This window comes from Mizuhopecten yessoensis, unplaced genomic scaffold (assembly GCF_002113885.1).
Source record: "Mizuhopecten yessoensis strain PY_sf001 unplaced genomic scaffold, ASM211388v2 scaffold10765, whole genome shotgun sequence".
Classification (NCBI taxonomy): domain Eukaryota; kingdom Metazoa; phylum Mollusca; class Bivalvia; order Pectinida; family Pectinidae; genus Mizuhopecten; species Mizuhopecten yessoensis.
The window spans coordinates 322,564-387,236 of record NW_018408710.1 but is presented as its reverse complement, the minus strand read 5'-3'; the positions used below and the strand labels follow the sequence as shown (position 1 = coordinate 387,236).

The 64,673-nt window shown below is 36.4% G+C and overlaps 2 protein-coding genes across 2 annotated transcripts in view; one reads left to right on the top strand and one right to left on the bottom strand.

Annotated features, from left to right (window-relative positions):
• LOC110462224 (synaptophysin-like protein 1) overlaps positions 1-24,352 on the top strand; it is a 51,282-nt gene extending 26,930 nt beyond the window's left edge. Inside the window, exons 3-6 of the mRNA XM_021516092.1 lie at positions 9,490-9,611; positions 14,197-14,407; positions 18,106-18,294; positions 21,122-24,352. Of these exons, the coding sequence (XP_021371767.1) occupies positions 9,490-9,611; positions 14,197-14,407; positions 18,106-18,294; positions 21,122-21,259 (660 nt within the window). The 3' untranslated portion in view covers positions 21,260-24,352. The remainder of the gene's footprint in view (positions 1-9,489; positions 9,612-14,196; positions 14,408-18,105; positions 18,295-21,121) is intronic.
• A 20,657-nt stretch (positions 24,353-45,009) lies between these two features.
• On the bottom strand, positions 45,010-64,402 carry LOC110462261. Its single transcript, XM_021516161.1, has 14 exons — positions 64,328-64,402; positions 62,966-63,217; positions 60,297-60,482; positions 59,475-59,632; positions 58,855-58,962; positions 58,346-58,447; positions 57,115-57,261; positions 56,662-56,868; positions 54,783-54,930; positions 53,719-53,893; positions 50,937-51,783; positions 50,162-50,370; positions 47,343-47,488; positions 45,010-45,716 (listed from the first exon to the last, which is right to left on the bottom strand). Exons 2-14 carry the CDS (start codon positions 63,072-63,074, stop codon positions 45,604-45,606), a joined length of 2,655 nt encoding a protein of 884 aa, XP_021371836.1. The 5' UTR covers positions 63,075-63,217; positions 64,328-64,402; the 3' UTR covers positions 45,010-45,603.
• Positions 64,403-64,673: the final 271 nt, after the last annotated feature.

The window sequence follows — 64,673 nt, the reverse complement described above, 5'->3', positions numbered from 1 at the left end:
ATACCATCTACTCCCAGGAAAATTATCAGGTATCACAGATCATTTAAGATACCGTAGTCAATATGCAATCACGTCACAGATGTGTTTTTATTGGTGCATCAAGCATTTCATGTCAGAAATACTTGTCAGTTTTCCTGAATACACCTAGCTGTTATTATAATAGGCAAGACTGCATTAGTAGGCTTAGTCCTAATATCACAAACAGAAGATATTGTTCTTACAGAGTGTCATTTGTCAGTGTATCGAGTATTGTGTACAGATAGCTATTCTTGTATATAGTGACCACTGGTCTGAATGTACATGTGGTCTGTAAGATATACAGAATATTCTTGTAGACTGCCATCTGTAAGTGTATCATGTACTGACAAAAAATATATCATCATTCTTGTAGAGTGACCACTCATGATCAGAGGTCAATGTATCATATACAGTCAGTCATTCCTTGTTAGAGTGACCACCATGGTCAGTGTATCATGTACAATCAACCATTCCTTGTAGACTGACCACTGTGGTCAGTGTATCATGTACAATCAGGTATTCTTGTAGACTGACCTCTGAGGTCTGTACAGACAACTCTTCCTTGTAGACTGACCAGTGGTGGTCAGTGTATCATGTTCAGTCAACCATTCCTTGTAGACTGACCACTGTGGTGATCATGAGTGTTTAGACAGTCAATCTTGTAGACTGACCACTAGTACTATGGTCAGCATATCATGTACAGTCAGCAATTCTTGTTAAATCACTGAAATCAGTGTAGTGTGTACAGAAGATATGATGGGTCATGACAGGCATTTCTATTAAATGTCACTGTATGCATGACTTGTAAGAAAGGCTTCGTACATGTAACCTTTCATTCCACGTTTGGGACTGAAGCATGTTAATTACAACCTAAATGTCGCTGTGATAACAAAGGCTAAAGTCATTCCAGTAGCATTAAGTTGTTGCTACCTAGTTGTATCTATAACTTAATTGTAAAGAATTGATTGATTGATTGATTATGCATCTTCACAACAGCTATAAATGATGACAGTGAGAGTGGTCTGTTGGCCACAGTAGATAGTGTTTGCTATTCATCAAGACGGCCAGAGTTTGATTCCCCAATGGACTGTTAAAAGGCTATGGGGTCACCTAGCTGTCCCACCACTTGGGATTTTGCCAGGTACTTTAGTTTCCTCAAAGATTTGTGCTGCAATCCAGGCCAACAAGAGTGATTATTATAATTTGAAAGGACTTGTTTTGCATTTGTAGTTTGATAAATAAAGGCTTAATTTTTTAATGTCAATTTCCAAAGCTGAGGGCGCCACTCAAAATCCCCCTTAAAATGCTATTACTTTGAAAGGTCACAACATGGACACAGCAGTATGATATCCCACTTGGTCAGCTAAGGGACGACCCCCTGTCTCTCAGGTGTGTTATATCCCACTTGGTCAGCCAAGGGACGACCAGGGACGACCCCCTGTCTCTCAGGTGTGTAATACATTTGTATCCCACTTGGTCAGCCAGGGACGACCCTCCGACTATGTATGATAAGTGCTGTGGTGGGGCTGTAGATCAATGTTGATATCTTCAGTATTCCAATGATAGACCACAAAAGATAACCCCTGATCCATTATAAAGTGTTAAAAGATGGACATTAGCATTAAACCTGGGTTTATATATTATTCTTGTAATCTTCTATATCCCCCTCACATAAATTTATCTTGGTTCTTGTCATTTATTGCGAATTTGTGAAATTTTTTGGCAATTTTTATATAATATTGAAAGCAAGATACCAATGAACTATTGGTTAACAATATAAAGAGAGTCCGCCCTGACAGCGTATATAATTGGTGTCTGTAGGTATACCTAGATTAACCATTATCACTCCTGTACAATCAGTGGCAGAATGGTTTTCTCTATCAATGAATATGACATACGAGCAGTTTGCATGTGTACAGTAAACTTCTGAATCTAGTATAATAGCTTACTGGTTGGGAAAGTACATCCTCTGAACTATTTGATCAATAGAGAAACAGATACAGCATATGGTAATATTATTGTTACCACAGTGACTGTAACTTTCACTTCTAAGCAGTACATAAAATCCATCTTCATCATTAACTCCTGTCAAAGTTGATCTCTTCTCAACCTCTATTATTTTTGTATTGTCTCACAATTTCTTTTTTCAGAACCTGACTCTTCCCTACACTCCATCCCTTTCATATAGAGCCTTCAAGAAGCTTCTATGAAGCCTCAACATAAACCTTCCACCATCCCCATCAGTGAGATCCTCCATAGACACCCCCACATAGAGCCTCCACAGTCCCCTAATGTGTTCCATTCTTATATGCTCAGATCCCTGTATCCCCTAACCTTAGAACTTCCTCTATAGTCACTGCTTTTCCTTGTATGCTCAGATCCCTACATCCCCTGACCTTAGAACTTCCCTTATGGTCACTGCTTTTCCTTGTATGCTCAGATCCCTACATCCCCTAACCTTAGAACTTCCCTTATGGTCACTGCTTTTCCTTGTATGCTCAGATCCCTACAACCCCTGACCTTAGAACTTCCCTTATAGTCCTTTCCCTATATAGCCTTTGCCTCCCCCTTCTGTTGATTTCCTTCCCTTCCTTAACCTCTCCTTTCCCTATGTACGTACACATTGCACTATGTAATATAAAAAGATTCAATTTTAATATTGACATATTGTAATGTTGAAATTGTCAGTCTTGATTTGATTTTTCGCAAACTTAAGTAATACCTTCCACTTCAATTTCATGATTGATTGTTTTTGAAAACAGTGGGGTGCCAGTCCCAAGTTTCTTTGAAACACTACAATTAGGAGGCATCTGTTGTATGGCACAGAGCATGATTGATCTGACCCTTACTCTGTTTTAAGTTGTATCAGGCTCCAGACTTGAAATAAGGGTTTGCAGATTTGAATGTTAAGATTGACTGTATCGATTCCCTGGGTAATTGGAAAGCAGCCTGTTATTTCGGAGATAACCATTTGATAGTGATGAGGTGCTTTTAATTGATATGTTCCAGAATAGAAGGAAACAACTTCTCAGGTCCAAATTCACACTGCGTAACCCACAGTAAAGTTACAACGTAATGAATCTCTAAAACTTAATTCAGATTTAATGTCCTATTAAGTCTGATAAATTAGAAACTTGTGTCATTTCCTGGTGGAGTTAAATGTATATTTCACTTTTTTTCATGTTATTTCAAGGCAGAGTTTGGTGTGAATTAATTTATAAAGATTCATGCTATGTTGTGGCAGAGTGTGATGTGTATAAAAGATTTATTTTATTTTTTGGAAGAATGTGAAGATTCGTGCTATGTTGTGGCAGAGTGTGATGTGTATAAAAGATTTATTTTATTTTTTGGAAGAATGTGAAAATTCGTGCTATGTTGTGGCAGAGTGTGATGTGTATAAAAGATTTATTTCATTTTTTGGGAGAATGTGAAAATTCTTTCTATGTTGTGGCAGACTAAGAGTGTGATGTGTGTATAAAAGTATGAAAGATTTATTTTATTTTTTGGAAGAATGTGAAGATTTGTGTGATGTTGTTGCCGAGTGTGAAGGACAAGTAAAAGTGTTATATTCCTACTGGTGCAGGATGATGTGTATATGTGGCAGATCATGAGGCAAAAATTGATGATTATGCTTGTAGAAGATTTGTGGTATTTTATTAACTGTCAAAACTGCTTTAGCAGCCACCTGTTATAAACGGCCAACTGTCATCATGATCAGTGGTCACTAAATGTTCACTTTCCCTCTGATGAAAATCACTATGTAAATACATTGGAAAGTAACTGTCGCCACATTAACATTAACACCCATCATACGATCTCACCTGATTTAACTCATTCACCCCTAAAGTTTTAAACTGGACTTGCCCAGTCTTTGATTTGGTAAGATTCAAATGTGACTTTAGGGGTGAATGGTTTAGACGGCTACGAGACATTTACCGGGAGTGCTGTAACCAGTGCAAACATTCAGTTATACAAAACAAACACAGAGCATTCTATTAGGATACTTTTGATGGATTGTCATAGTTTTCGGAACTGCGGAAGTGAGATTCTAATGTTGTAATCACAGCTCTTCAAAACGTTAAAATGAAATTTATCGATGTGGGGCAAGCAAGATGAAGCAATAAAAGTATTTGAAGACAGATCGACATCCTGGAAATTCACAGATATTATTGGAATGGGCATAACTAGGGTAGAGAACATTTAAAAAAATAATATTGAGGTGTTATATGACTTTTCCACATGTATTCTTCTACATCTGTGGAAATCAGAATTTAATCTGTGGACATTTTCCACGTAAAAACTGTGGAATTCTGCGGAAGTTGGGACTTTTGAGTAATTTCTCAGATTTTTTACAGCATTTTGTGGACTTTGCCATTTTTTTTACTTTGGATGTGGACATTTTTTTTAAGTCCCTGTTGTAAAAGATTTGTGTTTTGTCAGAGTGTGAGGTACGTAAAAGATTTGTGTTTTGTCAGAGTGTGAGGTACATGTAAAATATTTGTGTTTTGTCTCACAAAATAAGCAGTGTTTAGGAACAAAGAGTGTCAGGTTTTACAGGATTTCGTTTTTAGACTTGTATTGATAGACCTTCACTACATTATTCCTTTGGCTTTCAAACTGACAAAACCAAGTAACTTTCTGTATTTGTAAAACTGTCACAAACAGAATCTCTAAACCCTTCTAAAACATGTCTTTGATTAAAAGTTTACATGAAAGAAAATTTAGGAAGAAAAGCTAATTACAATGTTCTTGGATATTGACCATAAAAGAATTTCAATGATGGACAATATAGGGTTACAATGCATTGTTTTCTATTTGTGATTTTTTTCCCTAATTTGTTAAACAAATTGACGTAAAATCCTCCTTCAGATTGATAGAGCTTCCATAATTGTATCCATGTTGGAATGATGACTGGTTACCTCATTCGACTAATTCAAACAAATCAGTTTGATTTTTTATCATTTTGCCAAGTTCAAATGATTCATTAGCCATTAAAGTTTTGTTAGCGTCATTAGTGCCATCTGTTTTCTGTCAATAAAAGATGGATTTAATTCTAACTGCTATTGTGTAGGATAATTTATTTCTATCAATGAATGGTGGATATTCTATGATCATTTGGTAATAGTTTCAAGGGAAGGGAATTATAACAATATTTCCCAAAATAATTGCATATTTTTCATTTTCTATTAAAAAAAGAAATAAAGTGTTATTATTATTATGATTCAAAAACAGGCAGTCTACATATTGTTGAGTTCTTTCTTATGATCGAAATAGATATACTTGTAATTGTTGAGTTTATTGGGGCATTTCTTTTAAGAAAATGAAGATTTGGTAATATATATCATGATAATTTCTCAAGCAAAATCGCACAGGTACCTTAAAATTAGGACCACATCCAAAGAAAATATCAACTTTACTTACTAATATAGTGCAAATATGGTTTCCTCTTGTTATATTTCAACATTTTTATATATTTAGTTACAAGAATGCATCAGAAGTGATCTATGTGACTTTGTTATAATAAACTAAGTTGATGGTTTGTGTAATGGCCATATATTGTTCCGCCCCAGAGCTACTTTTCTCGGCATTACTCTAGATGACCCATGTATGATTATCATAACTTCACCAAAACTGGGTCATGTGTTAAGTACTTGAATATCTCTGAAAATTTCATATTTTTAAGCTTTTTCCTCAAGGTCATTGTAACTATAAATAGAATTTTTCATCATCACCCTAGAAGGCTCATTGATTATCAAAATCATTATAGTATCTCAGCTAAATTAATGTTTGCTGACCAAAGGTCAAGGTCACTGTTGAGTAGATAACTTCCCAATAATGATTGTTATGGTCCAGTATTATACACTTAAATCTTTATCATATTGTGTTAGACCTGTAATTCATGGATTATCGTCTCTTCAACACTCACTGATACTAATACCTTACAAATGTAACCAGTAACAAACCGCAAGCGATACATTAACCTCATACTAAGTATGTTGTAGACCTAGCTCTCATTGGAAGGTAGGTATTGTGGGCTTTGCTCACTTTCTAGATAGTTTAGATATATTCAGAAGGCATTTAAATGTCAAATTCTACAACGCTCTGATTGTCGAGCCAAGGCAGTGGGTTGGAGTTATTATGGTAGCATCAGATTGGATGAAATTACTTTCAGTTCAATTTAAAATTTGATGTAGGCTTGGGCATTTTGTTTGTCATAAAATGAAAGTTCATTGCAGATACAAAACAATTATTTTGTACTTGAGGTTTTCCATCACTGACTGCTATAGCCTGAATGGAGTGCTGAAACCATGATCAATCTCGTACACCTAACCTTACACGATATCAGTGTAAACAGAGCTAACTGTGATCGGCCACTAATTGAGTGCACAATTATACAGAATCACAGTGCATGGAGTAGAAGTATTTAATAAAAGCAAGCCTTGATCAAAATAGTTTTTGAAAATACAAATATGCTGGTTTGTGAATTTGTGAAATTGTGTGTCTTAATTAATTCAGATGTGTGGTTTCTAGTGTCAGTAACAGCTTAATAACAACTTAACAGGTATTGATAGTGGCATCAAATTAAAACCAGGGTTAACAGATAGGATAAATATGTGACATTGTTTCTGAATTATAACTTGTGAGTTTTAGTCACCATTATACTGGGGTGTGTCATCCATCTATCGTTCATCATGCTTTAACTTCAAAAGACTTATTCTTTAAAACCAAAAGGTCCAGATTCGTGATATTTTGCCAGTAGGTAAAGTGGATGGAGTGCTGTTAAGTTTCCTCATATAAATGACCTTAACCTACTTTTAAAGTCACAATGGTCCTTTGGTTATAGCTGCAAATCGTTGAGGTCCCCATTGTATAACCTATACATGTATGTTGTTGCTTGATATGAAACCCCAAAAATATCATTAGCCCAGGGGAAGGCCCCAGATGACCCCTAACTAGCAGTTATTCCCATGATCCTGACGAGGAAAACATTGAGATTTCCACCCGATGTGGTTCACCTGTATTAAAGTTAGTTAACATGTAAATGTGACAATTCGGATTTCGTAAGATGACTGGGCTGCTGGGTAATTTTCTATTCTATGAGTAAGGTTCTTAGTAAGTTTGCTTGTTTGTGCACCTTTTAAGATGACTGGGCTGCTGGGTAATTTTCTATTCTATTAGTAAGGTTCTTAGTAAGTTTGCTTGTTTGTGCCCCTTTTAAGATGACTGGGCTGCTGGGTAATTTTCTATTCTATGAGTAAGGTTCTTAGTAAGTTTGCTTGTTTGTGCTCCTTTTAAGATGACTGGCCTGCTGGGTAATTTTCTATTCTATGAGTATAAAAGTTCTTAGTAAGTTTGCTTGTTTGTGCACCTTTTAAGATGACTGGGCTGCTGGGTAATTTTCTATTCTATGAGTAAGATTCCTACATAGTTTTCTTGTTTGTGCACTACTGTTGTAGAATCTATATTCCCAACACTATCTGTCCAGTAAATCAATGTCTGGTTGATTTGGCTGGATTAGAAGTCCCTCAAATGGTAAGTGGTAAGGAGGCTGATGTCCTTAGGTCAGTAGTTCCTCAACACACAGACACACTGCTAAATGAATTGACCAAATATTCCAGACATATTCTTTATATCAGATAAAAAATGATTTATTTTGCCGGCACTGCCATTTTTTGTGGTCATCTATATGTTAATGTTTTAGGTTTGTCACAAATATTTGTGCTACGTAGGGATGCCACTTAGAAACTTGGGAAAGCTTGGTGAGCTACAGAGTATTTGAGTCACTGTTGTGATCAAATAACACCTAACATCTTGGCTGACAAGAGTGATTAAATATAAGTTGTGATAACTTGTTTCGCAGTTGTTGCTTATATTTAAGTTGTGTTTTCTTAAACCAATTAACAGCTGATGTAAAAATGATGCTTCATTCTAATATTGTTATACATTGTTTCACTATTTAGGTTGTACTTTTCAAAGGTTATCCTTAAGTTCACTGGACCTCAAATAATTTATCAGACGTTTGATGTTTGGTTAAAGTTTACTTGGATATAATCTTTTTAAATGGTCTCAAAACTCTCAATTTATTAAGTTTATCTTTTTATCATGAGGATCTTACACATGACAGCCAGGTCCTGTACCAAGATTATAAACTACACTAGTCTGAGTGACACAGATCGTGCTGCTGCTGCTGATGGCCATGGCCGTACCTGTACTGAGTTCTATAGGAATTACAGTCAGGTGTTAATTGGATTATAAGCCTCCTGCTGTCTTTAGTTCAGGTACATCTTACTGTCGACATTACTGCTCGAGTAGATTAACTACCACGATAAATCTACAGGTATGAGATGATTGTTGGGATAACAACCATTTTTGTGGCTCTATAAATCCATTATTTATGCTTTGGGATCGTGATGTGGATCTTAAGTTGGATTTAATACCGTCGTCATCTGATGATGTTCCTCAGGAACAATCTCGTCTAATCTACTTATAAAATGTCTGACAGTGTGTTTAATGACAGTCGGCAGGTACATTGATTATATAACGAGATCATAAATCTCAACGGCTGCTGATGAAAAAAACCCACGCAGATTTATTTACCTTGCCTCATTCGAGTAAATCCCCGGTTTATATATATACTGTGTGAAAGTAATGTTGTTAAAAGATAGAAAACATTCAGAAGTGTGTACGATGATATTATTAGGCCATGCATGTTCATGATCAAATTTTCAACCACTATTGAGGTTGATACAATTATTTATCAACCTCACGACTTTTATATTTCCCATTGAAAAAGTCCAGGACACTTGACATACAATATCTAAAGACTTTCGACTGTATGAGCTCACTTGCCCTTTCTGTAGTGTGGAAATATTTTGATTTCTCTAAAACTTCCCGCCTGAAAATGATGACAGTGTCTATAAAGTTAACCTTTACTGTATTGAGAATAAAAACACTTAGAAAGTTAAAACAGAGATTGATAGAAATACCCTACGTGTGTGCAAACTCTGTCCTGGCACTAGGAAAGAAATAATTGTTCAGAAAACAGGAGGTTACAATTGGAAATGAAATATGAAATAGCTGAAAGTATCATCTAAAATACTGAAATGTTCTTATCTATAAAATATTATTTCATTTTAGATATTGGGAAACTTTGAAGAAAGATTTTAGAAAAAAACAACACAATTTCCCATTGGGAATGAGGCAAGGCAAACTTTTGACCCAAAATGGCTGCAGAAAAAGCCTGGGGAAATCACCATGAATTGCAGAAAAATGTTACAAATTAAATGACTGTTTCTAAATGACTGTATATCAACCCAGATTGACCATTGACCTTCATAAAGCCCACAGGCCTTCAGCCTTTTTGCTTGATATAGATTGCCAAGGCCAGTCTTGGACCTGAAATGAATTTGATTTTAATATAAACATTTTTCGCTTGTCTTCCAACCAGCTGTCTGTCTTTGACTGTTTCAGATCCTGTCCATATTTGCCTTTGCCACAACTACAAGTGTCAACACGCAGCTTAGTTTTTATGCACAATGTCCTGCCAATCTGACCATGGTGAGACAGGCGACCGCGGTGTCCTATCCCTTCAGGTAAGTGAATGCGTTAGGGCTTATACATACATGTGGGTAGGTAGTAGGGCTTAAATTATACATACATGTGGGAAGGTAGTAGGGCTAATACCTACATGTGGGTAGGTAGTAAGGCTTTAATTATACATACATGTGGGGAGGTAGTAGGGCTTATACATACATGAGGGTAGGTAGTAGGGCTTAAATTATACATACATGTGGGTAGGTAGTAGGGCTTATACATACATGTGGGTAGGTAGTAGGGCTAATACATATATGTGGGAAGGTAGAAAGAGTGAGTGATTCCTACCCTACATACATGTGGGTAGGTAGAAAGAGTGAGTGATTCCTTCCCTACATACATGTGGGTAGGTAGAAAGAGCAAGTGATTCCTACCCTTCATACATGTGGGTAGGTAGAAAGAGTGAGTGATTCCTTCCCTTCATACATGTGGGTAGGTAGAAAGAGTGAGTGATTGCTACCCTACATACATGTGGGTAGGTAGAAAGAGTGATTGATTCCTTCCCTGCATACATGTGGGTAGGTAGAAAGAGCGAGTGATTCCTACCCTACATACATGTGGGTAGGTAGAAAGAGTGAGTGATTGCTACCCTTCATACATGTGGGTAGGTAGAAAGAGTGAGTGATTCCTTCCCTACATACATGTGGGTAGGTAGAAAGAGTGAGTGATTCCTTCCCTTCATACATGTGGGTAGGTAGAAAGAGCGAGTGATTTCTACCCTACTTCAACAAAACCCACTGGAGCAATCAAGAGCACAAACATAGACACGCAGAAACAGAAAAGGAAATTACAGATATGGCTGTGGCTTAGTAGAGAGTGCTTTATACACTGATGACAGTAAATAAAACAGTACATATACATTTAATACTTTTGTATAATACAAATTGTGTTTGCTGCAGCATCCATCTATTTTCTTGAAAGACCTAAAATGGCCATACACACTACGACAAAATTTGGTATAAAGCACCCCTGGTTTAAAGGAAATCTATGTTATATAAACTAAGAATAACACATGTTGGAGGAGTGGGACAGAGGGTGAAAGAAAATAGGGCTAAATGTTTAACAGAAACCTTCTTCATTATGTGTATGTATTTGGTATAAAGCATCTCTGTGCCGAGTGGATTTGATGTTATACATGTATCAGTAACGAATGTAACCTCCCTAGGTGCTAATGGACCATATTCAGAAGGACTAAATTTTGAAAAAAAACTGTTCCTTCTTTGTCTGTAGAGGGATTTGAACCATTTTGACGCAAGGGTTTCCTGAGCCAAAGGATCGAATCAACATTTTAATATTGTATAAATGAAAATGTGGCCTCTGGGTGCAGCAGGGTAGAAGCCAATAAAAGAAATAGGAGTAAATCTGTAAAAAAACACATCAATAAGTAATTGCCAGATATCAAACCTGCATTGCACTCTCTTGATGTACATGTATCTGTTCTGTTTTTGACTTAATAAAGACAAGATGAGCTTTTCAGCCCTTTGGCCCTTTTATTTCATAGCCCTCGCACAGAACAACACATTTATCTATCTAACTGATAATAAACCAACACTATTTGGTGACAAACGCTGATGGCATTTTCATACTCTTTTGAAACAAGAATTGTTCTTTAAAAAGCCTTTATTACTGTTTTTGGAATGGAAAATTTTAATCTTTCCTTAGGGTGGCATTTGTCTTTCCTTGGTAATCAGGAAAAATGTGTTTCTCTAGTGAATTAGGTGAATTACCCTTCCTTTAGCTGGCACAAATGACAAATTTAATCTTGCCGCATGATCATTAATAAGTTCGTACATGGAGTTGAAAACCTGCAAATTCATGAAGTTGTTCAACATTTGTTGCTTTCTCAATAACAGTTATTTTATGAATTTCTTATAATATATTGAATTTACCAATTTTGCACTTATCTTGTACACCGAAGTATAATCCTCAATGTGATTTTTGGATTCAAAAAGAATCCTTGTATGTTTCTCCAAACATTTTTTAAGAAGAGAGAAAAAAGAGAAATTCTAGTAGAAAGGGGGCTAAAATGGGAAAAAAACAAAGAATAAGGTTGTACATCACACAATCAGACATTCTCCAAATAAACACAGACTGAAAATAATTCTTTATGAAGAAAATTGTAAAAACTTAGATTATTGCTTGTACAATGTATTTGTTTTAGAAAATATATTGGTCTACCATTTAAACATTTCGGAAAGGTATCAAATGTTGAGAAAATCATTACAATGTATTTGTAGAATCAATATGTTTGTAGACCTTGGAAAATGTATGTTAGGAACCAGTAAGTCCTGGACCTTTGTGATACAGAATGTTTGGGGAATCAATGTGTGTCTGGACCTTTGTGATACAGAATGTTTGGGGAATCAATGTGTCTCTGGACCTTTGTGAGACAGAATGTTTTGGGAATCAGTGTGTCTCTGGACCTTTGTGATACAGAATGTTTGGAGAATCTTTTTTTCTCTAGACCTTTATGATACAGAATGTTTGGGGAACCAGTATGTATCTGGACATTTGTGATACGGAATGTTTAGGGAATCAATGTGTCTCTGGACCTTTGTCATACAGAATGTTTGGGGAACCAGTATGTATCTGGACATTTGTGATACGGAATGTTTTGGGAATCAATGTGTCTCTGGACCTTTGTGATACAGAATGTTTGGGGAATCAATGTGTCTCTGGACCTTTGTGATACACAATGTTTGGGGAATCAATGTGTCTCTGGACCTTTGTGATACAGAATGTTTGGGGAATCAATGTGTCTCTGGACCTTTGTGATACACAATGTTTGGGGAATCAATGTGTCTCTGGACCTTTGTGATACAGAATGTTTGGGGAATCAATGTGTCTCTGGACCTTTGTGATACACAATGTTTGGGGAATCAATGTGTCTCTGGACCTTTGGGATACAGAATGTTTGGGGAATCAATGTGTCTCTGGACCTTTGTGATACAGAATGTTTGGGGAATCAATGTGTCTCTGGACCTTTGTGATACACAATGTTTGGGGAATCAATGTGTCTCTGGACCTTTGTGATACAGAATGTTTGGGGAATCAATGTGTCTCTGGACCTTTGTGATACAGAATGTTTGGGGAATCAATGTGTCTCTGGACCTTTGTGATACACAATGTTTGGGGAATCAATGTGTCTCTGGACCTTTGTGATACACAATGTTTGGGGAATCAATGTGTCTCTGGACCTTTGTGATACACAATGTTTGGGGAATCAATGTGTCTCTGGACCTTTGTGATACACAATCAATGTGTCTCTGGACCTTTGTGATACACAATCAATGTGTCTCTGGACCTTTGGGATACAGAGTACAGGAACTTCTGTGTATAGCAATCACCTGAAAAGTCTCCATGTCAGTGTTGTTCTGTTTTAAAGGTCAGCCTTCTAATTTCTATTCCTGATCATATGCCTGCCGTGAATTCCAGAGGGAAATCCATGTTCCCAATTAGGTGTTTTTGCCTGATTTAGGGCAGAGACCTAACTGTACAGATATGTGAGAGGAATTTGTACATCACCTCTGTCATGTAATCAGTCGTGGGTATAGTCGCCCCTTACTCTGTTAATCATCACTTCCTGTCAAGACATTCCGCCAAATCATTCTGGTTAAATAGTCATTTATACTGACCACCTGATTTGTTCCGGCAGAGCCTATAATGTGATCAGCTTCTGCAGTGTTGGCACCAGCTCTGTACACCGACACTGATTAAGGCATCTTATGATAACCCCACAGGAGCTTTGTGGAAGCCATATTGTTTTACCTTGGTAACCTGCCTGTCTCTCTCCCACTCATATATCAATTTCCTGTAACAGTTAAAATTATATCAGCATTATGTACATCGCAAGTATTATGTGGAACATGGCAATTCAGATGTGTTCAAATGGTGGTACTGAGTACCTAGGGGTCCAATTAGCGACAGTATGTGAGAATAATAGGACATCCCATAAGAACCGTTAGCATACTTTTTAGAAAACGTAATCAAAATCTAATTAAAACCCTCGTAAAAAGGATAGTGTGACATTAAAATTGATCATAAACATTTCACAGATGCTTTATGTATGAAGTGTTGGTTTGAGTCAAAAGGAAAGGTCAAACGACAAGATATACGCGTAGTCTGTTTGAAAGTTCTGTCAGAAAAGATAATATTTTATTAACTCATCAGGTATGAAGTACTAGATTGAGCTGATGTGGTAGTTCTCTGTCCATCATTCATCAGTCAACTTTTGCTTTAAACATTATACTTAGCCCATCATGATTTAAAGCTATAAATGTAGGGCCTTACTTAAAAAAGGGTGGGTGGGTAAATTGGTTAACTGCTTCAAATTACATTTACTCCCAAACTACTAAACCAAATTCAACTAAGATCTAGAAGCAGCATATATATACTAAGCCATAGATATTGGAAGTTATGCAAATAAAGATGCTTATCCACTTTTGGGCTCTTTCCCAAACTACAGGTCGGATTTCAACTTCATATCCAAAATAGCAGGGTGAGCAATTCAAGGTCCTTTGGCCTCTCTTTCAATTTGACTTGGAATGGTTACAATCTTTATTATATCTTATTGACTTGTTACAGGATAGAGGATCAGACCTATCAGATGCCCCTGTGTCAAAACAAGACCAAACCGATAGATGTTACATTCGCTCCTTATGTGGGAGGCTCAGCCTCATCAGCGGAGTTCTACGTCTTCGTCGGTGTCATTGTATTCCTCTACTGCATGGCCGCTCTCATCCTTTACATCTTCTTTGATGAACAGTACCGCAAGAACAACCTCTACTCCATTGGGGTAAGTTTTAAGTCAGCATGGAACAGTGTTTCAGTTTACCGGGTATCCCAACAGTTGGACCAGTTGGGCCAGTTGGACCAGAAATTATTCATCAACAGTAAAAAAGACAGACAAAATGGTCAATGATTGTACTTTAAGTAAGCCTTTCCAAAGCTGGTCAATGACTGTACTTTAAGTAAGCCTTTCCAAAGATGGTCAATGACTGTACTTTAAGTAAGCCTTTCCAAAGATGGTCAATGACTGTACTTTAAGTAAGCCTTTCCAAAGCTGGTCAATGATTGTACTTTAAGTAAGCCTTTCCAAAAATGTTCAATGACTGTACTTTAAGTAAGCCTTCCCAAAAAAGGTCAATGACTGTACTTTAAGTAAGCCTTTCCAAAAATGTTCAGTGACTGTACTTTAAGTAAGCCTTTCCAAAGCTGGTCAATGATTGTACTTTAAGGAAGCCTTTCCAAAAATGTTCAATGACTGTACTTTAAGTAAGCCTTTCCAAAAATGTTCAGTGACTGTACTTTAAGTAAGCCTTTCCAAAGCTGGTCAATGACTGCACTTTAAGTAAGCCTTTCCGAAGATGGTCAATGACTGTTCTTTAAGTAAGCCTTTCCAAAAATGTTCAGTGACTGTACTTTAAGTAAGCCTTTCCAAAAATGTTCAATGATTGTTCTTGAAGTAAGCCTTTCCAAAGATGGTCAATGACTGAACTTGAAGTAAGCCTTTCCAAAGATGGTCAATGACTGAACTTGAAGTAAGCCTTTCCAAAGATGGTCAATGACTGTTCTTTAAGCAAGCCTTTCCAAAGATGGTCAATGACTGTTCTTTAAGCAAGCCTTTCCAAAGATGGTCAATGACTGTTCTTTAAGCAAGCCTTTCCAAAGATGGTCAATGACTGTTCTTTAAGTAAGCCTTTCCAAAGATGGGCAATGACTGTTCTTTAAGTAAGCCTTTCCAAAGATGGGCAATGACTGTTCTTTAAGTAAGCCTTTCCAAAGATGGGCAATGACTGTTCTTTAAGTAAGCCTTTCCAAAGATGGTCAATGACTGTTCTTTAAGTAAGCCTTTCCAAAGATGGTCAAGGATTGTACTTTAAGTAAGCCTTTCCAAAGCTGGTCAATGATTGTACTTTAAGGAAGCCTTTCCAAAAATGTTCAATGACTGTACTTTAAGTAAGCCTTTCCAAAGCTGGTCGATGACTGTACTTTAAGGAAGCCTTTCCGAAGATGGTCAATGATTGTACTTGAAGTAAGCCTTTCCAAAAATGGTCAATGATTGTACTTTAAGTAAGCCTTTCCAAAAACGGTCAATGACTGTACTTTAAGTAAGCCTTTCCAAAAATGTTTAATGACTGTACTTTAAGTAAGCCTTCCCAAAAAAGGTCAATGACTGTACTTTAAGTAAGCCTTTCCAAAGCTGGTCAATGACTGCACTTTAAGTAAGCCTTTCCAAAGACCTTTGAGTAATACTTTTTCTATATATGGCTCCACATTAATGAGACGAAACGATTTATCATTTTGATATCCTATATTCTGTTTTCTAAATTTTCTCAAATTAGATACTGACCAGCTCCTACTTTAAGTAAGCCTTTCCAAAAATGTTCAGTGACTGTACTTTAAGTAAGCCTTTCCAAAGCTGGTCAATGACTGCACTTTAAGTAAGCCTTTCCAAAGACCTTTGAGTAATACTTTTTCTATATATGGCTCAACATTAATGAGACGAAACGATTTATCATTTTGATATCCTATATTCTGTTTTCTAAATTTTCTCAAATTAGATACTGACCAGCTCCTACTTTAAGTAAGCCTTTCCAAAAATGTTCAATGACTGTACTTTAAGTAAGCCTTTCCAAAGCTGGTCAATGACTGCACTTTAAGTAAGCCTTTCCGAAGATGGTCAATGACTGTTCTTTAAGTAAGCCTTTCCAAAGATGGGCAATGACTGTTCTTTAAGTAAGCCTTTCCAAAGATGGGCAATGACTGTTCTTTAAGTAAGCCTTTCCAAAGATGGTCAATGACTGTTCTTTAAGCAAGCCTTTCCAAAGATGGTCAATGACTGTTCTTTAAGTAAGCCTTTCCAAAGATGGTCAATGACTGTTCTTTAAGCAAGCCTTTCCAAAGATGGTCAATGACTGTTCTTTAAGCAAGCCTTTCCAAAGATGGTCAATGACTGTTCTTTAAGCAAGCCTTTCCAAAGATGGTCAATGACTGTTCTTTAAGCAAGCCTTTCCAAAGATGGTCAATGACTGTTCTTTAAGCAAGCCTTTCCAAAGATGGTCAATGACTGTTCTTTAATTAAGCCTTTCCAAAGATGGTCGATGAGTGTACTTGAAGTAAGCCTTTCCAAAGATGGTCAATGACTGTTCTTTAAGTAAGCCTTTCCAAAAATGTTCAGTGACTGTACTTTAAGTAAGCCTTTCCAAAAATGGACAATGATTGTACTTTAAGTAAGCCTTTCCAAAGCTGGTCAATGACTGCACTTTAAGTAAGCCTTTCCAAAGACCTTTGAGTAATACTTTTTCTATATATGGCTCCACATTAATGAGACGAAGCGATTTATCATTTTGATATCCTATATTCTGTTTTCTAAATTTTCTCAAATTAGATACTGACCAGCTCCTACTTTAAGTAAGCCTTTCCAAAAATGTTCAGTGACTGTACTTTAAGTAAGCCTTTCCAAAGACCTTTGAGTAATACTTTTTCTATATATGGCTCAACATTAATGAGACGAAACGATTTATCATTTTGATATCCTATATTCTGTTTTCTAAATTTTCTCAAATTAGATACTGACCAGCTCCTACTTTAAGTAAGCCTTTCCAAAAATGTTCAATGACCGTACTTTAAGTAACCCTTTCCAAAAATGGTCAATGATTGTACTTTAAGTAAGCCTTTCCAAAGATGGTCAATGACTGTTCTTTAATTAAGCCTTTCCAAAGATGGTCGATGAGTGTACTTGAAGTAAGCCTTTCCAAAGATGGTCAATGACTGTTCTTTAAGTAAGCCTTTCCAAAGATGGTCAAGGATTGTACTTTAAGTAAGCCTTTCCAAAAATGTTCAGTGACTGTACTTTAAGTAAGCCTTTCCAAAGACCTTTGAGTAATACTTTTTCTATATATGGCTCCACATTAATGAGACGAAGCGATTTATCATTTTGATATCCTATATTCTGTTTTCTAAATTTTCTCAAATTAGATACTGACCAGCTCCTACTTTAAGTAAGCCTTTCCAAAAATGTTCAATGATTGTTCTTGAAGTAAGCCTTTCCAAAGATGGTCAATGACTGTTCTTTAAGCAAGCCTTTCCAAAGATGGTCAATGACTGTTCTTTAAGCAAGCCTTTCCAAAGATGGTCAATGACTGTTCTTTAAGTAAGCCTTTCCAAAGATGGTCAAGGATTGTACTTTAAGTAAGCCTTTCCAAAGCTGGTCAATGATTGTACTTTAAGTAAGCCTTTCCAACAATGGTCAATGACTGTACTTTAAGTAAGCCTTGCCAAAGATGGTCAATGACTGTACTTGAAGTAAGCCTTTCCAAAAATGGTCAATGACTGTACTTTAAGTAAGCCTTTCCAAAGACCTTTGAGTAATACTTTTTCTATATATGGCTCCACATTAATGAGACGAAACGATTTATCATTTTGATATCCTATATTCTGGTTTCTAAATTTTCTCAAATTAGATACTGACCAGCTCCTTTGCTTTTACAGGATTTTGTAGTTTCCTGTGTATTGACTGCCCTCTGGCTGATTTCCTCCGCTGCCTGGGCTCAAGGATTGGTCAATCTCAAATATGACACTGACCTGGGAGATAGTGACCTGTACCGCAGGATTCCGGATTGTGTATATGGCTGTGTTCAGGATGGCATGCCCAACTATGCCAGCCTGAATGTATCTATTGTATGTATATTTATCTTAACAATACAAAAGTATTAGTCTTTTGATATTCTGTCGCTCTGTTATGAATGAATACTAGTGATTTCACATTTTTCACATTTGGTTCAATGACAAGGGTACACACAGTGTATTTGATTAGGACAAGAGTGGAAGGGTGTCCAAATGGTAATGGAAATTTCCAAAATATTTTAGTCAAGTACGGAACATTGGATATATGGACTAGCAAAACTCTCTGCAGAAACAAAGGGACATTATGACATTTAATCAATGCTGATCATAGTAGAAAATTCTGAGAAAGTTAGTTCCCATTTTTGGTTAGCTTTGTTTGTGAGGGGTCCTTTCAACCCGAAACAAACAAACAAAACTAACCAAAAAAGGGAACAATGGTTTTGTAATTTTGAGCTGGAGTTTTTCACGTTGCAGTCCTATCAACTTCAAGATTAATAAAAAAATATATACATTGATCTACTTGTCTAAATCTTTAATGGCATTCCTACAGAATACATAAAGGAGCTTTAACTGAATTAGATGTTAAAGATCCTTGGGTCAAGGGAAATCCACGTTGTGCGAGTTGAAAGTGATCTATATAAAAAAGGTTTATTATATTTAAACCTGAAAATTCAATGTAAATTAATAAACATTTTCAGCAAAGGTGTACAGTGTTACATATAACAGAATATACCCGGTAGGCATACAATGTAATTATTCCACATCAATATTAATGCAGTGAATACAGTATATCATGTATAGATAAAGTCAAGATTTTTGTGTAGACATTGGTTCAGGGGACACAACTCTTATACACATTTAAAACCATCAAGTTGTTACATCTTTTGGTAAAAGTTTTGACATAAGTTTCTAGATGGTATGTAAGTAACAGGAACAATGATTCCCTTAAAAGGGTCAACAGCTGAATACACAATGGCATTGAACATGTCAATAGATTGATGATGATTGATTATTAGGGGCCCGTATCGGAGATACAGGTGCCCTATAGTAATCACTCTGTCTGTCTGTCCGTCCACAAATTTTGTTCTTGGCTGATAACTTTGGTATTTATTGACCATTGTACATGAAACTTGGTCAAGATGTTCAGTTCACAAAAATACACATTGAGATAAAAAGTCAAGGTCATCAGGTTCAAAGGTCAAGGTCAAATTTTACATATTTTCACTGATAAACATTTTGTTATGACGTTATGAAGCAAAGTTGATTAGAATTGAACAAGGAGTCAATTGACCAAAGGTCAATGTCATCGGGTCAGGGGTCAAGGTCAAATTTTGTAGCTTTTCACTGGTGAACATTTCGCTATGACATTATGAAGCAAAGTTGTTCGGAATTAAACAAAGAGACACGACGAGTTAAAAAGTCGAGGTCAAAGGTCAAGGTCATTAGATTCAAAAGTCAAGGTCAAATTTTGCATCTTTTCACTGATGAACATTTTGTTATGACATGAAGCAAAGTTGATCAGAATTAAACAAGGAGTCAACTGACCAAAGGTCAGGGTCATTGGGTCAAAGGTCAAGGTTAAATTTTGTATCTTTTCACTGGTGAACATTTCGCTATGACACTTTGAAGCAATGTTACTAAGAATTAAACAAGGAGTCAATTGACCAAAGGTCAAGGTCACTGGGTCAAAGGTGAAGGTTAATTTTTGTACCTTTTCCCTGATGAACATTTTGTTATGACATTATGAAGCAATGTTATTCAGAACTTAACACAGAGTCAACTGACCTTAGGTCTAGGTTACGGGGTCCAAAGTGTCAAGGTCAATTTTTGTATTTTTCACTGATAAACATTTTGTTATATTAAGGAGCAAAGTTGGTCGGAATTAAAGAATGAGTCAACTGACCAAAGATCAGGGTCACTGGGTTAATGATCAAGGTCATTTGGGTCCAAAGGTCAAAGACAAAGTGGATCTCTGACTTTGACCCTGGCTCTTGATGGAGGAGGTTTATAAGGTGAAATAAAACAAATCAAAGCTGACAAATGAGTACAGTACTGGTATTTACATTTCTGTTAGCCCAGCAAATATGGAGGTGGAAGGAAACAAGACTCACATCATAGTACATGTAAAATGTATATTTTGCTTCCTTGCGATTCTTTTTGAAGTCCAAATGTCAAACGTCAAGCTCAGCTATATTGGCAGATTGCTTCTTGATGATTATGGGGGATATATTTCCACAAGACGGGGCCCTTACTGACCTGTCAGTGTTCTAGTTTTCACAGCAATAGATTAATAGTGTTTTTCAACCACAATAAAAATATTGCATGAATCAGAGAAATACTAATTTGTAACATTAGGTGCCTATGAAGATGGGCATTTAATCTGAATTTATCCTGATTATGTCATTGAAAATGTGTTAAGAGTTGTGTTAAAAAGGATGGAAAGTAATTGTGACAGAAAAAAAAGATTTTATTGACACATGTTTACTGTCAGATGGAGAAATAAAGTGCTTACATTTCTAGATTGAATATAATTCATAACATTTAAATATGATCTTTAAGTCAATCTGACCATATCAGTAAAACCATAGTGGATGAGCTATTCAGGCCCCTGTGCCTCTTGACGTTCAAGTAAAAACTTTGCCTGTAGTTTGCTTGTATGGAAGTCTGTCCAGTTCTTACAAGGTTACAGATGTCAAATGTCTTTTTTTTAAACACAAAATGTCTAGAGTTAGGTGACCAATTAAGGCTGAGGAATCTGATCTCTTGTTAACCTGCACTTAATGTAAAATTAAATTCAAATTTTAACTCCATTAAAAAAATAAAGCAATTCCTGTACATATAAATATGGAGAATAATAGCAGGATTATTTGTTCTTTTGCAGATATTTGGGTTTCTGAACATGGTAGTTTGGGGAGGAAACCTATGGTTTCTGTACAAGGAGACACCCTGGTTCAAGGTGCAATCTAAACCCCCTACCACTCCCACCCAGAGCCAGGACACTGACCCCCAAAGGATCTAAGACAAGGGAGACTGAACAAAAGGATCCAGCGAGCTAACATTGTAAAGGGTTGATTGGATTGTTGTGAATGATAGGATGATGAAAATGATTTAACTAAAGGAGAATAAATTGTAAACAAGCTTCTCGAGACAACAAATTGTATGAAACAGACATTGTTAGCAAATAATGAAGCTTGACTATTCAGTGTTCACAAAGATCATGTTTACTGTTGAATATCACAGAAAAAATATAACTGATAAAAGGGTAAAGCGAATTACGATAGGGATACAGGCAAATGAAATGATTGTCATTGCACAAGACAACGCTAAAGATTCCTGACATGAGTCGAGAACACTTATAATTCCATAATCTTTGTGTTAGTGATGGTACGACTGTTTGCTTAGATCTGATATTTTAGAGATGATTGTTGTAAATTGTATAGCTGCAATATTAGATAATTCAGTCTATGTTAGTTTTAAACAAAGATTAAAGGAAATAATATTTATGTGAGTTTGCAATCAAAATATAGCTAAAGTTAGATCATTTCTGTAACTAATTAACACCAGAACAACTTTTTAGATATTGCACCTTTAATACAAGCGCAAATCTCATGAGCTTGTGTCTTAATCTGTTATCCCATAGAGATGCGGAAGAAAAACATACAAAAAGGGTAGGTAACAGAGTTGACAGAAGTCCATACAACAGCTGTATTAACTAGTTCACCCCTAAAGTCACATTTGAATCTTACCAAATCAAAGACTGGGCAAGTCCAGTTTAGATATGTAGGGGTGAATGAGTTAAGGTAACTAAAGAGTTAACAAGCATTTCTGCTTTCATTCAGATAACAATGTATAGTGTTGGTTAAGAGAAAGGCGGACAAAGGTTAGGATTTCAAATTGTTGATTACATCTAGATGGCCTGAAATGTCATCTGTGCCATATTGATATGTGCAAAATGGTGTCAATGCTGTGAAATGACAAGTATTTTTTAAAGTATTTGTCATCAGGTTTAGATCTTGAATCAAGAATATTTGTCTGTGTTTTTGCAAGACTTTTTACTTGTCGGTAGGTGTGCATCGATCTGAATAACATGCTGTAAGTGCTATTTGTTGTTGCAGTCCTGTTTCTTTATTAAATCAATTATGCGAGGTGATAGTTGGTAGTTAAAGACAGAAGTAGGTATATTCATATTTGTAAATCCTCGGTTTGTATTCCCATTCACTCCAATTATGTACCAGAAAAACTTTTTTGCTTGAACAGAAGAGTTGAAAAATGGATAAAAAATGGTCCACTAGTATACAAAAATACTGGAATCTGTGTTAATTTTGGACTTGAAAAAAGTGCTACTGCAAAGATTTTCAAAGACGCATAACATTAGAGGTAAAGCCCGCTTTGTATTTTATAGAATATAAGCTCAAGTCTGGGTCTTCAAGCTGCAGACCCCTGCTAGATGGAAACAAGAAAGTATTCGTATCGATTTGGTAAAAACTATTGCTTTGACATGCTTCATCCCAGATGATCCAACAAGTTATTGGCTCTGTTCTCAGGAACTCCTACTGGAGATTTCCAGTGACCAGACATATCCTCCCTGAACCCTGAAGGATTCCACATTTCTATGGTCTTAAGATGTCTATGGTCTTTAGATGTCGTTGGTTCATTGTTCTTTCAATCATATGCAAGCTTTACATATATTTTCTAACATCTCATACGATGAGTAAGCAACGATTTCTAGTTTGATAAAAAGAGTTTTAGAGTTTGTTGAAAATGAAATCAGCTTGTATAAAAGTTTGAATAATTGTTGTTTTATTAAGATTTTGATTAAGTTTTTCTTCTGTTTTTATTTTCTCTCTGTTTTTTCCCTCCACATTGTTAAGGTATTTGAGATAGTTTATCATTAACTGTCTTGTTGGGTACAAGTTTATGATTGTTAATTGTCTTAATTAGTTAGAGTTATTATCATGATAATTAATTGTCTTTTTAAGTAAAGTTACAGTGTGTATTATGATTATGCTAGTTGGCCTTTTCACACATCATATGTATAATATCTGGTGTTTGTCTTAAAGTGATATGCTACCTTGCATATTACACCTGCGATTGTGTTGAAGTTATCTCCCTTGATTTTCGTAGGATTATTTAATAATTCAAAATTATTAAGTGTAAGTATATGCACATTTGTATTTTTGTGTAGCATTTATAAGTGTGGTCATTTAAATAATCCAAATCCAAATAATCGTTCATCAGTAATATTTTACAGGTTTTCTTGTAAGTGTGAAACTCTTTTTTTTTTCTTTTTTTCTTTTCTTTCCGAAAACGATACATGCCCAAGTAGGGTAGCCTATATCAAGTCACAGTAAGGTGGTCTATATTGGTAAAAAAACAAAACAGAATGAGGCTTAATAATCTACTCAGTCTCTCTTGTGTATATATCTTGCATAAAAAAGTCTTTTTGAACATTTGAAATTTGTGATATTTTGTGAAATACCATCTGACCATTTTCTCACTGTACAATGTATGAGATTCATGCTATTCCTGTATATAGTCTAAACACCATGCTTATTGAAACAGATTCTAGTGGTGGAGACTTACAAATATGCAGATTTGATTATGTCCCACAATACGTTTCCTACCTTGATTGTTGTATGCTGCTCTGTTCGAGTGTAACTATATGAGCCTATGAGTAACTGCATTGTGGGTAATTTACTGAATGGTGTGTAGATGAATTTCGTATGCTAGTGTACATAATCTGTTCTTGTGGAAGTGTAAATTTTTGTCAATAGCAGGAATTATCTGTGTATATGTATTTATATTTATATTAACCACATACAGGTGCCTCACTGTGTAACTACAGGTGTCGTCTAACATTATACTTTATTACTGTGCTGTATATATACTGCGCCTCACTGTTTCTTGGTGTCGACTAACTTTGTGTTTTATTTCTGTTTTCTATGCCTCTTTCCTGACAAGAGGTAATGATCTGTATTATTTCAGTGCTGTATATTTTCTGCATTCTTTACCTTTACCTCTGGGTTTCCACATGTAATTTAGAGGGAATACCGTGGAGTAATAACTGGAAATATTTGTATGTGTAGCTGTGTTAGATTATAAGATATGCAAATTTTTTTAATGACCACTGTGTTTACATTACAGGATGGATTCAAAATTTGATCATGTATAATTAAGAAAAATGTAAAACAGATAATCAAGGTTTTTCCAATTTCTTACCTGTATATTAACAAAGTTTAAAGGATCTGCATTTGTCTTATTGTTTTGTACTGTGGATTCCTTTTCTGCCATTTAAGGAATTTATTATAATGGTATGCGGAATCTCTCTTATATTAATGAAATATTGGCTATTTTGATTATTGAACCTAACTCTATTAAGAAATTTCTTTACATAAATATTTTGAAAACGTTGCATAATAATTTTAATGTAAATACAATTCAAAAATATACCAGTAAGGTATAATTAATTATTTTGTCTCTTAATTGTGCACTTTAGCGTTTTTTCAGTCATTTGGCGGTCCATGACCCAGAAAATACTTTCAACTTGAAAATTTATATATTTTTCACTATGTCATTAAGATATAGGAAAACGACCATTCCATTAATGTAGTAAATTTCTAGATTAGAATTTTTGTGATGGGTAAAATAGAAACACCGTGTACATGCATTGTGATTGAAGTAGGTGTGTATAGAAAAATATTATTGNCACATAGTTTTACTGAGTGGTGAACACATAGTTTTACTGAGTGATGAACACTTTAGTTTTACTGAGTGGTGAACACAGTTTTACTGAGTGATGAACACATATTTTTACTGAGTGGTGAACACATAGTTTTACTGAGTGATGAACACTTTAGTTTTACTGAGTGGTGAACACATAGTTTTACTGAGTGATGAACACTTTAGTTTTACTGAGTGATGAACACTTTAGTTTTACTGAGTGATGAACACTTGAGTTTTACTGAGTGGTGAACACATAGTTTTACTGAGTGGTTAACACTTTAGTTTTACTGAGTGATGAACACTTTAGTTTTACTGAGTGATGAACACTTTAGTTTTACTGAGTGATGAACACTTTAGTTTTACTGAGTGATGAACACTTTAGTTTTACTGAGTGGTGAACACTTAATTTTACTGAGTGATGAACACTTTAGTTTTACTGAGTGATGAACACTTTAGTTTTACTGAGTGATGAACACTTTAGTTTTACTGAGTGATGAACACTTTAGTTTTACTGAGTGATGAACACTTTAGTTTTACTGAGTGATGAACACTTTAGTTTTACTGAGTGATGAACACTTTAGTTTTACTGAGTGATGAACACTTTAGTTTTACTGAGTGATGAACACTTTAGTTTTACTGAGTGATGAACACTTTAGTTTTACTGAGTGATGAACACTTTAGTTTTACTGAGTGATGAACACTTTAGTTTTACTGAGTGATGAACACTTTAGTTTTACTGAGTGGTGAACACATAGTTTTACTGAGTGGTTAACACTTTAGTTTTACTGAGTGGTTAACACTTTAGTTTTACTGAGTGGTGAACACATAGTTTTATGGACTGATGAATACATTAATAAGGTAGTTATTTGAATGATGAATACACTTCATGTATTCCACTGGTAGTTTTTGAAGAAACCTCGCCCAATAACATCAGCATGTACATTACTACTAAATAGAGTTCTAAAAACTTAATCAGATGCAGCTATTCTAGCTTACTAATTATGAAGTAGACATATTTAATAAATTATGACCATGGGCTACTTCTTAAAGACCAGGTAAACCAACTAATGTTTGTAAACTCGTGTTTGGCATATATATCAAAATATCCAGTGACTTTCCTTGTAGAGATCTGATGGTAAAAAATCTAGTGATCTGATCATGATGGCTAAGTAGGCTTAGGAGTTCTGTTTCATTGTTTGTGTGGTAAGTGCTAAACTTGAGTCCTTTGTTACGTTATCAATTCAAATACAAGTTCATGTCATTCAGGAATGTGTTTATTTTAAAGATGGAAAGTAGAAATGCATTCCTGTAAGCTTTAATTTTATTTTGGCGTGCCCTGAAGTATACAAGTACTTAGGTTTTACACATTAGAAGCCAGTCTGAAGGTTATTATTTATATTATTACATCACTTGTATTACACATGATACCATTTGTATAACTTTTATGTTTTCTGAAAGAAGAAATCACTTCATTGGATGTATGGGCAGTGAACATATGTAAGTAATGTGTTGTCAATGTTAAATCTCAGTTCTCCCAGTGATGTTGATCGTATACAACTCAGCAAATCCTCAGATTCAACTTTGTTTGTTACGTAAAACAGCTGGCTGGTCAGGTCAAGCATGCTTTGTTTCTTAACTCGGCTGACTAGCTAAATCAAACTTGTTTTTTGGTAAAACATTGCTGACTGGTCAAATAACCTGGTAGCCTTCTTATTTTTTCGTACCTCAGCTTAATTGTCATATTTACCTATCAAGTTTGTCTATTGATTAAATCAGTTGGCTGGTCAGATTTAGTTTGGTGTGTTATATAACTCAGCTGACTGGTCAGATTTAGCTTGGTGTGTTACGTAACATTGCTGACTGGTCAGATTTAGTTTGGTGTGTTACGTAACGTTGCTGACTGGTCAGATTTAGTTTGGTGTGTTATATATATAACTCAGCTGACTGGTCAGATTTAGTTTGGTGTGTTACGTAACTCAGTTGACTGGTCAGATTTAGTTTGGTGTGTTACGTAACTCAGCTGACTGGTCAGATTTAGTTTGGTGTGTTATATAACTCAGTTGACTGGTCAGATTTAGTTTGGTGTGTTACGTAACTCAGTTGGCTGGTCAGATTTAGTTTAGTTTGTTACGTAACTCAGCTGACTGGTCAGATTTAGTTTGGTGTGTTACGTAACTAGTTGACTGGTGAGATTTAGCTTGGTTTGTTACGTAACTCAGCTGACTGGTCAGATTTAGTTTGGTGTGTTATATAACTCAGCTGACTGGTCAGATTTAGTTTGGTGAGTTGCGTAACTCAGCTGACTGGTCAGATTTAGCTTGGTTTGTTACGTAACTCAGCTGACTGGTCAGATTTACTTTGGTGTGTTACGTAACTCAATTGACTGGTCAGATTTAGTTTGGTGTGTTATATAACTCAGCCGACTGGTCAGATTAGCTTGGTTTGTTCCGTAACTCAGTTGACTTGTGAGATTTAGCCTCGTTTGTTACGTAACTCAGCCGACTGATCAGATTAGCTTGGTTTGTTCCGTAACTCAGTTGACTTGTGAGATTTAGCTTTGTTTGTTATGTAACTCAGCCGACTGGTCAGATTAGCTTGGTTTGTTCCGTAACTCAGCCGACTGGTCAGATTAGCTTGGTTTGTTCCGTAAGTCAGTTGACTGGTGAGATTTAGCTTGGTTTGTTACGTAACTCGGCTAACTCGTGAGATTTAGCTTGGTTTATTACGTAACTCGGCTGGCTGGTGAGATTTAGCTTGGTTTGTTACATAACTCAGCTGACTGGTGAGATTTATCTTGGTTTGTTACTGAACTCAGCTGACTGGTGAGATTTAGCTTGGTTTGTTACGTAACTCAGCTAAGTGGTTACCGTAGATTTAGCTTGGTATAGTGTTTTTAAGCAGGGATTGTCATTATTGGTTGTGTAATGTTAACGTTGAAGTGATATCAGCATCTATTCACTGGTGGTTGTAATATATGCCTTCTGTAATAAAGTTTTGTATTTAAGAAAGAAGAATGTTTTGTTATGAATCTGCATTTACTAAATTTGTTTCGTCAAACTTTTTCTTGCGGCCAGTGAGGAAAATATTTATTAAAAAAATGCTACTTTCCTCAAGAACATGAGGCCCAATGGGCCTGAATCGCTCCCCTGGTATTAATCTCACTCTTGTAATCTTAAAAGTGGACTAAAATACAACTACAGGCAGAATATCAGTGTTTGATAAATAAGAACCCATTAAACAGAGTTTATAGTCTTTCAACCCAGCATGCTTCTAGCAAAATAGCATTACCCTGGACCTTTTGGTTGTACAGAACAAATCATTTAAAGATTTAAACATATATTGACCACTGTGACCTTGAATATATGTGAAGGTAATTCATTTGAACAAACTTAATAGCCCTTCATCCCAGCATGTAAATGGTCAAATATCATCATCCATGGTCTTTTGCTTATTAAGAAGTCATGCAAAGGTGTTAAACACATTTGACCCCTGTGACCTTAAATATAAGTCAAGGTCATTCATTTGAACAAACTTGGTAGCCCTTTATCCCAGCATTCTTTTGGCCAAATATCATCACCCTAGTCCTTTTGGTTACTGAGAAGAAGTTGTTTAAAGTAAAAAAGTTGACGCAGGACAGATGCCTGACGCCACACCATGCCATAAGCTTCGGACCAGGTGAGCTAAAAATACAAAATATATAAATGTGCTACAAACTATATATCATTATCCTACGATTCCTGTTTACTAAGTAGTCCTTTAACAGGTCAATCACGTTTGACCCCCCTGACCTTGAAAAAGGTTCAATGAATTCAACTGATTCCTGCATCCATGCCACACTACTAGCAGAACCTCATCACCCTAGACTGATTGAATAGAAGAAATTATATAAACAGATTTGACCAATGTGACATTAAAAGAAGGTTTAAATTAAAATGAAATAGGTATTTTTAAAATAGCACTTTGTCTGGACCATGAGTCGATCATTCCTACAAAGTTTCAGTTCAATTGGCCTAGCAGAACTTGACTTTAAGTTCAAAATAGTTTTTCAAAATGGCGTCCGTGGTTGCCATATTGGATTTCTGATTGACCCGAAAAATAACAACACTTTGTCAGGACAATAAGTGGATCATTCCTACCAAGTTTCATTTAAATCGGCCCATTAGAATTTGGCTTTAAGTTTGAAATAGTTTTTCAAAATGGCGGCCGTGGCGGCCATATTGAATTTCTGATCGGCCCAAAAAATAACAACACTTTGTCAGGACCATGAGTCGATCACTCCTATTAAGTTTCAGTTCAATCGGCCAAGTAGAACTTGACTTTAAGTTTGAAATAGTTTTTCAAAATGGTGGCCATGACAGCCATATTGGATTTCTTATTGACCCGAAAAATAACAACACTTTGTCAGGACCATGAGTCAATCATTCCTACAAAGTTTCAGTTTAATTGGCCTAGCAGAGCTTGACTTTAAGTTTGAAATAGTTTTTCAAAATGGCGGCCGTGGCGGCCATATTGGATTTCCGATCGACCCGAAAAATAACAACACTTTGTCAGGACCATGAGTCAATCATTCCTACCAAGTTTCAGTTCAATCGGCACAGCAGAACTTGACTTTAAGTTTGAAATATTTGCCTTTGCCAGTATTTCAGCTTAAGTTGAAAATGTAAAATGTTAACAGACGACGGACAACGACGGACGAAGACAGATAGCAATAGGTCACTTGAGCTAAAGCTCAGGTGACCTAAAAACACAAAAAAAAAGTGGTAATCCTTCATCCCAGTATACTACTTACTTATACACCCTGGCTATGCCTTTTGGTTATTCAGAAATTCATACCTTAATATATTAAACCCTTGTGACCATAAAGCAGGTCAAACATATTCATGTAAAAGAACTATCTCGGCATGCTACAGAATATTTAACGTGAACCTAGCAAATTTGGTTGGTCAGATAAAGCTGTTTAAAGGTTTTTTTAACACATTTGATCCCTTTGACCTTGCAAGCAGGTCACAGATATTCATATAATCAAGAGGCCCAGGAGGGCCTGTAATCGCTCAACTGAATATTTAAGCAGTTATAGCAAAATATTCTCATTAAATATTATATTGCACTAAAAATATTTCCCTTGCAAACTTTGTTTGCTCCATCTGTTGAAACTACCAGCAAAATATTATTATAAGATTCTATGCTTTTTTATTCTTCTTCAGAAGTTGCTTGACATTTATTTTCCTGTGACCTTGTAAGTAGGTCAATGTCATTTTCCTTCTCAAATTGGTTAGCTCTATTCCAAAATGCTACCAGCCAAATCTAATGAATCCATTTCTTTTAGTTCTTAAGAACAAATCCTTTAAAATGTTGTTGACCTCTGTGACATCTAAAGTAGGTTGAGGTCATTTTCATTCGCAAACTTTGGTGAGCTCTATCCCAGGAAGTCACCAGCCCAATATTATAAATTTATGCCTTATAATTCTTCATCAGAAGTAGTTTGAAACGTTTGACATATTTGAACGCTGTGACCATGAAAGTAAGTCAAGGTCATTTTCATTCTCAATGAACCTTGTTGGGCTCTCTCCCAGGAAGTCACCAGCCAAATATTTAGGTTCTATAACTTTTAGTTCTTCAGAAGAAGTCGTTTTAAGCATTAGACATATCAGACTCCTTTGACCTTGAAAGTAAGTCAAGATCATTTTCGTTTTCAAACTTTGTCGGGCTCTCTTCCAGGAAGCCACCTACCAAATATAAAGATTCTATGCCTTTCAGTTCTTCCAGAAGAAGTCATTTGAAGTGTTTGACACATTTGACCACTGTGACCTTGAAAGTCAGTCAAGGTCATTTTTATTCGCAACCATTGTTTGGCTAATTCCAAGGAAGCCACCAGTTAAATAGAATGTCACTAGGCATTTCTGTATTTCAGAAGATAAGTGTTTGAAAATTTTGACACATATCACCCCTGTGACCTTGAAAGTAGGTCTAGGCCATTTTTGTTCGCAAACTTTGTTCGGCTTATTCCATGGAAGCTACCTACCAATTGTCATGTCTCTAAACGTTTCGGTATCTCAGAAGAAGTTGTTTAAAGGTTTTTACATATTTGACCCCTGTGACCTTGAAAGTAGGTCAAATTCTGGGTTTTTTTGCAAACTTTGCCAGGCTCCATATCAGGAAGGTACCAGCCAAATATCATGACTCTATGCTTTCTGGTTCTTCAGAAGAAGTCGTTTAAAGGAAAGTTGACGGACGCCGGACCGACCCCAGACGATGGCCGGACGGACGCCGGTCGCCGCGCCATGACATAAAAATGGATAGCCCTGTATCTCAGCATGCTACAGAATATTCAACTTGAACCTAGCAATTTTGGTCAGTCAGAGGAAGCTGTTTCAAAGAAATTTGATCTCTGTGACCTTGCAAGCAGGTAGGTAATTGCTTTTAAAAAAAGGTCCTTCATTTCAGCATGTTGCAGACAGTATGCCTAATTCTTTAAATAGAATAGTTGTTTTTTTAACCCACCATCAGATGGTGGGCTATTCAAATCGTCCTTCGTCCATTAACAATTCTTGTTATCACCATTTCTCAGGAAGTACAGGAAGGATTTCTCTAATTCTATATGTAACTTCTCGGTTATAAGTTGTGTATGTTTCACTTTGAGACTGATCAGGAAAACAATATCCCCCCAATCATTTCTTACAGTTATTCTTAGCACATTTCTTGAAAGCTTTTAAACTACAAACACTACGATAGCAGAATTTAAATGACCTGAGAATAACTCTCATTCAGCATATTCTTATTCTTCATTTCCTTTCCTTCCACAACTGGCAATCTAAATTTTCTTCCATAATGCAAGCTACGAAAGCTTCTAATGAAGGGGTCGTACCTAGCCAGAGACTCTATTAATTGGAATGTTAATAACGAGATTTATTCTGTAGAAGAGTCCACACAATGGGCTAACTAGTACAAGCTGGATTGGATTCACCTTCAGAGTGGGTTAAACCTATCGGTCCATCATTCAAAACACTAATTAAATGCTTGAAATCTAAAATGTAAATGAAATACAAGTCTGTGTTTCGGGCACCAATGTCCAAACTGGAGACTGATGTTTACACTGTGTTATGTGTGTGGTATGTTGTTACATGGAGACTGTTATTGACAGTTTGTTAGTTATGTGGTATGTGGTCACATGGAGACTGATGTTGACACTGTGTTAGGAGTGTGGTATGTGGTCACATGGAGACTGATGTTAACACTGTGTTAGGAGTGTGGTATGTGGTCACATAGAGACTGATGTTGACACTGTGTTAGGAGTGTTGTGGTATGTTGTAACATGGAGACTGTTATTGACTGTTTGTTAGTTATGTGGTATGTGGTCACATTGAGACTGATGTTGACACTGTGTAAGGAGTTTGGTATGTGGTCACATGGAGACTGATGTTTACACTGTGTTATGTGTGTGGTATGTGGTCACATGAGACTGTTATTGACACTGTGTAAGGAGTGTGGTATATGGTCACATGGAGACTGATGTTTACACTGTGTTATGTGTGTGGTATGTGGTCATATAGAGACTGTTATTGACACTGTGTTAGGTGTGTGGACTGATGTTGACACTGTGTTAGATGTGTGGTATGTGGTCACATGGAGACTGATGTTTACACTGTGTTATGTGTTTGGTATGTGGTCATATAGAGACTGTTATTGACACTGTGTTAGGTGTGTGGACTGATGTTGACACTGTGTTAGATGTGTGGTATGTGGTCACATGGAGACTGATGTTGACACTGTAAGGAGTGTGGTATGTGGTCATATGGAGACTGATTTTGACACTGTGTTATGTGTGTGGTATATGGTCACATGGAGACTGATGTTGACACTGTGTAAGGAGTGTGGTGTGTGGTCACATGGAGGCTGATGTTGACACTGTGTTAGGAGGGTGGTATGTTGTAACATGGAGACTGTTATTGACAGTTTGTTAGTGATGTGGTATGTGGTCACATGGAGACTGATGTTGACACTGTGTTAGGTGTGTGATATGTAGTTACATGGATAATAATGATAACACTGTGTTAGGTGTGTGGTATATGGTCACATGGAAACTGTTATTGACACTGTGTTAAGAGTGTGGTATGTGGTCACATGGAGACTAGTTTTGACACTGTGTAAGGAGTGTGGTATATGGTCACATGGAAACTGATGTTGACACTGTGTTATGTGTGTGGTATATGGTCACATGGAGGCTGATGTTGACACTGTGTAAGGAGTGTGGTATGTGGTCACATGGAGACTGTTATTGACACTGTGTTAGGAGTGTGGTATGTGGTCACATAGAGACTGATGTTGACACTGTGATAGGTGTGTGGACTGATGTTGACACTGTGTAAGGAGTGTGGTACGTGGTCACATGGAGACTGATGTTGACACTGTGTTATGTGTGTGGCATGTGGTCACATGGAGGCTGATGTTGACACTGTGATAGGTGTGTGGTATGTGGTCACATGGAAACTGATGTTGACACTGTGTTATGAGTGTGGTATATGGTCACATGGAGGCTGATGTTGACACTGTGTAAGGAGTGTGGTATGTAGTCACATGGAGACTGTTATTGACACTGTGTTAGGAGTGTGGTATGTGGTCACATGGAGACTGATGTTGACACTGTGTTATGTGTGTGGTATGTGGTCACATGGAGGCTGATGTTGACACTGTGATAGGTGTGTGGTATGTGGTCACATGAAGACTGATGTTGACACTGTGTTAGGAGTGTGGTATGTGGGCACATGGAGGCTGATGTTGACACTGTGATGGGTGTGTGGTATGTGGTCACATGAAGACTGATGTTGACACTGTGTTAGGAGGGTGGTATGTGGTCACATGGAGACTGATGTTGCCACTGTGTTATGTGTGTGGTATGTGGTTACATGGAGGCTTATGTTGACACTGTGATAGGTGTGTGGACTGATGTTCACACTGTGTTAGGAGTGTCGTATGTGGTCACATAGAGACTGATGTTGACACTGTGATAGGTGTGTGGACTGATTTTGACACTGTGTTATGTGTGTGGTATATGGTCACATGAGACTGTTATTGACACTGTGTTAGGAGTTTGGTATGTGGTCACATAGAGACTGATGTTGACACTGTTATAGGTGTGTGGACTGATGTTGACACTTTGTTAGGAGTTTGGTATGTGGTCACATAGAGACTTATGTTGACACTGTGATAGGTGTGTGGACTGATGTTGACTCTGTGATAGGTGTGTGGACTGATGTTGACTCTGTGATAGGTGTGTGGACTGATGTTGAGACTGTGTAAGGAGTGTGGTATGTGGTCACATAGAGACTAATGTTGACACTGTGATAGGTGTGTGGACTTATGTTGACACTGTGTAAGGAGTGTGGTATGTGGTCACATAGTGACTGATGTTGACACTGGGTAAGGAGTGTGGTACATAGTACAGACATACTATGAAAGGTAATAGGTTAGGAGTGTGGTATGTGGTCACATAGAGACTGATGTTGACACTGTTATAGGTGTGTGGACTGATGTTGACACTTTGTTAGGAGTTTGGTATGTGGTCACATAGAGACTTATGTTGACACTGTGATAGGTGTGTGGACTGATGTTGACACTTTGTTAGGAGTTTGGTATGTGGTCACATAGAGACTTATGTTGACACTGTGATAGGTGTGTGGACTTATGTTGACACTGTGTAAGGAGTGTGGTATGTGGTCACATAGTGACTGATGTTGACACTGTGTAAGGAGTGTGGTACATAGTACAGACATACTATGAAAGGTAATAGAATGTGTAGCTTCACCTAGTTGATATATCACATGAACAGACATGAATGTCCTTTTATTCCACACATCTTAATGTATGCCTGTTCTTGTATTTCCAGGTATCGACAACTCACCACCCGTGTACCGGACAATCAACCCACCACCTTCCTAAAACACAGTCGACCCACCGCCTACCCAAAACACAGAAAACCCACCGCCCTCCTATAAAACAGTCGACCCACCGCCCTCCTAGCTATAACACAGTCGACCCACCGCCTACCCAAAACACAGAAAACCCACCACCTTCCTATAACCTTAAATATAAAAACAAGGATTTCAGACCAACCTTTTGTAAGCATCATCTCATGATCATTTCAGAGAATTGATCTTGCTCATGGAATTTCAGTCCAAAACGTCAAAATTTACGTACGATGCAAGGCGGACAACGAACAAAGCATGATGGTAATATATCAGACATACATACATAGATTTATTCTGACAAAAATTAGGATTTTATAATCCTTTGAGAGTCAGCTCTGAAATAATAAACAATTATATAAAAACATATTTCAAAAGTTGCGATGTTTACATTTCAATTTTTTCATTTAAAACTATATTTCTGTTCTTGGTTTTGCAAGTGTTCATCTAATTTATATTCAAATTGTTTGTCTGTGCTTGAATTTACAACATTTGACGGAAGATTGTTCCATAAATCAACAGTTCTTTGTGTAGAGGAAAATTTTTCTAATATTAAATCTTGAATACGATTTGTAAATTTTAAAGTTGTGTCCATGTGTATATGAACTTTCCCTGCTATTAAATATGTCGGATACTTCATGGTCATATTTCCTGGACAATATTTTGTAAACGTTTGTCATGTCGCCACCTGATCATCTTGAGCCAGAGGTCCTAAAAAAACACAGATCTACTGTCACCACTATACTAGTTGTTGACAACAAAGTTCTCTGTATGTGGCGTCTCAAAACTACTGGTACTTCCCGACACTGAATCAAATAACAAGACATAGTATTAAGCTCCATTTATTTTACATTTAAAACAATATCCAATTAGGTTATCATGTATGTGCATCACAGAATGTTAAAGCGAATAAATTAAAAAATCTCAACCCTGTTCATTCTATTAATTTTCATTTTAATTGTAGACTGTCTTTGCAAAATTGTTTTTTCCTGACATAAAACAAATGTTGGCTTTGTACATTTTACAGCATTTGACTATTGTCTTTTAAGTTCTACTTTGAAGATGTTAATATCCAACACCATCGACTGTAGGTTGGACCAAACATATATAAACCGGCAAAATATTTCTGTCGGAATCATAGAATCAAATCTTCAGACAGGTTATACTGTGTATTTCTTGTAACAGACTTCAACAATAAAAAAAAAATTGGAAAAAGATTAAGTTCAGAAAATTTAGGCCTGAACTAGATGTTTTTTGATAAATTGGAGCTGAATTAAGAGAAATGAAACATATTTATGAACAAAGTCTGAGCTTTCGCAAGGCTTTGCCGTCAAGTTTCTTCACTGTAATGATATATAACCCAAGAATCGTCATCTCCACATGATTTCAGTTTTTCAAGAAGGCAGCACCACCCTCGTTTCTAAATCACAAAAGTTACAGGAAAATCTCAACTGTGAACATTATAAGTGCTCTATGTATATGATAGTGTAAGTATATTTATATTATAATAATAAACTATTACACTTAATATACAGTGACTACTCAGATTGATTGTTGGACAAAACAAAAAAATACTTCTGTTTTCGCTATCATCCTCAGAAAAAATAGGGAAGGTAGGTAGGTAGGGATTTTTTTTATTATTTTGGAAAATATTTTTACTAGGCTTATATAGAGTAGGAGTTCTGACTTTAACAGTGCATATCACTAAATGCCAATAAAAACTTAAGGGTAACCATACAAATCTAGATTAGCTAGGGTTAGCAGAAACAAACTGTTTTATTTCGTCTTATCAAAATATCTCAAAATAAACACATAAAATGTGAATTTGATTCATTTTTAATGTTATCTCCAAATGAATGATATGAAATTTCATCATGAACAGTATTTTTTTGTAACACCGTCAGTTACATAAATTCAATATCTACATAGCACTGTAGTATTCCTTGGTTTGAAGTAGAAATTTTCAAATATAAATGGCAACTGAAATAAGATTCATCGCAATAAAATGATATTTCAATGCCACGAAAAATACCCATTAAAATAATAGCTAAAATATAAAAATAGCAACTGGAAAAACAAAGAAACATAATAAGCTAGCCTGTCAATATTTCTAATTCTGAAATGGACTCCCACAATGAGCTATACTTCAGAACATCCATGAACCTCTGTGCAATCCTGCAATGGTAATATACATCCTTCAAAAATGTTGAGATGATAGAATATGCCCTTTAACTAGTCCTGAAAAACTCTGGATAGATAAATTTTGTCCCATCAGAATAGAATGGTTGGTACAGGGCCATCACACAGTGATGCCCCTAAACCCTTAGGGAATCGGAAGTCCTTAGAAAGTCACTATAGAAAAATTGAAGTTAAACTTGTCTTTTCTGTATGTTTTAAGTAAGTAATTAATGGTTATCCATACACCAAGTTTTTTGTATCATTTGCATTCCCCCTCTCCCCCCCTCCCTACAGGAATAGAGATTGACAATCGTCAATACGATTCAGTTTTGGACTCAACCTCAGGTAAGTGTGACTGCTCATACATAACAACAGCAACATTTACAATACTATCTACCAGTATGTGCTCAACAAACACAACATTTTTTAAACTTAACTAAGTACTTGGTTCTAACAAGTTTAACTGAACTAAGTACTTGGTTCTAACAAGTTTAACTGAACTAAGTACTTGGTTCTAAAAGTTTAACTGAACTAAGTACTTGGTTCTAACAAGTTTAACTGAACTAAGTACTTGGTTCTAACAAGTTTAACTGAACTAAGTACTTGGCACTACATTGCAATAACAAATTAACATCACATTAATAAATATATACTTGATATCAACAGTAAAAAGATTAACATATATAGTATAGTAAAGTGGCGTGAGGCATTTAGGTGGGATAACAAACTCTTACTATAGTAAATGGAGTTCTCTCAAGTGGAACAGTGGACCCTGTTTTATCATAAACTTTATCATATGTAAACCAGACACTTGTATCCAATGATTTCCAATTCTATGAAATCATTAATTTAAATTTATTTTAAGTCCCAAAGCATAATGTTCTGCTAGTTTAGACACTTTCTGACGTCCCAACCCGTAAAGGTGTTTTTTAACCAGATATTTAAGTACAATGCAGTAAATTCTATCAATTTAAGTCAGAAATTTGCTTAAGTCCCAATTTCTGAAACTTTATCTACCTTTGTAATTTGAACCTGAATGGTCTAAAACTTCTCAATTCTAATTGACAAATTAGCTCATAATAGTGTTAAGTTTACAAAGGTTTTACTTCATATATAGTAAGAACTTCTCAACACAGTTTGGCTTTGGTATATAACAGACGACTAGGCCAATAGTAATGACATACATAACAATCTAAATACATAATAACTTTGGTCAGTGTGTGTTAACTCATTCACCCCTGAAGTTTCATAATGAACTATTCCAACCTTTGAATTGGAAGAGTTCAAATGTGTCTTCAGGGGTGAATGAGTTAATATTGAATCTAAATTTGTTTGATTCAAAATGTAATTTGTTGTACAATTTTGACCAGTAAGTTTCATCAATCATGCATCTTAATTTTGTATAATATGGTTCACAAGTATATAAATGTATTGACACCTATACCTTCCACTTTAATTTGAGGGTCATATGACTACCAAAGTTGATCAGAAATATATTCATATTCAGGTCCATTTAAGAATATAATGCTTCCTTATTTCTATTCAAAAGAGTTCTGCATTGAGAAACATGTTTACTATTTTAAGACAAAATTCTAGCATTTTTTTAGCACTGACTTTCTTGCAATAATCCAGGCCCATGTTTTGAGGAAAAGGTTTCCCATTTTAGTGCACAGATATTGTTATATCATATACAAGATGTAGCATGAAATTGAAACAAATCCCAACAGATTTCCAACACTTTAACAGAATTCCAACACTTTTACAGAAAACATCTTTTTTCCATTACTGTACGTTGAATGCAATGACCTCAATTCCAGCCCTTTCCATGGTCTGTATGAACCATGCCTCAACACAGAAGCTAATTAACAGCACTGTATACTTTAGTAAAGTAGCCCTTGTTTTTTTGTGTTTACATATAAAAATCATCATTTATTTAAATTCCTGATTGGCTGGCTGTTCACATGAATTTCTGTAAAAAAATATATTTCGTGAAAACCGAGTTGTATGTATAGCTGAGAGAGATACCTCAATCATCACACATTAAAAGCTAGTCGCACACAATAGTTGCAATACTCATTTATAATAACAAAAACCGACACTACTCGTACTTCTAGCTCACAAATGGGATGTACAGACATAAATAAAATACTACCTATTTACACATCTGATTGTGCTGACACAAACATTATTATTACTGAGGCAGTGGACACACAGGATTGTTTCTACATATCAATATATTCACATGTTTTTACAATTTAATACAAGTTCTAAAAAGGACCTTTTTCTAGATATGCTAGCTAGGGTATAGTAGTTGATGTAAGTAAAATTGTTTATCAATGAACTACCAGAATAGCTGATAGTGGGATTGTTTAGATATACTACTAGAGTTGTAGATAGTGGGATTGTTTAGATACACTACTAGAGTTGTAGATAGTGGGATTGTTTAAATACACTACTAGGGTAGTAGCTAGTGGGATTGTTCAGATACACTACCAGGGGAGTAGATAGTGGGATTGTTTAGATACGCTACTAGGGTAGTAGCTAGTGGGATTGTTTAGATACGCTACTAGGGTAGTAGCTAGTGGGATTGTTTAGATACACTACTAGGGTAGTAGATAGTGGGATTGTTTAGATACACTACTAGGGTAGTAGATAGTGGGATTGTTTAAATACACTACTAGGATAGTAGATAGTGGGATTATTTAAATACGCTACTAGGGTAGTAGCTAGTGGGATTGTTTAGATACACTATCTACTATCCTAGCAGTGTATTTAAACAATCCCACTAGCTACAACCCTAGTAGTGAATCTAAACAATCCTACTAACTACTACCCTAGTAGCATATCTAAACAATCCCTCTATCTACTACCCTAGTAGTATATCTAAACAATCCCACTACCTACTACCCTAGTAGTATATCTAAACAATCCCCCTATCTACTACCCTAGTAGTGTAGCTAAACAATCCCACTAGCTAATACCCTAGTAGCGTATTTAAATTATCCCACTATCTACTAGGGTAGTAGTTAGTAGGATTGTTTAGATACCCTACTAGGGTAGTAGATAGAGGGATTGTTTTGATACACTACTAGGGGGGATTGTTTAGATACATTACTAGGGGAGTAGATAGAGGGATTGTTTTGATACACTACTAGGGGAGTAGCTAGTGCGATTGTTTAGATACATTACTAGGGGAGTAGATAGAGGGATTGTTTAGATATACTACTAGGGTAGTAGATAGGGGGATTGTTCAGATACACTCCCAGGGGAGTAGATAGCGGGATTGTTTAGATACCCTAATAGGGTTGTAGATAGTGGCATTGTTTAGATACACTACTAGGGTAGTAGATAGTGGGATTGTTCAGATACACTACCAGGGGAGTAGATAGTGGGATTGTTTAGATACACTACTAGGGTAGTAGCTAGTGGGATTGTTTAGATACACTACTAGGGTAGTAGCTTGTGGGATTGTTTAGATACACTACTAGGGTAGTAGATAGTAGGATTGTTTAGATACACTACTAGGGTTGTAGATAGTGGGATTGTTTAAATACGCTACTAGGGTAGTAGATAGTGCGATTGTTTAGATACACTACTAGGATAGTGGATAGTGGGATTGTTTAAATACACTACTAGGGTTGTAGCTAGTGGGATTGTTTAGATACACTACTAGGATAGTAGATAGTGGGATTGTTTAGATACACTACTAGGGTAGTAGATAGTGGGATTGTTTAGATACACTACTAGGGTAGTAGATAGTGGGATTGTTTAGATACACTACTAGGGTAGTAGATAGTGGGATTGTTTAGATACACTACTAGGGTAGTAGATAGTGGGATTGTTTAGATACACTACTAGGGTAGTAGATAGTGGGATTGTTTAGATACACTACTAGGGTAGTAGATAGTGGGATTGTTTAGATACACTACTAGGGTAGTAGATAGTGGGATTGTTTAGATACACTACTAGGGTAGTAGATAGTGGGATTGTTTAGATACACTACTAGGGTAGTAGATAGTGGGATTGTTTAGATACACTACTAGGGTAGTAGATAGTGGGATTGTTTAGATACACTACTAGGGTAGTAGATAGTGGGATTGTTTAGATACACTACTAGGGTAGTAGATAGTGGGATTGTTTAGATACACTACTAGGGTAGTAGATAGTGGGATTGTTTAGATACACTACTAGGGTAGTAGATAGTGGGATTGTTTAGATACACTACTAGGGTAGTAGATAGTGGGATTGTTTAGATACACTACTAGGGTAGTAGATAGTGGGATTGTTTAGATACACTACTAGGGTAGTAGATAGTGGGATTGTTTAGATACACTACTAGGGTAGTAGATAGTGGGATTGTTTAGATACACTACTAGGGTAGTAGATAGTGGGATTGTTTAGATACACTACTAGGGTAGTAGATAGTGGGATTGTTTAGATACACTACTAGGGTAGTAGATAGTGGGATTGTTTAGATACACTACTAGGGTAGTAGATAGTGGGATTGTTTAGATACACTACTAGGGTAGTAGATAGTGGGATTGTTTAGATACACTACTAGGGTAGTAGATAGTGGGATTGTTTAGATACACTACTAGGGTAGTAGATAGTGGGATTGTTTAGATACACTACTAGGGTAGTAGATAGTGGGATTGTTTAGATACACTACTAGGGTAGTAGATAGTGGGATTGTTTAGATACACTACTAGGGTAGTAGATAGTGGGATTGTTTAGATACACTACTAGGGTAGTAGATAGTGGGATTGTTTAGATACACTACTAGGGTAGTAGATAGTGGGATTGTTTAGATACACTACTAGGGTAGTAGATAGTGGGATTGTTTAGATACACTACTAGGGTAGTAGATAGTGGGATTGTTTAGATACACTACTAGGGTAGTAGATAGTGGGATTGTTTAGATACACTACTAGGGTAGTAGATAGTGGGATTGTTTAGATACACTACTAGGGTAGTAGATAGTGGGATTGTTTAGATACACTACTAGGGTAGTAGATAGTGGGATTGTTTAGATACACTACTAGGGTAGTAGATAGTGGGATTGTTTAGATACACTACTAGGGTAGTAGATAGTGGGATTGTTTAGATACACTACTAGGGTAGTAGATAGTGGGATTGTTTAGATACACTACTAGGGTAGTAGATAGTGGGATTGTTTAGATACACTACTAGGGTAGTAGATAGTGGGATTGTTTAGATACACTACTAGGGTAGTAGATAGTGGGATTGTTTAGATACACTACTAGGGTAGTAGATAGTGGGATTGTTTAGATACACTACTAGGGTAGTAGATAGTGGGATTGTTTAGATACACTACTAGGGTAGTAGATAGTGGGATTGTTTAGATACACTACTAGGGTAGTAGATAGTGGGATTGTTTAGATACACTACTAGGGTAGTAGATAGTGGGATTGTTTAGATACACTACTAGGGTAGTAGATAGTGGGATTGTTTAGATACACTACTAGGGTAGTAGATAGTGGGATTGTTTAGATACACTACTAGGGTAGTAGATAGTGGGATTGTTTAGATACACTACTAGGGTAGTAGATAGTGGGATTGTTTAGATACACTACTAGGGTAGTAGATAGTGGGATTGTTTAGATACACTACTAGGGTAGTAGATAGTGGGATTGTTTAGATACACTACTAGGGTAGTAGATAGTGGGATTGTTTAGATACACTACTAGGGTAGTAGATAGTGGGATTGTTTAGATACACTACTAGGGTAGTAGATAGTGGGATTGTTTAGATACACTACTAGGGTAGTAGATAGTGGGATTGTTTAGATACACTACTAGGGTAGTAGATAGTGGGATTGTTTAGATACACTACTAGGGTAGTAGATAGTGGGATTGTTTAGATACACTACTAGGGTAGTAGATAGTGGGATTGTTTAGATACACTACTAGGGTAGTAGATAGTGGGATTGTTTAGATACACTACTAGGGTAGTAGATAGTGGGATTGTTTAGATACACTACTAGGGTAGTAGATAGTGGGATTGTTTAGATACACTACTAGGGTAGTAGATAGTGGGATTGTTTAGATACACTACTAGGGTAGTAGATAGTGGGATTGTTTAGATACACTACTAGGGTAGTAGATAGTGGGATTGTTTAGATACACTACTAGGGTAGTAGATAGTGGGATTGTTTAGATACACTACTAGGGTAGTAGATAGTGGGATTGTTTAGATACACTACTAGGGTAGTAGATAGTGGGATTGTTTAGATACACTACTAGGGTAGTAGATAGTGGGATTGTTTAGATACACTACTAGGGTAGTAGATAGTGGGATTGTTTAGATACACTACTAGGGTAGTAGATAGTGGGATTGTTTAGATACACTACTAGGGTAGTAGATAGTGGGATTGTTTAGATACACTACTAGGGTAGTAGCTAGTGGGATTATTTAGATACACTACTAGGGTAGTAGCTAGTGGGATTGTTTTGATACACTTCTAGAGTTGTTTAGTGGGATTGGTTAGAAAAACTAAGTGTAATTGGTAGGTGGGACTGTTTTAGATACACTTCTAAGGTTGTTTATGCTTGAGATATTAATAGGAGGGCTTTTTTATTTAGATAAACTAACAAGGGAAGTTGACACATGGGATTCGTTTTGGCATGAAACTGGTATCATGTTTTTGGTCAAGGGACTGTTACAACATAAATTACTATTAAGATATTATTACCGGTAGTAAGAATTATCTATCATGTGGGATTGTTTTGATATTAATCATTAACTAAAGTATTTATCACATGGGATTATTTTGACATGAATTACTTCTAAAAATTATTTATTACATTGAATTATTTTGGCATGAATTGCTGCTAAGAATTACTTAACATAAGGGATTGTTTTGACATAAATTAATTCTAAGAATTATTTATTACATGGGATTGTTTTGAGATAAATTTCTACTGACATATTTATAGCATGGATTGTTTTCACATAAACTACTATCAAGATATGTATTGCTATTGACAGTTTTGACATAAATTATTGCTAAAATATTTATCACAAATGGGAATGTTTATACATTGATAATTAACTACTAAGATATTTCCATCCCATTGGATTTCTTTGACTATGATATATTCATCACACAGGATAGTTATATATAACATTACAGAGTAAACTTTTTGGCTAACATATGTGTCACATACATGAGGGTTTGGATGTACAATGTAATAATACAGGGACTTAATTAAATAAACCATGTCGACAGGCCAGGTAAGCAAACAGAAGACTTTAATTTACCTTACATACCTTACATACATATTGCACATTAAACTGTTTGTATTCCACTAAACTGACTGTATGATAGACTTCCAACAGAAATCTTAACTTAAATTTGAATAAAAGCAACTACCAGTACTGCTGTATTACAATAACAGTGACCTTGACCTTTTGTCGGTATGACCTACAAGTCACACCATCGTCATAAACTGTTCATATCAGGAGCCTGCTTGATTAGTGCAAAGCTAGCTGAAGTGATATCCTAGGTCAGAATAGGAACTGCTCTTATATTCATGAAAGTAACACTGACCTTGACATTTGATATGAAAATGTAACCCTGTACATATGTATGTCTATCAACAACAGCTACAGATTATCAATGCAGACTTCGTTAAGGGACCAGATATAATTCTCAAGTTTACAATACACTAATGCTGCAGAATACTGGGCTATAAGTTATATAGTCAACACTAAAAAATGAACCAAATAATACTGATACTGGATATTGCACATGAACTGGGCTACATTCACGTATCCGGTTGAAACGGAAGAAACGACAGGTACAGATCTGAATTGAGGCTGACCTCAGGAAAATTTGGCACGTGTAGATTGAGTGGTGTAGATTGAGGGGTCCAGACGTACCTGGCCGAGACTAAAATGCTGACTATTGCTAGTTTGCGTTATTTCTTTCTAAAACAAATAATTTAGTGGACGCATGAGAGAAGGATATAATATTCTTGATACATTGTTTTTTATGGAATTATGTGGAATACTTCAGCGCCACACGTACCATTTCAACTGGGAAACGCGCATGTAGCCCTAATGAGACTAAAATCTTTGTAAAGATTTATTGTAATTAAATGTTTGATTTCAGGAGGGATTTTCTTGACCTAATCATACTTGGCAATCAGGAAGGCTGTTTCATGTTAGAAGAAGCAGAAATAGCATTTATAAAAGTAATTCAGTTAGAAAAAACATTATACAGAGTAATCTCATAATTGAAAAAGCTGAGTTGGACCAATTTTAAATGATCAGATCCACAACAGACCAGGTAAGGACAAGGTGAAGTATGGACGTTGCTTATTTATCCACTGAATGAAAACAACACTGGGGTTGAACAAAAATGACTAAAGCAATACCTAAACATGAAAGTCTAACTCATCACAAATATGAATCTCAAAGAGTACGATTCTTCGATGTGTACAAAGGGGTCACAACACAAGATCGGGCAAAATTTTCTCTAACTATTCGACGGTTGGACAATCGATTGTAGTTGGGCAATTTCTGGAAAATGTTGAAGTTTAGACTTGGCTGCAGTTAGGACTGTATAGATCTGACTGCTGAAGGATGGATCTGAGATATAAAACAAAGTTAACACATAATCAATTATATCAGTAACAAAAATATATCATGTGAAAAATGTATTTTTATATAATGCACATACAGAAATAGCTATACTGTAATTTTGACATTTTTTTTACTTTAATACTTTGAAGGAGGAGGTCACGAATAATATAGATAAAATACGTTTTTCGACATGAAAAGTTCAGCGATTTGTAAGGTCCACCATTATGGAAAGATGGGATCATATCTGGTTCCGCTTATACATGTACACAATGGTATCACATAATAAAAATGTAGTAATCCAAATGCAAATACACTGTGTTCTGCCCAAATAAGATACTCAGCGGACCACATATTTGTTTAAACCCCTGTCACACTAGGGCCACGTTCCCACGGCGTCCAAGAAAATTCCAGAATGCCAATCTGCGCGCAGTGGAATCGCAAGCATCGCCGCGGCAACGCCAGTGAACGCAGTGGGACCGCATAGAACACCGACCGACGACGCACACTTTGAGCATGCCCAAAACAAACGCCGTCGCTCGGCGTTCTGATAAAAGCGCAGTGGGGTTGCCGTGAGGTTGCCGAAGCAGCGCAGTTAGGTCTCCTACAATGCCACAGGATCGCCATGGGGGCGCACAGAGATTGCAGTGCGAACGCAATGGTTATCGGTGGCGCTTGCACAGCGATCGTACGACGTTCTCTGAGATGACACTGTGTCTCTACCGCCCTTATACGGCGCCGTGACAACTCAATGCACACAGTGGAAGCGCCGTGAGAGCGCCATGAGAGCGCAGACAATCACTAACTAGAACTCCATAGGAACATGGTAGAACGCCATGGAGCTCCGTAGAAACGCCAAGGTCACCGTGAGAACGCTGTGACATCGACATCTTCATGAAAAATATAAAAAAAATCCTGCGATCTAATGGCGCTCTGGGAAACTTCACAACGCCGTGCAATCGCAGTGGCAACGTGGTTAGGTGTGACAGGGCTTTAAGATTTGCAGAGAGATTCAGATTACAAAAAGTCCATTAGTTATACACTGTCATATTCAGAACCAAATTATTTGACCAGTTTAGACAAAAATCTGGATTGGAGTCTGAATAACTATGTCAGAACAGTTTTATAGATCCTGCGATCATTTTTATTGGTACAAGATATCATTACTCTTTACTTTAATTAGGAGACTCACAATCAAGTTGTAAGATTGTGGACAATCTTTGAGATTTGCAGACAATTTATGAAACTTTCGGACAAAACCTTAACTTGTCTATAGATACAAATAAATCATGATATAAATTTTGTTGTTTTCAACTTTCGAATGACTGCAAATAATAGATTCTGAAATACACATTTTCTTTTCAAAATAGTATGCAGTTTCCAAACAATTCTTTTGTGACAGTGAATTTACATGTACATTCTTTGTACAGCTGTAATACCTAAAACTATTCATATTTTACCAAAAGTTAGCTCTGGAGTGCCACGTAGAACTTTGTACAGCTGTAATACCTAAAACTGTACATATGTTACCAGAAGTTAGCTCTGGAGTGCCACGTAGAACTTTGTACAGCTGTAATACCTAAAACTGTACATATGTTACCAGAAGTTAGCTCTAGAGTGCCACGTAGAACTCACCTGTCAACATAGAGAAGGTTTTTGTATCTTTCACAACCAAGACAAGTGTGGCTAATGCCCAGGATGTGACCTTTGGTGAATGGGTCTCAGTCAGATCACTGCAAACCTCCAGCATGCTCTTCTTATACAGGTCGAACAACAGAGACCTGTAAACAACGCAAATATCATGTCTAAATTTTTTATTGTATACAAAAATGCAAAGAACAAATGCAAATTTCAAATGCAACATACATGTCATATCTTAATTATGTACTGAATGCAACAGTGTATCAAGCAAACAACTCAAGTGTAATGTTTAAATTAAACAACAGTGAACAGAGCAAACAACACAAATGTCATGTCTGAATTCTCTACTGTATAAAGAATTTGAAACTGACTTAATTGGTCAAAAGGACTGGTTTGTGTCACTCCAGGATATTCACTAACCATTTGATACTGTGTTTCGTTATATAAGTACTCAGAAACTATCTCAACCAACTAAATGAACATTTTAACTGTCATTGTTGAATAGGTTTTGTTGAATTGTTTGTAATTTAGAATGTATTAATCTACAGGTAAAAGTCGTATTTGAAAATCAGTGCAAAAAGTGGTTCTGTTCTGAGAATGAAAAAGAAAATGTTTTAGTTAAATGATTTCTACTCAAAGTCACTTGAGGGAGAGGGAAACCGGCCACTAGTTCTTGATTACTGAGATCTATATGACATGTCAAACAAGTGTTAGATTCTTACCCTGCTATTACAGATGTGTATAAACTAGATCTATAAGCCAAAGGCTAACTGATACCCCCTGTTCCTATGTAAACCAGAACTGTAAGCTAAAGGCTTACTAAGGCAAAGCATTGCAAAGCAATATAGTCTCCCACCAGTAAGATTTTTCTTTATTGGCTGAGCTGTACACTTATTTAAGTATATAGGTCACTCATATACTTCCTGTATTCCCTCCCAATGCGAAAACATACTTGCAGACCAAATCTTGTTAGCCCAGATGAGTGTCAGTTTTGCTGAAATCATTCTAGTAGTTAAGGACGAGATGTCAGGAAAAAGATTTTTAACAAAGGGCCATAACACCTTAAAAAGGGTCGAAACGAAAAAAAAACTATCCTTATGCACGAAATCAGGGGGTAATTACCATATCTGTAAACTTTCATTGAATTTGGCCCAGTAGTTCAGGAGGCAGACAAAGGTTTTTTCAACAAAGGGCCATAACTCCTTTTAAAAGGGTCGGAATGAAAAAGTACTACAATCTACTTGAATGCACCATGTCAAGGGGGCAGTTGCCATATCTGTAAACTTTTCTTTGAAATTGGCCAAGTAGATTAGGATAAGTTGTCAGGGCAATGATTTTTCAACAAAGGGCCATAACTCCAAACAAGAGATCCTAGAGGGATCTTGATGCCCACCATTGTATCATCTTCATTAGTTCTTTGTCAATTCAATCTTTTCTCTTCTTTCCTCTAACCTGTTTGATCGAGTCATGTTAACAGTAAATGCACCTTGAGGTTACTTCTGATCTAAACTTAATACTGATGTGTATGAAAGACAACCTTCAAAGTGAGTTTGTCATTTCACATATTTACTAGTACAGTACTTAATGTGAAAGAAATAGAATTGATCATTGCAATATGGGAAAGATCTGTTTAGTTCTTCCTTTAGCCATTTTGTTTTTATGATCAGTCTCAAAATATAACATGCACAACGAGGGATCAAGGGGAACCTACATATCAAATTTGAGAAAGATCCCTCAAGTTATTCCTGAAAAATAGTACTAACAAACCTTCAATGTCAAAAATCATAGATGGCTGTCGGTAGGCCATTTTGTTCAACTGATCAGTTTCAAAAGTAAACATGAACAATATAGCACAATTTCAGGTGATGGTTATCATAGCTGAAAATTTTCATTGAAGTTGGCCCCATAGTTTTTGAGGAGTTGTCTGGACAAGGATTTTTCAACAAAGGGCCATAACTTCCTGAAAAAGGGACAGAATGAAAAATTAATACCTGGATGCACAACTTCAGGTGGTAGTTATCATATCTGGAAAGTTTTGTGGAAATTGGTCCATTACTTTAGAAGGAGTTGTCTGGACAAACTTTTTCTATTTACAGACAGACAGAAGGACAGACAGACAAGCTGATTCAAGTATAGCCCCCCTAACTTCATCGCGGGGGTTATAATAAAACATGAACGTCATCTGGGGACACGGTTGTCTTGTAGTAGGATGCCAGGCTTATTATCGAAGGGTTGCAGATTTCGATTCATGTTGCGGCACTGAGTTGAATGCTAGTGGTGAGCACCAAAATGGCAGCATCGGCTGTATGCTCCCCAGGGAGCTGAGAAAGATATTGGATATTGGTTGGTTGAAAACGCCCTATAACCATGGATAATAATTTGTGAACCGCTTTGAGACGGCCTACAAACTAGGTTGTGATAAAGCTGTATAAAAGAACCTCAAATTATCATTATTATTATTAAATTCTCTAATGAATATGACAATGAAAACTCCGTTTCTGAACTGCTCACCTCACTTCAGTTTTGACAAGTGAGTTAGAATATCCTCAAGGTCTTGTTAACATGTGCTAGATACTGTATAAACCAGGAAATTTTCATCACAGTTTAATTTTCTCTTTTTTCATCTTCGCAAAGAGGGCAAATTTATCATAACAGCAATGTAAGTAAACAGCACACCCTTTATATTTGTTACATTTTTAGGGCGAAATTAATTCTGGGCGAGCCTAGATTTTACCAGTGAAGGGCGAATATTTGACTAGATGAAAGTTTCCCGGAAAAAGTTATCCAAGTAGGAAAATCTTCCGTCAACTCACTTGTATCTGATGCAGTCTATAAGGCTGATGAGGAAAGTAGGGTCCACATCCATCAGAGTTTTACTTTTTTCAAACTGTTTATTCACAAAGTCGAGTATCTCTGGTAAGGCACCGCTTTTCTCTGTGAGGAATCGCAGTGGGTGGTCCAGAATATCCAGGGCAAAGGAATCACGATCTCCCAACACCAGACCACTCAGGTAATTCACGATCTACCAAAAATAAATCACAACAACAGTTAACATTTGATATCATAATATACTGGCTGAAAATTCCTTGATATCAACAGTAAAACTGAAATGTCTGGTCTTCATTTCAGCTTTTAGATAATACAACATAATGCCAAAAGGATCTGAATTGATTTACCCATTCTAAGCACCAGCTAGTCTATAAGCTAACCACATTTGTAATAGTACAAAGAGATGGTAAAGCCAGTAAGAGCTTTTGTAACATATACATGGTTTCGATACTTCCAAAGATCTTTTGCCTACTGGCATAAGAGAAAAGTACTCCGAAAGCAAGATTGAAATAACATGGTGGTAATCAAGAGCTCAGTTGGTGTATCACAAAAGATGCATTCTATTGCATTTACATTTTGCCAAAATCTTTTTCAGATTTTAAACACATGAACTAGCAAAACACACAAAATATAGACCCTACCATAAACCATGTTTTGTACAAAGTTTAAACCCTTCAAGCTGATTCTAGGATCAATACAGCAAACCTTATGTATTTAAGGTTTCAAACAATGTGTGTGGTCAGTGTTTTTTTTACTTACGGACAAGTATATGACTTTAATGAGGAATGGGCTATCTGCTACACTGTAGGACAGCCCGGTGACTTGATGGGATGGTGATGGACTTGCTGCCTTGACCAGTGATTGTGAGACATCCCCAACCTCCTCGTCTGTGGCCCTTGCATCGATGGGACACTCAGTACTCCCAGGGTCTTCCTTCCCCGCCTCTGTAGCATCACTTGTCAATGTCCCAGGGCCACTACCAGAGGTACTGTTCACCACTAGGACTGGCCCAGTAGGCTCATCATCAGACCTCTCTGTCAGATCTACACCACTTCGTCGTCCATCATGACTAGATTCAGAGTTTGGTTTATCACATGTCTCAAAGACGTCATCACTATCATCCAGTATATCATTTTCACCATTACTGTTTACACCGTCAACGTCTTTATCTGTAGCAGTGGAGAAATATTCTGGACTCAGTAACTCTGTCTTCTGCACAACCAATATTGGTTCATCCCCATAACAAACGTCCACTCGACTTACTTTTTTTCTTAGTTTTTGTCTAACAGCGTCGCCACCGATAGCACAGTCATCCTCATCATCATTATCTTCTTCCTCATCAGTTGATGATTCTGAAGCCAAAGAATCCTCAGAATCTTCATCTGGAAAACGGACCTTTTTCTCGGGACCAGTTAAATCGCCCCCTTCAACTGTGTGTTTGAGTATGCCCTTGGTGTTGTTGTCATCAGACTTGACCTGGAGGAAGGTCGTGGGTGTGGTGAGGTCCTGTACACTGACAGGAGAGGCTGTGTCCTCCGTCAGCTCTCCATCAGAGTCAACCTCAGGCGATGTATCACGATGCTGAACCCACACCTTCTTCTTTAACCTTGACAAAATATGAAAAAGATTCAACACCACATTCAAATGTAAGTCAAGATAAACAAGAGTACCGCGGGGCGGAACAAAATATGCCCGTCGAATGCCATAAAGTGTTATATACTTTCTTACATTGAAATAAGATCTGCATCATTCTAAGAGTGGTTAGCTGATATGCTATAAAAAAAAGTAGGAGAAAATTTTCAGACAAAAAATCAAATACTGAAATGAACAAAAGGCAATAAATTTTGCAAAAATAGTTGAATCAAAATTCTTTTAAGGGAGACACAACTGATTTACTTGATTATAAAGTATACCAAGTTTCAAAGAGATCCGTTAAAAAATGTAGGAGGAGATCTCCGGACAAAAATCAAATACTGAAATGAACAAAGGGCAATAACTTTTGGAAAAATTGTCAAATCAAAATTCTTTTAAGAGAGACACAACTAATTTACTTCATATCATGATTATCAAGTATACCAAGTTTCAAAGAGATCGGTCGAAAAATGTAGGAGGAGATCTCCGGACAAAAATCAAATACTGAAATGAACAAAGGGCAATAAGTTTTGGAAAAATAGTCGAATCAAAATTCTTTTAATGGAGATACAACTTCATATCATGATTATCATGTATACCAAGTTTCAAATAGATCGGTTGAAAAATGCAGGAGGAGATCTCTGGACAAAAATAAAATACTGAAATGAACAAAGGGCAATAAGTTTTGGAAAAATAGTCAAATCAAAATTATTTTACGGGAGACACAACTTCATATCATGATTATAATGTATACCAAGTTTCAAATAGATCGGTCGATAAAATGTAGGAGTAGTTTGCCGGACAAACAAAGTTTACGCCGGACGGACGGACGAACGTACAGACGGACAACGCCATACCATAATACTACCGTCAAATTTGACGGGCGTATAATAATACTACCATCAAATTTGACGGTCGTATAAAAAGAATGTAATGGAGACCATAGCTTCTAACAATATTGAAGAATATGTCCCATCTACATATGGAAAGACACCACAGAGTGACCTCTGTACGACCTGTATCTAACAGGTATATACATAGTATAATCAATATATTTTCAATGACATACTTATCTTCTAGACCATTTTATTAAGTCATACCATATTCTCACTTCTTTTTAATACATGTATATCCCAAAAGCATATTTTCCCAAAAATAAACTTCATCACAAAACAAGAGGCCCATGGGCCTTAACGGTCACCTGAGTCTATAGTATTTATTTTTGTTGTTGAAATATGTACCAATTTGAGTAAAAAATAGTATAATGTTAACTTAACTTTGTCAGGACCATGAGCTGATCATTCCTAGACCAATTTTAAGTGAGATCGGCCTATTAGAACTTAGTAGCAAAATAGCGGCCATGGCAGCCAAATTGTATTTCTGATTGACCCGAAAAATAACAACACTTTGTCAGGACCATGAGGCGATCATTCCTACCAACTTTCAGTTCAATCGGTCCAGCAGAACTTGACTTTAAGTTTGAAATAGGTTTTCAAAATGGCGGCCGTGGCGGCCATATTGGATTTCTGATCGACCCGAAAAATAACAACACTTTGTCAGGACCATGAGGCGATCATTCCTACCAACTTTCAGTTCAATCGGTCCAGCAGAACTTGACTTTAAGTTTGAAATAGGTTTTCAAAATGGCGGCCGTGGCGGCCATATTGGATTTCTGATCGACCCGAAAAATAACAACACTTTGTCAGGACCATGAGGCGATCATTCCTACCAACTTTCAGTTCAATCGGCCCAGCAGAACTTGACTTTAAGTTTGAAATGTAAAATGTTAACGGACGACGGACGACGGACGATGGACGACGGACGACGGACGACGGACGACGACGGACGAAAACGGATAGCAATAGGTCACTTGAGCTAAAGCTCAGGTGACCTAAAAATCAAGACTTACGTGATCTGAGTCATCTTGGAGTAATTGAAGAGAAATCTGCGTCCATCTGTTTTGATTGTTATGTTGTCGGGGAAGTTTTGGAGTGACCTCTGTATGACCTGTATGGCATGCTCAAACAGGTGACACAGGAGTTTCTCATACTTCTCAACTGCCTCATTTATGTCTGGAGTGGAATCTGAGAAAATAATCCCACTTATAGACATGTTTGGGTTAGACGTTCAATACCAATACCAATTGTACAACAAAGTGTAGCATAACCAAACAAAACTAGCTAAATATTTCATATTTTCTTAAAACTATACTTGAGTGACTTTATGATTTTGACTTTTTGACTTTGAACCACTTTGACCTTGGACTTTCAAGATGTGACCTTGTGGCATTGACTTTTGACTTCTAACTACAGTGACTTTGTGACCTTCGTATTTGATTTTTTGGTTCAGACACCAGACTTCTTCAATGAACACTATAAATATTTCTGAAAATATGATATTTTAACAAATTTTAAATATGTGATCTTGAACTTCAACTTTAAACCCCTATATGCAACATTCTTTTTGTTTTTGCTTAGTGCCCAACTGTTCTGAGTTTGAGGTGACTTTCCATTCATCACTAAGCAAGAAATTTGTTTTTGTACCAAGTGACCCTGACATCTGACCTTCAATCTTTACAGCCTTCGAAGTCTATTCCTTATTTTATCAGTAACAAGTGTACATAGACATTCATTCCATACTTCAATACTTAAAAACAAAACAGTAACTGCAGTAATTAATCTTAACCAAGTAACCCCAATGCTTGTGTTGTGACCTTGACCTTTGATTTTCATTCCATGTTGCCTTCACTCCTGTTCCTTAAGCTTTGGTAAATTAACCCCCTACCCCCTCCTCCCTCCAAATCAGCAATAGCCTTTTCTCTTATTGATTGATTTTCAACCTGAAAGAGTCAGATGGTAAATGTTTTGTCTTTAAAAATTTAGAATAGTAACACATTTGAGTTGGATAGCCTAAAAAGCCAACCCTCTCTTGTTGGAAACCTCTCAGTGGTACAGATGTGTTGGGGTAAAATACCTAAGTCCAGTAGGTTGTCAAGCATCTCCTGAAGTGTAGAAGTGAGATTGGCCAGGGTACGACAGCCTGACAGTGTGATGTTTTCGTCAGTCTGGTGATGGTTCATTGATCGCAGGATCATCTCAAGACCTGTTTCTCTCAGGGGCAGCTAAAACAAAAGTTATCAACTGGAACATATCAAACTGTGCTTTTGTAGATGTTTTCAACTCAGAAATGGAGAAAGTTTCACAAAGCCTTACACGTTGTAATACCTTGTGACGTATTTGGGCCTATATGTCCATAATAAACACTGTCCATAATAAACGTGTACAGTCCAACGAAGCTCCGTAATATAGATGGAGGAATCACAAAATCATTATTTCTTACTGGACATTTTGGTGACGTCCGTCCATTTCAACCCACTGGAAGTCAAGGTAGATATGTGGTATCTAAGGCTATGTTTAAATACCTTGTGGCGTATGTTGGGCCTATATGTGGTACTATGTTGGGCCAATATGTGGTACTGAAGGCAAACTTGTAATACCTTGTGACGTATGTTGGGCCTTTATGTCGTATCTAAGGCTATGTTGTAATATTTACATTCTGTATGCTTAGACCCATTGACAAAAATTGCATTCATAAATGCATAACACAGGTGTTCATAGAATCTCAGCACGTGGGAACCGATAGTAACCTGATCACACTGCGTAGTAATACACTACAAAAACTACTCACTCGTAACGACCAACCTAGATGCTAAATTCTTACATCTTAAAATATTATTGAACTGTGCTTTGTGAAATATCCACGTATTCACGTGTCCTGTGCTACAAATAAACATTGAATATGGAACTACATTTTGTTGTGTTATTGTTGTTGACGGTTGCTAAGATCTCTCACGATAGTGTCACATTTCCCCGCGAAAAAACACTGTTCTCGCCACTGCGTTGCACCCGTGTATAAGCAGGAACAAACCCTGTTTATTTGTTTTATTCGTTGTTATATCGATCCACTGAAAGGATTCGTCAATGTAAATATAAGGAATGATATTTATTTTTTCAACATTTATGAGGTCATAACAACAATGGGTTTTTGGACATATTTTACATGAATCGCTAACGCGATTCATTCAATATGTCCATAAACCCATTGTTGTTATGACCTCATAAATGTTGAAAAAATAAAAATCATTCCTTAAATAACTTGTGGCGTATGTTGGGCCTATATGTGGTATTGAGGGCTATGTTGTAATACCTTGAGATGTATGTTGGGCCTATGTGTTGTACTATGTTGGGCCTATTTGTGGTACTAAGGGCTAGGTTGTAATACCTTGTGGCATATGTTGGACCTATATGTGGTACTGAAGGCTAGGTTGTAATAACTTGTGGCGTATGTTGGGCCTATATGTGGTATTGAGGGCTATGTTGTAATACCTTGAGACGTATGTTGGGCCTTATGTAGTATGGAAGGCTATGTTGTAATACCTTGAGACGTATGTTGGGCCTGTAGGTGGTATGGAAGGCTAGGTTGTAATACCTTGTGGCATATGTTGGGCCTTTATGTAGTATGGAAGGCTATGTTGTAATACCTTGTGGCATATGTTGGGCCTGTAGGTGGTATGGAAGGCTAGGTTGTAATACCTTGTGACGTATGTTGGGCCTGTAGGTGGAATGGAAGGCTAGGTTGTAATACCTTGTGGCATATGTTGGGCCTTTATGTAGTATGGAAGGCTATGTTGTAATACCTTGTGGCATATGTTGGGCCTGTAGGTGGTATGGAAGGCTATGTTGTAATACCTTGTGACATATGTTGGGCCTATAGGTGGTACTAAGGGCTAGGTTGTAATACCATGTGGCATATGTTGGGTCTATAGGTGGTATGGAAAGTTATGTTGTAATACCTTATGACGTATGTTGGGTCTATAGGTGGCGACGTGGGCCAGGATGTCTAAGCCATACTCCTGAATTTGTTTGTCCTTCAAGTATACTGCCATGGTGCCCAGGATAGCAGCAAAAGCCTGGCATTGGATCATGGTTGTCAGGTTGCTAGGAAAGTGGCTAAATGTCCTTAGTAACTGCACACACAGCACTACATGGCTCAAAGGATCCTGACAATGAAAACATCAACACTTTTACATTTTTTGAAGTGTGAACGATTCTTGCACATGTATTACTATCAATACCGTAGTAAAGGTTTTAGCACTTCTAGGAGTGGACATTTTTGAAATTGAAAGAAAATGAAATGAGAAACACACAGAAGAAATGAGATTTTTAGGCATTAGAGACAAATATAAAACATTATAAAATATGACAGTGAAATGAGAAGACAGTATTCAAGAAATTCTGCCACTTACCAAAATCTGTCTCAACAATTCCACGAGGAGTTTGACCGCTGGTCTATGCATTGGACGATCCCTCTCTGATTCAGGCATCTCCTCCAGTTTTTCTGATGTCTCTGTTAAATATGCCATCAGTAATCCTTTTTGGTAATGTGCTACCTCCTACAATTACAACAAAAAAGTTACAATTTCAGAATTAAAAGTTAACAAGACCTTACATGTACATAGCCATGCTTCTTTAACGAAATCTTCAATAAAAGAAACACTTTTCAATTAGAGAGTAATGAAAACTTCATTATTTTCTCTTGTGAATGAATTGATATTCTGCAGAAATGTAACTGAGAATATAAATCCCTGAAATTTTTTTGTTACCTTTTGAAATATATGGCATGCAATACGAAATATTATTTTTTTCTGCATACTGTAGAAAAAAATATTACAGGAAAATAGTTGTACCTCAAATCTATGTTCGAGGTACATAGAATGATGGCGTCTATGTTATCTTCCTCAGTTAAAGTACAGGTGATTATTGATTACTAAACTGACTAAATTTAGATTTATACTTGGTTCATTGTCCAGAGGTGTGATGATTATCTGAATTACATTTAAAGCTTTTTCTTTTTATCTTACAAGTAGTGGTTTCAGATAAAAGTGAATGTGTTGAAGGACTCACACAACTAAATCATTTACTATATATTAAATAGAAAACATGTCAATATTTGCATATTTAAATTACTCAGAAGCACTGTATTTAACCGGAACAAATGTTAGGTAGGAATTACAATCGTATGACACACTTGCTGAATGGCTGACTAAGTTGTGTGAGTCCTTTAAGGGCTTCAATTCAAGGACTGCATCAAGGATACGGAAACTTGACGATATCTAGTGGTGTGCTTTACACTGCTGCTAAAGGGACAGGATTGTGTTGTATCATTGTGTGAACAAAGGGAAGTATTTGTGTCATATGTGTAGGTGTGGATGTGTGTCCGGTGTATAACAGATGTCAATAGTTGTTGTTTTACTTGTGTCACAAACATGTTGCTCGGAGAAGAAATAGAAATGGACATGGTAAATAAGTAGAGAACCTTCAATGGTATGAGTTGCTTTAAAGGAACATTTTTATCAATCATAAAAAAATATCTGTAGACATAAAATGCAAAAGAAATGACAGGGTTGTCTAAGGCAGGTTGAGCATCTAATCCAGAGTCATATAATACAAGGTTTTAGTGCTACTATCAGTATATACCTGCAAAAACCTGAAGATGGCGTCTGTGGTTTCAATACTTAGTCTGACATCTGTGTACTGCTGAATTTGCTTGGTAAGGAAACTGGCTGCCATAATACCCAGCTGGAAGCAAAACAACAACATAAATCATTTATCTTTATATATATGGTTAATGTCTCCTTTCTCTATCATAGTGTGTGTCATTTTTCTGAATTATTTCCTGTGTTTTATATCTCTATAATAATAATTGAATCTTATTTCTGTTTGATATCTGATACTGTTCATGTCTTTTTTCCTTGTAAAATGTATTATTTCTCTATGATAATGTAAATGTATTGGAGAGTATCTTTAACATGTCATTGATAGTGTTGGCCAATTTTAGGGGGGAAAATTGAAAGGTTTACTTCCTTCATCCTGAAAAAATACTCAAAAAGCAATTTCATATTGTGGATATCTTTGACATGTTATTGATATAGTGTTGGCCAATTTAAGGGGAAAAAATACTTCCTTTTCATCATGAATAAATATACCTCTGCTGGACTGTTGAGATTGGCGAGGATTTCGGAGTTGACATCAGGCCGTTGGATGACCTCCCAGTTGCCCTGTAGATAATGGTCCTTTTCTTTCACCTCCACTTCCTGGTAAAGCAAACTCATGTCTTAAGGCTTTATGCTACCTCATATAAATCTCTTTACCAAAAGAGTCCTACATATAAATTCAAAAATCTAAATTTTTAATATGGACTTGGTTAAATAACTGCTGATACATTTAAAAGTTACACATTCATTGATTAGCTTCTGATAATTTTGAAATATTAGATAATGCTACCAGTATACATACTTAACAGTCAAGGGAACTAACTCTAAAACAAATCCTATGTATAATGTGAAAGATTGGCATATATCCTTAGATTACAACTAGACATATATTTTTCAAATTCAATTCAATATTCAATACATTTGTTGATATTTAACCTGATATTTCTGGTTACAGTACCATTTTACAATAACAATAAAAATTGTACATAATTTTATTTTGGAAAAAGTACTAAAAACAAAGCTGTCTTATAAGTTTATAGAACAATGATTTTAAAACAATTCCAACAATGTATGTCAGCTAGAATAGTGTTTTGAACATCAGTCCTACTTACAGGTTCAGTAATTGACAGAGTCTGTAAAACTCGTTTTGGTTTTGGTGGTGGTTTGGATACAGTCGCCATGCCAGGAGTTTTAGGTAATTTTCTCCTTGGCTTTTTAAACTCTCCGGCACAAATTTCCAAGTATTTGTCAGCAACATCCACTGAAGTACCTAGAAATGACAGAGATGGCTGGTCTGTAAGTTTTGCTAACAGACTAAAGTAAACATAAGTAAATTAAATGAACCCATGAAATTAGTTTTAAAAGGCAATCATAAGCCATTTTTTTCACAGTTAAAATTTCAAAAGAAAATGTCTTTCCAGGGACACAACATACCTTGATCACAAGCATGTTTTGCAATATCTATGTTTGTATTATCCATGTTTAGCTGTACAAGTTGTATGACTGATCAAATAATCTGGCTTGTAGGGGAACAAGGACTAGCTATTACATAATATGAAAACATTTTTGAGTTTATTTTTTAATCCGTTTTAAAGATGAAAGAAGAATTTGAGTCATACAAAGAATTCAAACTGAATGCATACAAAAGATGCTATAGAAATCAGAAGTCACATGGTACATGACACTGACAGAAGAAAAATTCCAATATATATAATACAACATTATTAGCCTTTAAAGCTTGATCAAAAGAGTTTTGTAGTTACTGATCACACTTGACAGTATTATACACACATCACACATTAATCAGAAAAAATAAACTAATACAGATATATATATATATGTACAAGTTATATGCCGGATACTTCGAATTGCAATCACTTTCAAATCATTGAGACTTCTCCTACATTAGAAGAAGTTTAATAAGGTTAACTAACCACTGATGACGTTGACCTCAGACTGCAGTACCTCACCCTGGATGTAACAGGGCAGATCCTTGTTTCCTGGGGCCATGGTGAGTCCCCCAGTGTTACTGATACACAGTCTCACAAGGGGCACACACACTTCCCCCGTACCCTCACTGCTCACATCCTCGCTGCAGATGTTTCCTTCTGTGTTCAGACCTAAACAATGAAGATTCTGTAGTTAAATATCTTGTTTAACTGTCATGTACTGTATGGGACCTAACAAGTGTCCCAAATTGCTTAAAAATATGCCCTAGCTACCCATTTTCTAGTCAGTGTTCCCATCCCTTTACCATATTATACCAACTTACTTACAAAAATGTTTCCACCAAATTTTTAAATATTCTTCATTCAATATTCTGGCATCAAATTTGATTGCAAAAGAAAAATGTAAAAATGCAACTTAATTATTTATTCATGAGTGTAAAAAAGTTACACTCGCCTGTCAAAAACCAGAATAACCCGTTTTAAGGCCTTGACCTTGATTTTTGAAGCAATTATTTGCCAGGTGCTTTGGAAATCAGTTTTACACCCGGTCACTTTTTATTTTGTTAAAGAAATGGATTTAGAACAATCACTTAGGAATCATTAGAATCACTTCCCTCTTCCTAATAATTGTCACTGTCACAGCCAACACAACATATTATAGTATTTAACTTGTTTTAATTGACAATTAAAAGAGTGTGTTAGCGTGTGTAATGCTTAAGTACCGCTTCATATTGATCTTCACTATGCGTCAAAAGCAGGAAATCATGAACAGAATGTAACATATAAGTTACACTTCCTTGTAAGTGCAGATCACAGTAGCAAATATGAAAAACTATCAAACATAAGAGCAGATGTTATTATGTATGTTCATCTATTACATGTGATTGTATATTACGTGTGTTCGTATGTTCGAATATATATATTTATTACATCACATGATAATTTCTAGGATAGCTATTAGATAACTACACTTGTTCTATTTGGTACAGTTAGCATCGACCCTTGACGACGGGAACTATACCTGGAGACGGGCACGATACCTTTTTTTGGACCGCTGAGACAGCGGGAAAAGTAGCGTGAAGCTAAGAGTTGCTCCCCTTCTCCTAGGGAGCGCTGTACATATTCTACTTACACCTTACACTTCATTGTTGTCGTCTGCCAAAATGGCTTCGAGATTCTGGACTGGGAATGCCGATTGCTTCGCAGAGGCTCAGCAATGCATAAAGATGACGCAGGTGACACAATTTTGCCGTCGCAGTCCTTAAAGACTTCCTACTGGAAAGGGGAGCTGTATGTGACCTAACGGTGATTCAATCCAGTGAATTGAAGGGTATTATGGCGGATTTTTATGCCAATATACGCAACAAAAAAGGAGAGATCTACTCAAAAAATTATCTTGATGACATCAGGCAAGGTTTGCGGCGGCATTTACAAGAACCATCATGTGGCAGAGATTTCGACATTCCATTTTTTGTACACCTTCTTTCAACAACAACTCATGAATCAAAACTTCAAATGTTACGTTCAAATTTCCAGCAGTTGTTTTAAAATTATTAAATATGTTTTCAATGAAGTTCCTCATGTTTGTCTTTTTATTGTCAAATGACAGCCACGTGATGCACTAAATCTATTATGACCCTTTCCCTCGGGAACAGTTCTCTTATAGTGTTGGCCAGAGACCTCCCCAGACAACACTATAAGAGAACTGTTCCCGAGGGAAAGGGTCATAATAGATTCAGTACATGACATGACTGTCATTTGACAATAAAAAGTAAAATATTTAATAATTAACAACAAATGTCTATAGGATAATTGTTTGAGTAGATCTCTCCTTTTTTGTTGCATATTCAATTCATTGGATTGAATCACCGCTAGGTCACATACGGTTCCCCTTTCCAGTAGGAAGTGTGCAAGTACTGTGACGTCAAATGGTGTCGTCTGCTTCGTCTTTATGCATTGCTGAGCCTCTGCAAAGCAATTGGCATTCCTGGTCCCGAAATTTGCTGCCATTTTGGCAGACGACAACAATGAAGTGAAAGAAGAATATATACAGCGCCTCCTCGGAGAAGGGGCGCAACTCTACTCACGCTACTTTTCCCGTAGTCTCAGCGGTCCAAAAAAAAAGTATAGTGCCCGTCTCCAGGTATAGTTCCCGTCGTCAAGGGCGGATGCTAACTATACCAAATAGAACAAGGGTAGTTATCCAATAGCTATCCTAGAAATTATCATGTGATGTACTAAAAGAAAATAGTTCCCTCGTGAAAGGGCCATAATCAAATAATATACAACTGTTTTTGTTACAAACCCCTGTATGTAAACGGATTCTGTTTTATTCATTTGCGTAACATCAAATTTGCATTGGAAGTCAATGACGTTAATCGACGACAGACCGTTATGAAAAAAGTCGATAAAACGTCAGAATAATTCGGACTAGAAGTCAACAAGATACTTCGATTTTGTATATCTGAATTTCTGGCTGCCAATTGGAATCATACATGTCTTTTTTAGTATAAAATGTACTATTATGTATATTACTTATACACGCTTATCAACGCTACTTAATCTGATAATGGTTTTCAATACAATTCCATGTAATTTCAACATAAATTAACCTGTATTTTTATATATAGCCGATCGATGATGAATACACTTACCAATCAGAAAGTACCGGTTTATTCCCGAAATAGTGATGAACTTGTCCTCATTAACATCTCTGATGCTGAATTTTATTGGATCAATTTCTTGCTCCATGGATTTCAGCATGCAAAAATTAATCCGTTCTGGTCACATGCAGACGATGTAAACCGGAAGTTTATTTCATTTCCTCGTCACCTTTTTTTGCTCTCTTTTCACAAAAGATCTACTTTCGCTTTACAACGTCGTCTGCTAGGCCTACAGCACCGAAACTGTAAATTTATATATTTAAGAAAATAATGACTGTCATGGACAGCACAATTATAAGATAGTTACAGTACAGATTGTATATGAAGTTAGCCAATAAATTACTTCTTATTTCACAGTTCGTGTAACTTTTTTATAGGTCTCCTTGAATTATGACTGTGTGCAAAAAATGCAAAACTGACATAAAGTATAGGCCAATGTTTTGTGCTTGCTAGATCCGTTCTAAAACATTATTAAATTATGATTTTTGCCACGAGGCACGCTTAAAATGATATGACACAAAAGTGGTTTCAGATTTGTTTTACTAGCCCGTCATACATATACGTCCCTATTAGGCAACAATATTACTTGTTATCGTTATTCCTCAAAAAGTGCAGATTTTTCTCAAATTTCATATGAAAGTTCCCCTTAGGCTTAATTAGCTGTGCATGCCTTATTTTGAGATAGCCTGAGTTTCCTCTGGCCCTGACACCAGACTTAGACATTTTGACAGATATATATATGTCTGGGTCAGAGGAAACTCGGGCTAATTTTGAGACTGATCTTATCTGGATTTTGACAGTTAGTCTGTTATCGCAATTCTCAAGAAGTACCACAGATACATATAGATTGGCTTTATACGTCTCTGAATTAAAAATCGAACTTAACACAGAAACTTATATAATGGTTGTATACGTCTTTGTGCCTTATAAGTGTTCTTGACTATATATGCTTAAATAATTTATATATTTGCGTACGCGTCAGGCCTGCTTTATCTGTATCGATATTCTTACAGAATTATCAGAAACGGTAGCATCATTGAACAGCTTACAAAAAATAGTAAATATCTCTATTACCCTTATGAATATGGCATACAGACACATCACACGTAAATTAAACTTCATACGGAGAATACTGCTACACTTTCTTAAAAGGGGAGTGGCGTGTTGATTGATTTGTGAAGTTACGCACTATTCAATTTATCGGATATTTGAATTATTTCAATGAATCATATTGCATTAAAATATCGTTTTCTCATCAATGTTGTATTGAAATGATTATATAACCGGGAAACATACGAATTTCACTTTAAAAAATCTATAATGCTGTCCAATACAGCGGCCTTATACACTTACAATATATCACCTTCCTGGTTCCCCGAAATCCCCCTCCTACATCGGGTCTGACTAAGACTCAGAGCTGCGTCTCACGGTAGGGTATACAGCATGTACTTATATCACATATTGATAATTTAAGTCCGTGTGATAAATTCACTTGAAGACATCTAACACTTATATATATCGTACATAAACATACGTACGTTCTGTGGTGTACAGACTGTATACACACACAATAACAATGTACAATGTATGTAACACCACTGTGATAAGATCAGCACACCACATCCATGTTTATCATTGCTCTGTGGTTCAAACGTAACGCAACTTTGATTTCCATTTCCCTGGAGAGTAGTTGTAACTA

Bases quoted from the DNA above. Each gene is read 5' to 3' on its own strand.
- LOC110462261 (XM_021516161.1), bottom strand. From the start codon at position 63,074: ATGCTGAAATCCATGGAGCAAGAAATTGATCCAATAAAATTCAGCATC. The intron at 51,784-53,718 runs GTAAGTCTTGAT...TATTTTGTCAAG, and splicing joins TCCAAGATGACTCAGATCAC to GTTAAAGAAGAAGGTGTGGG. The intron at 50,371-50,936 runs GTAAGTAAAAAA...TATTTTTGGTAG, and splicing joins TTAAAGTCATATACTTGTCC to ATCGTGAATTACCTGAGTGG.